Source organism: Lineus longissimus, chromosome 12, assembly GCF_910592395.1.
Source record: "Lineus longissimus chromosome 12, tnLinLong1.2, whole genome shotgun sequence".
Lineage (NCBI taxonomy): Eukaryota > Metazoa > Nemertea > Pilidiophora > Heteronemertea > Lineidae > Lineus > Lineus longissimus.
The window spans coordinates 5,116,494-5,188,582 of NC_088319.1; the positions used below are offsets into that span (position 1 = coordinate 5,116,494).

The 72,089-nt window shown below is 41.6% G+C and overlaps 2 protein-coding genes across 3 annotated transcripts; both read right to left on the reverse strand.

Moving 5' to 3' along the window:
- Positions 1-25,574: 25,574 nt before the first annotated feature.
- LOC135497231 (putative nuclease HARBI1) lies at positions 25,575-26,444 on the reverse strand. The gene has a single exon (XM_064786993.1). The coding sequence runs from the start codon at positions 26,442-26,444 to the stop codon at positions 25,575-25,577; it is 870 nt and encodes a 289-aa protein (XP_064643063.1).
- Positions 26,445-31,557: 5,113 nt separating this feature from the next.
- Positions 31,558-59,124, reverse strand: LOC135496695 (calcium-activated chloride channel regulator 1-like). 2 transcript variants are annotated; one of them, XM_064786162.1, is made up of 14 exons: positions 58,957-59,124; positions 56,314-56,611; positions 54,826-54,931; positions 54,153-54,315; positions 53,619-53,757; positions 52,826-52,941; positions 52,281-52,505; positions 40,961-41,269; positions 39,167-39,403; positions 38,697-38,876; positions 35,139-35,250; positions 34,398-34,562; positions 33,721-33,939; positions 31,558-33,319 (listed from the first exon to the last, which is right to left on the reverse strand). In XM_064786162.1, the coding sequence occupies exons 1-14, from the start codon at positions 59,113-59,115 to the stop codon at positions 32,652-32,654; spliced, it is 3,096 nt and encodes a 1,031-aa protein (XP_064642232.1). In that variant the 5' UTR covers positions 59,116-59,124; the 3' UTR covers positions 31,558-32,651. The 2 variants fall into 2 exon arrangements, with proteins under 2 accessions (XP_064642232.1, XP_064642231.1); XM_064786161.1 differs by having other exon boundaries at positions 33,721-33,972.
- Positions 59,125-72,089: the final 12,965 nt, after the last annotated feature.

The following is a 72,089-nucleotide window of genomic DNA, read 5'->3' on the forward strand; positions in this document are numbered from 1 at the left end:
TTGATGTTGATATTTTACAAGGATTGTACCTTGAATGCAGACAAAGACTATATATCATTCTACTCATTGTTGATTGTAAGTCAGTCGTAATGTTACACGTAATATTAGAGTCGAAATCTTAATGACTTCATCAATTATATTTTTAGAGAGAAGTTTTGATTTACCTTGTTGGTTATGTGGTTTTGTGGTTTCATCCATTCCATATTGTTTTCTGGGCCGAACGTTGGCTTTGATTGAACCCGAGAGCGCATCCCTAACTTGAGGGACCTGTATGACAACTGACCAAGATGAAATGTTTTGATTCATATATACATTTTGATAAATAATTAGACCTAGCAATGCTGGACAAAATACTGCCTGTTCTGCACTACGACAGAGAGAAACGTCATCCTTGATGTTGATATTTTACAAGCGTTGTGCCTTGAATGCAGACAAAGACTATATCGTTCTACTCATTGTTGATTGAAAGTCAGTCGTAATGTTAATATGTGTAATATTAGAGTCGAAATATTAACGACTTCATCAATTTTATAGAAAAGTTTTGATTTACCTTGTTGGATTTGTGGTTTCATGGGTACATATTGTAAGCTGGCCCGGATAGTAGACTTCAAACCCTCGGGTGCCTCCCCAACTTGAGGAAACTGCACGACAACTGACCTGGAATGAAGTCATTACATGCGTTCTTAAGGGAATTGGGATAAAGACTATATGAGGGTAAAGGAAACATCAACATGCTGATGCGAATCCCACAATGGTTCCAATCTTTCATGGGAGTCAGTCGTAATGTACGCGTAATATTTGGGTAAATTTACGACTGTGCCAGGGTGCACTCTTCAAATTAAATAGTAAAAGTGATAATTTTGATAGTAAATTTTTACGACTGATACTGGTAGTTGCTATTGCACCGACTGTGAAATTAGTTGTTTTAAACTATCAAAATAGTAATTCTTAACCATTTAAGTGTTAGTTATTACTACATTTCTTTGGGAAAAAATGGTCAGTTTTCTTATTTCAATTAAGTTGGTGCAACAGGAAATACCAAACCAGTTGTTTTTACTAAGAAATGAAATTAGTAGAGAAAAATCAAGCAGCCTTGACTGGAATTCGAACCGCAGATCTTTGGATTGCCGGTCCACTGCTGGGCAGTATGTATTCATCCACAGGCGGAAGTGTGGCACTGACACATAGTCCTAGTGAACTGTGAAGCTGTGGTAAACCGTAAATACATGACTGTGATGGGTGAAAGTGGATTTATTCTTCAATCATTGCTGGTGGATTCTTAATCTACAGAGCCAGGCCATAACGGGGATATACTTTTTGATAATTAATTCAAGGAAATATTGCGTCAGTGGCCAGTTTAGAACTTGTATTCTGATAGGCCCATATCAGTCCGTGAGTGACGATTTGATGGTAATCCTGTACACAAATCAATTTTTCTCAGGCAATAGGTATTGGAATGTTTTGAATTCTTACTATTATTTTGATAAAAGCCTCTTCATAACACATATAAAATTTGGTGGGCATTATAAAAGCACCCTTGGTGTACTTTTTTCACCAACCTATGTTCATTAAAATGTACACAGAATGTACACGCTGGCTAATAAGAGATCTCTGGCCTGCTCTACCAATTGAGCTATCGAGGTTCCTGGATCTTCTGTACAGTGCGACACCATTATAGAACCAACTGAGACCTTGACGTTCATTTAACTCTTCATAGTTGGCCACATACCATTTTATTATGAGTTGGACGAGCATCCCTTAGCATTCTACGGTGTCCTTGTTTTTACTAATAAATTAAAGAGTGCATAGTGTAGAGTGGTTACCTTATGGCATTTGTTGGCTTATCCATACCGGCATATCCGTTTAGATATTGGCACGGATATGGACGGAGTACTATGGACCACATACAAAGCGGTTTCAGCAAATGATGTGGGTCCTCTTCCAAATTGGGTTCCGCTTGGTAACCACTGACAGCTATCTCGGTTCATTTGAGAATTTCAAAACTCTCACTCGGTCCCGTGCAGGTACAACCTTGAGGTTGAAGTATACGAAACTGAAACAGTTTGGACAGGGCCCTATGTTCTTTAATTCGATGATTAGAAATGAATCAACGTGATGCCTGATGGCTGAAGGAATGTCTGTTTGAAAATGGAATCGCGTCATGATGTTCTGGTGAAGGTGATTTGGAAAAATCATGAAATTAAATGATTGTAAAATATCTACGCAATATTTTAACTCTTTTGAAAAAAAGAAAGCATTAAAAACTAAAAGAGCTAACTTTAGTGATCGCTCTTTCTGAAAGATTGGAAATAACCAACCAAGAGGGAAATTTACTTTGTTTAGGATATTGTTTACATTCTTTCTGCTGCTATCTTTTACACTACAGTGCATTCATATAAGCTTCTGTACACCTGCAAGTGTTCTACATCTATGTGAATCATTGCAATTATTTCATAATCACCAGAGGGGTAGAGTATCTAATCAAAGTTTCGCTCTACCGTTGTCTCAAAGAGTGATCACTAAATTAGCCCTTTAAAAGTGTAAGTTGCCAATCTGCGTTGCGATATCAGGAACTCACCTGTCCTTTTTGGCAGAAACACTGCGACAAGCCAGGATGACACACTTCTTGCCCAGACCCATTATAGGACTGATATCTGTATCAGAATCAGTCCTGAGGGGGTTGCATGAGATGTTTTAAGCTTGGCTGAATAATAGAATAAGGTGCAGAGTGATGAGGCTTAAAACGACAAATATGAACAGGTCTTTTGTCTGTGATTTTGTTCATTTAGACTCAAAATGAGCATCATGCGTGGTTGGGGTAACTACTGCATGTGGGGAATGACAAGTTAGATGATTATATGGTGAAGAAACAAACTAACTCTGCTATGGCACTAAGTCAGCCTGTATTTTGCCAAGTTCTCAACCATCACCTTAACTGACCCTGCCTCGAACCGTTGCCCAGTACAATTACAAGAGGATGATGGGCAAACGGACTGTATTGGAATCTAACAGGCACAGCAAGAGCTAGGAACAGGGGTCGAAAAATTGGCTCTTCTGACGCCTTGGACTAGCCACTTTTTAAATTGGCTCGAGCAGGAAGTGCATCAAATCTTTGAGTAACTAGCCTGACAGACTAATGCCTTACCCTTAAGTTGGCAGCCTGATCACTTCTAGATGTAGGTTATAATCCACAATGCACCATTCCATTCACCCCAAGACAATCGTTTAAATCCTGGCAAAGACCCCTGCTAACTCAGTTCTCACCACTCAGCAAAGAGTGTTGCTAATATGCAAGTTGCAAGTTGCAAGTAGGAAATGCAAGTTGCAAGTAGGAAATGCAAGTTGCAAGTTGGAAATGCAAGTTGCAAGTTCGAAATGCAAGTTGCAAGTAGGAAATGCAAGTTGCAAGTTGCACAAGTTACAAATATATTTTCATCAAAATTACAAAGATCATTTCACAAAGTTCAACCAGCTAAAGCCCACAACAAATAAAGGTTTGTTTTTTTATGTAAACAGTTTCTCAACCAAGTGATGAAGAACCTTGTCAATGAACAACATTCTAATTGTTTATATCGGCCAGTGGGTTATTTTGATCTTGGCAATTAAATGCTTACATTATGTAACCATACTGTGGTATCCATTCTAGAATTAAACCCTTGTATAAACAGATCTGAATTTCTTAGTACCTTGGGGATGGGGGTCAAATGGATATTTCGGTCATTTCTATGAGAATATATTTGTAACTTGCGCAACTTGCAACTTGCATTTTCAACTTGCAACTTGCATTTTCAACTTGCAACTTGCATTTTTAACTTGCAACTTGCAACTTGCAGAAAAGAAACCCTCCTCAGCAAACTGTCTATAGTACAACCAAATACATTGTTGTATACACGATCGGCTCTGACTGGATGTGTGGGAGGCGCTTGAGTTACTCCCGATGCTAGCACTCCCACTCAGTGAATGTACTGCAAGTACAACATTGTTTATTAGACGAATTCGAAGAACGCCAAAACAAATGAAATGCGTACACTCAGAACTCGTCAGAAGGCTCAAGCCAACTTCAGACAATGTCTACAGACATGGCGATTCTTTGTGAACGTATGACTGGTCAGCGCCAAAACAAACTTCCTTGAGTTCGTCTATAGATCACAATCGTCTATAGTTTCACTGTTGGAATGACACCCGATTGATTCTTCCACCTGGTATGATGAGGTATCTATTGCTTTGGGTCCAAATATCATGTGATATATTTTGATTTTCACAGGGGTTATTTCCACGACTGCCGTGTACCAAACAGCAAAAATGACCTTGCGTCCACGGTCTTTTGTTTAATACGTGTAATACCGTCTGTCAGTCAGGACCAACTCGAAAAAACGAGGTAGCAAGGAACCACGGTTTTCCTCGGTTCCAGATACCTTGAATAAGCGAGGTATTTTATGTACCCAGGTAAATCGAGGTTCAGTAGCAACCACGCAAAAGCGAGGTAGGCTGAAACCACGCTTTTGCGAGGTTTTACCATCAACCACGATTAATCGAGGATAAACATCCGATAATCACTACAAGCAGAAGATAATCCCATGTAAAATATTCACGAAGGTAGCCAACCAATCAGGGATGTGGATGCATTTGACCCCGGGTTTAGACCATCGGTCCGTCTGCTTAATCGTAGTTGAAGTCCAGCAGCTGCCATTAACTTAAAACACTAAAATCCGAATAAGTTCAAGGTTCAGTCAAGAGCCATGTACCACTCTATTGCGATGTAATATCTTGAATTCGATAAAAAAAGCCTCAGAACGTTACACGTGCACACATGACAAATCGCCCGATTATCAATACATCGCGTCCACTTCCGAACAATCCCGAGGAGAACACGCGGAGGTTGCCGAAGGTGCTTGCAATGTGCTTTTGGACCGCTGGTCGCTAAAAATAGCCATGACGCGCCACATGTAGCCCCGCCCACTAGCACGCCATTGGCCGTCTTGATTACTGACGTTCCAATGTAGCTGTTGAGCGACGTCATGGATGTGGTCAACCAAGTGCGCTGACAATTCGCGGGTTACTACCGGCATTCTCTACAACAGAGGTAAACACAACAAATGACGGCGCCTGTGTATTAGCCGATACACTTGTGGTGGAGAGTGCTTTGTTAGATCTTTAGGTATTATAAACCGCGGGAATTTTAAATATGATCCCAGCCGTAGCACATCGAGCATGTCGAGAACTATGCATTCATCAGCAATGTTCAAGCGCGTTGTTATTTTCAAAAATAAAGCATTACATTGGCAGAGGCTGATCGATAATGCAGTAAATTTTCCGTATGAGATGACCGTTTGGCGACGGTAGTACTTTATTAGCGGATTAGCGGTGGTTCCCATTCCCTATCCCGTGGCTCAATTTTAAACGCTTTCCCCCGGTTCCCGTTCGACTTACCTTAGCCCCGCAGGACCGAACGCGGTACGAAATTCAAAAATCGAAAAGCCCGCGCAATCTGGCGTAGTGATGTCGTCATCACATTTGACAGAATGATGTGCGCATGCGCTACTTCCAATGAACCACGGAAAATCGAGGTGAGTCGAATTGGGCATTTATGAGTGCGGAACCTCGAAAAAACGAGGTATCTGCTACCTTACAAAAACGTGGTTGCCCATAACCTCGCTTTTTCGATGATTTATGCGGGTTTTCCGTGAAGGTATACATCTACTTATAGACGCCGACAAGAAATCTCCGGTGCCGACCAATGGAACATAGTCGCAATCGCTACAAGAATATACACATGTCTTGGGAAAATTACCGGGTAGTGGAGGAAAATTCTTTCTAAAGAGCTAGCCATTGCCAAATGTGATCAAATAATCGGTTATTTCACTAGGATTTGATGCCTTTTCATAAACCTCTATTACGATACATTGTATTTTTCAGTGCAAACCGATAGTAGTTAAGTTATTGCACCCGCTGCATTGCACTTTTTCAAATTCTTGTTGTCATGCGCTCGCTGAGAAACGTGAATTGTTGTAATTCAGCTCTGCGCTTGTAACCTCGGAAAACCGTGGTTCTTGCTACCTCGTTTTTTCGAGTTGGTCCTGACTGTCTGTGTTCGTGGCAAGTCTTATCTTACAAATCACACTTCTGGAGAAGGTAAATGAATGATAATGTTAGTTATTTGGTGCAAGTCGGCCTTTTTTATGACAAATAAACAAAGATATATTTATGATAAAAAAATCACGGAAAGAATGAGAAAAAAAATAGCATCGCAAAGCGAGCATAACCCCTCAGCCTATTATGGTTGAAGGTGAGATAATGGTGAAGTTGGCTTAGTGGAGTGGCTAGTTTGCATATGGGAATTAAAATTGTGGAAACCTATTTTGAGGATGTGAGCGTGGTGGCCATATTGAATTTCGAATCGCGCTGATTTTCGAAAGGAACCTTCCCCTTACAAAACTGCATTAGGCCTACACCCACTAAAAATTGATTCCATCCTCCAAGCCGTTCTCCTTGAAATTGACGGAAACCAATTTCAAGCACGTTGCCCTGGTAACCATATTGAGAATCGGAACGAGCCCATTTTCAAAGGAACCTTGCTCTAGTCACCCTCAACGTACATACCAAAAATGAATTTAATCGGACGAACGGTTCTCCTCGAAATTGACGGAAACCGATTTCAAGCACGCCGCCCTGGTGACCATATTGAGAATCAGAACGAGCCGGTTTTCGAACTGAACCTTCCTCTAGTCACCCCCAACGTACATACCAACAAGAGGCCCAAGGGCCTGGCGCTCAGCTGGATGACCTAATAACATAGGACTGAGGGTATAAAGTAGTAAATATCGGCTTTATACTACTGTTTGAAGGTCAAGAGAACACGTTATACCACTAAAATTTCCAATGCAGAGCTGCCAGCTGGATGAAATATGATTGAACTAATCAGCCATGGTATGTAAATATTACAGGAGGCAACGGAAGATATCCCTAGTTCAGTATGTTGTATCAGTAGCTTTACAGAAAAAATGGGAGTAACATTATTGTGTTGCTTAAAACGTCTACTTTTTACTCATGTAAGAATCGTAGTACCGGTACTAATAATAACTTCAACTTATTTTCCAGTTATGATAACACAACACGCATCTTCATGATCATGATCTTTCTCAAACTAACTGAATGACCTAATCGCCTTGGACGCACAACCTAACCACATATCAATCCGCCCCGACGATCGACACATCCATTCGATTCGATAACCGGGTAACCCTCGATAAAGTTTGATAAATAAACTAGAACTGAGATTTCACAGGAGCACCTGTGAATTCATGACTCCAGGGTTGTTTTGAGGGCGATATTGTAAGAGTTGGTCTTGAGTATGGGGCGTGAAGGTCCGTGTGAGGCACCTGGGGAGAGAAGACTAGTTGAACGATGGGATCATGGAGGTATAAATAATTATTTATACCTCCATGATGGGATCTGACACGGACACTACTATTGATCTCATTATATGAATACCATTTAATTACAAAAAAGTGAAAACAGATCATATCATATTCCTTGGGATAAATTAAAATAGGAGTGCGGGAACAAGGTGTTTTAGCAGGAGGAAAGCGAGAACATTTTGCGCCGTCGTATTCCGATTTGGCTGGTTAGTGGTGAAATCTGCTTTTAATTTTGCAAATTAACATATTCGTTTTTCTAGTTCTAACGTTCTCTGAATTAAAGATGCTTTCTTAATGCTTGACTGGTCTGGCAAGAGACATTGCCAGGAAAACGTGACGTCATTTTGGCCATTCTTCTTACCGCACGCCCTCCATCTCCGTAAAAGTTCCTGACATGGTGTGAAGTGGGAGGCGCACAATGGGAACCACACTGCCGCGATGTTAATAGTTTCTATTTATAGAATTCAGCGGCAGAGATTTTAGGCACGGAAACAGTGGATTAACTCGGCTAATCTCAATGGATTTTACCCAGGAATGTTTTCAAGGCGAGAGAACTCAGAATCATCTGATTTAAGTACTGCGCTTATTAGATTTCATGTTCAGGCCGAAGATTGGCCTAAAACGTGGACGAAAAGAGTGCATTATCGAGTGTTGGAGAGGTCACGTGATTGGACGAGAAACCTGAACAAAGTTTTCGTGCTTTTAGCTGTCAACATCAATGGCTATAATATACTCCTGCAGAATAGTAGAACTAATAGAACTAATTTCCGAAGTTTCCAATAGTTTGAACACAATCAAAACATCGCCCATCAGCTGGACTCAGATCTGCATAAATTACGATAAATAATGAGGTCGTCGCTTCAATTTCGCAAAGAAAGTTGACTAGATTCGAAGGTTGTTTTGACCAAATTCTGTTGAACTCATCGTTATGAGGGCATTTGAACACATTCTCGTTGATCTTTTCTATAAACGTGTGAAGTTTCGTACCAAAATACGTTTCCGTAAAGGCTTAAAAAAGAAAATTTGTCACTTACAAAATCATCGCTCCGGTAGAAATAACGAGTCTAACTTCATCGAGCAACACAGGCTGACCTATCATATTACTAGAATACCGTTGTTTTGAGGCGGGAAATTTGAAATTACCCAGTTTTAGCATTTTGCCCGTAGCGCCCCCTAATGGCCAATAGATGAATTAATCACAATTCTGCTATGATTAGAAAAAAATAAGCAAAATGTGGGTGAGATTAGAAAGCCATATATCTGTTGGTAAGAGAGCTATGGTCTAAAAAGCCAAAACGCTTCGATGACCCCTAGCGCACTAAATGTAGGTCAAATGGCGCCAAATTTGTTACTGAAGGTAGCCTTCACAAGGCTCATAATTGTCATGCCTAATTGAGGTCTGTAGACCTTACGGTTACAAAATGTGCCCCTGTGGACAGATGGACGGAGTGACTGACTGGCGGACAGACGCCACTCGAATAGCTATTTGATAAGCTCAGCAGACCTTCGGTCAGCTGAGCTAAAAATGAATTTGATCGGACGAATGGTTCTCCTCGAAATTGATGAAAACCAATTTCAAACACGCCGTCCTGGTGGCCATATTGATAATGGGGTGTTTCAAGATCAGTGGCGCTCTGTGTCAACCAGGGAGTCAAAAATTTCACCATTCCAAATATGATAAATTCCAATATTAATCAAATGGTACACATCATAGGAAAAAGGAACTGAAGACGGAATTTGAATACTATTTTTTATTGAAAATTAAAATCAGATTGAACGACATGGTTTCTTCAAGGTTATGTATGGGACATTAAACCCATGACAGCATATGAAATGATATAAAATTAATCAGATTTGTCTAAAACTTTATTGCTGATGACCTATTTGTTTACTGTTTGAAATAAAATATCAAGTTTCTTGTTTCACCAGATTTTTCGACAAAAATTAGCTAATTTAAAGGAGTTGCTCTCTCATTTTCAATTTTTATCCGGCTGTCGTTTGTCCCACTTAAAAAACTAAGAGAGTATTAGTTAAAAAAAACCCATCAACCTAAGCAGTATAACGACCTCTAAAAAATAACACACATCTATCAGAATTTATCTTGGTCTGAAGCCCTGATCTGTTTCAAATTCAAAATTCAGGCTTTGGTTATGTACGGGACACTGATGGTTATGTACAGGACAGCATGCTTTCACTGATTTTTCTTCAAGTAAATCATTCCTGTCAAAAGTTCTGATACATGATTCTTTTACACTGTGATTCACAGTAGATAGTATGACAGTAACTACAATTAATTTCTCAATTTGCCAGCTTTTAATTAGGCTTGTTAAGAGGAAATATAATTTCTTTGGCAAAACAGGACTTTTTTTCTGTGATTATGTCAAAGACGTTATCGTACATTCATGGAATTGAATCTTGGCCAATGTGACAACAAAACAATGGTACATTTATGAGTGCACATTACAATTAGAAGTTTTAGAGGTCATTTTAAAGGACAGATCTATCATGTCCCGTACATAACCATTTTGGTGGACAATCAGCTATATGTTACCACCTCAGTCTAGTCACCAACAGTTTCTCTTAGTTACTTCTGCTGAACTATCCATAATTATCATTATCCACTGAAACTTTGCTATTAATCACATGCTCATGTCAGTATTAAATGTCTCTCGTGGAACCCTTGCAGTATTAAACCATTGGAAGTTTTTCGATCATACGAACTTTGAAGATGTTGTTCACAACAGTCAACAGCGTTTGAGGAAACTGGAATGTGTCGGCTCCTTTGTAAAGTGGATTATAAATTGGTCCATTAAATACAGCATGTGGGTGGATATTATCCGAGTCTTTTTTTCTTGGCCATTTGAAAACGACTTGTCCATCAATTGTGCACTGAAAGAGAAACATGGATTTAAGCTCAACGGGGATTCTAAAAAGTCCTTATCATTAAAGTTGTTTATGCTTGACACTATTGCAAATCTTGGAAAATTTTAATTAACCTGTACTAACCTGATGCATGAACTCCATAGTTAACATTCCATCATCTCCTATAGCTTGCACTTGCCCGATATGGTATCGCTTGCCGTAGTCTACTGCATAGTATTGCCCAACGTTGACCGAGTTTAGCGCAATTTCCTGAAAAAGATACCAAGATGCGTATAAAAACTGAAAATAATAGAAGGAATGTTTTTAATTCTTGCAAAGCAATTGGTAACTTTTACTTATTGCTTAAGAGAGTCTCACCTTTTTGTAAGCTGGTTCCTCTGATTTCTGCTGGGTTGGCATAGATGGGCCTGGCTGGTCTGTCGGCACTGGGTTGTCTGGTCTTTCCTCGGTTGGTATGGATGTCTCGACTGTTGGTGCTGGCTCTTTATTTTTAGCCACTCGCTTTCGACGCCTAGCTCGTACAACAACTGATTAAAGAGTTAAGGAAATATGTTGCAAGAAACAGGATTATTCACTTCAGTCAATCAATAATTTTAAAAATTAGCCTGATCCTGAAATTGAATGTTTTATTCTTGCCATTATGTCAAATTGTTTTTAACAAAGGATACGCATAGAAGATTTCCATTTCCTGTTCTTCATTTCGATTTTCTCCAATGGACCACATATCTCAGTGTTCTGGCAGTTTTTAGCTCAGCTGACAAAGTCAGCGGAGCTAGTAGAATAGCTGTTCAAATGGTGTCCGTCCTGCAATCCATCCATCTAGGGACCCATCTGTGGACAAAATTGGACATTTCTGATTGGGAAGGCCTAGCCACTTTGTTGACGGTGCTAAATTAGGAGTTGCCCAAGGTGAACTCAAAAACGAAAAATCAGCGCGATCCGACCTGTATTAAGAGAATGAGGTCATTTCGCGTGTAGATTTCTTTCCCTTTTTACCTCGGTCCACAGAGCAAATATTGTTTTCAAATGTGGCTGAATATTTTTTAATATTTTTTCATTTTTTACTTTTAATGGAATTGATATGGTTTTCACCGCCAGTTGGCGCTGCAGGCACATTGACTGAATTTTGGCGATTTCAAATTTGGCGGTGGCTCAACTTTTTGCAAGCAGTGCCGCTGATTGGCCGATTGATAGAAGAGATGCCACCATTTAAAAATGGCGGTAGTCGCTGCTTCAATGAAGATGAGTGAACTTTCTCATGTTCAATCGGTTGATACTCTTTTAATCAACATGACCATGTACCTGAAATTTGTTTAGGTACTGAAAAGAGTCTATATAATTCAGATTTATCGATAGTTTTTTATAATATTGCGGAAATTTTGTGCACAAATTAGCGAAAGTTGGTGCTCGTCTCATGTCATTTTAGAGCGAGAAATTTGTTTCCGTCGATCTCTACCACTGAAAAATCGCTTGCATATCTTCGAATTTTTGTGAAAATAAGTATCTGAACTTGGTTTCAAATAGTCTAGAGAGTTACCTTTGTGGTGATACATATGGTATGTGATAAATATTTGTGGAATTTGTGAAATTCGGTTTTCAAACGTGCCGATGATGCAAGCGATCTCGCGTGAATTTTGCAAGTCCTGATATGTCGACCGGGTGTCAAAAATCACTCGCCTAAATTCAATTCAAAGATCAAAAATAATATCTGAACTTAGTTTCAAATAGCCTACGCAATTATCATTTCGGTGATATATAATGCATGCATGTAATAATTGATTAATCTGCCTAAAACGCGCTATTAAAACGGCGAAAGATCGTGATAAACACTCTGGTGGCGGTCGCACTAAATAACGACCGGTAGGGCCCGGCGTCTGGCGGAGAAAAAAAGGTAGCGGCCGGAGGTTGAAACGGGATTTTTATGCACTTTTAACTGTATATATATGTTGTTTGGATGTATTTCTAACAGTTCTGTAACTTTGATGACCAAGCTTGCGCCCAAAGTTGGTGAAAGTGATGCTTGTTTATGGACTGCGCTAGCGACCGGAGAATTCGCCGTCGGCCATTTTGGCTACGGTCCCTGAGATGTTGTGGTTGGCAATTTTGCAACAAATTTCGCCATTTAGGCTACGTTTGTTTACAATTATTTTGAAAGTCACATTATGACATCGTAGTATGAATTCCACTGCAGTTTCGTTACGCAGCAATGCTCATGTTTTTGGTTTGCAATCCTGTACTGTCTGTACACTGCGCTGTGCATGGCTGTACTGTAGCTGTAAAAAAGACAAAAACCATAGCCTAGCCCTATAGGACAGGCTTAGAGTATAACTCAACAAACAGGCCCTCATGATTCATTTGATGGACACCTTATTTGATAGTCGATTCATCATTAAGTCCACTAGATCCTGTTCTGTCACATGTCGTAGACGATAGACAATTTTCAAAATGTAGTACACCACTCGCTCATCTTTAAGCCCAGCTCTCGGCTCACATCATGTGGGCACGGTTGGCTGTTGAGTGTTATGGTTCAGTCTGTGAGACTAATTTAAAGAGGTTACACTTTTATTTTGAATTGGAAAACAGCCCACAGGACTGACTTTTCACTGAGTAATAAGTGTGCCCTTCGAAGGTAAAGTCTCTTTCTGGATTTGCTTCCATAGATGCCTTGTTCAGGATATCATCTGACCGATGCCTGATCAAGCACAGACTGTATCCGGTGGTGTACATTTCCCCGTCTATGTCACCCTTTTTTATTCAGTCAGTGTTAATTTCTCTTCTCTTTTTTACAGATTAACTGTTGTTGGTTATTACAAGAGGAGTCGTTGGCACATTTCAAGTCCAGGAAAGCACTTGCTGTTCCCACATTCAGAGTGAGGTGTGCTTACTCGTTTTACTGCTTTCCATTCCCGGAGAGCGTTATCAAATATCTGCTGCAAGGCAACAAATATCTGCCGCAAGACGCTTCAAATATCTGCCGAAAGGCATCAAATATCTGCCGCACCAATAAAGTTCATTTTGTTAACCAACTCTTTATCTTCTTTTCTTCACATACAAAAAAGACCGTCCCAAACATTTGGCTGCATCCACTTCATCAATGTCCAGACAACAGTCGGTTCATTTGACCATTGTAAAGCACCAGGCCCCACCTCACAAAATACACTGTAATAATCATGTACCTTGTGTCCATGTGCATGTTATTAGTTCCACCTACGCTGCATGAAGACAAGGACTCCACTCTTTGACGTCACCACACAACTCCTTGACGTCATCACACACCCCACTACTGCAACGGCAATAGAAATGACTTTACGTCATAATACCAGGGTGACGTCAACTCAGTACTTCAGCATGCACTGATATAGCAAGAAGGTCTTTCGCATCAGCACTTCTGCGTGCTAGACGTTATAGCTTCACGTTGCCTCATAATAACGTTACCGACACACACTTGGCCCTTGCCTTCACCTATCCATTTCGGCTGAGCGCCAGGCCCTTGGGCCTCTTGTTGTATGACCCCTGTAGGCAACGATCACAGTAGCATGACAAACGTCTGTGTTCCAAAACGTATGGCTCAATTGGGTTTACAAAATGAATTTTCCTCGTCCCAGCTACTGTTACATCTTCTCTTTGACGTTCTGCTCTCTTCTGTTTGAGATTTTCTGTGCTTTCAAAGACGAACAATCGACGTGAATTGGTGGCCTCATCTTTGCGTTTGCCAGTCTCTGTAGCGGCTACTTCGACTAGATCTTTCTGGCTGTATGCAAATAGTTCTTCAGCATTTCTTATCATAACCCCTCGTAGGACAGCCTGTTTTGCGCAGTGTTTCACCGTTGCACCCAATCCATCACATGGTCCTTTACCATGCCCACTTTCAAAGAAGTTTCTTATTACAGGAATGCCTAAGTCTTCAACTGAGTGTGTCAAGTCTGTGAAACTATGTTTGCCCTTATATTGTGCCGCACAACCATCGGTAAATTGGTGCAGCTTTGTTACCGGGTAAATGTCATTCATCTTGGAAATTTCGTCCATGGCTCTGTAAAGGAATTGTACTACAGCAGTTCCGTCATGATGAATATCATCTGATATTGCAGTGATTGCAACTTTCAATAGCCTGGGGTTTTCAGCTGTGCTTACCTTGTGGTGGAGATAAAACATCATCGGATGGACTGTAACCTGGTCGATGGTCCAGTGCGCACTTTGTATTTCACCATCCAGGAGGCATGAATAGTTCTCTGCGAAGTCCAGGACGGAGGCTGCATGTCCGATTGGCAGGTTTTTGATGAGAGTGTCAAGGGCGTGGCTTTGGTGGTAGCAGGTGAAGAGATGCTGTGCGAAGGGCATAAGCTCGGACTTCAGTTCTTCCAGGAAGTTGTTACCAGATATTGTCAACGTTACAAGTTTACGGCGTTTGGCATTCTCTTTAATTTCAACATAGTCCCACTTCTCGTAAGTTATATTCTCAACTGACAACAACCTTTCTTTCAAGATTTCGTCAAGTTTTTGCACACCACAATTTCCACATTTCCTGTAGTGTACACACAATCTACAAGTCCCGGTCGACAGAGTGTTGCATTTGAAACTTCATCAACAGTTGTCAGTACACCAGGTCTTGTTTCCTTGGCAGCATCGTAGAGATGTCCCAAGGCATCTAACTTCAGCTCAACATTGGCATGTTTAACGCAAACACAAACTTTCCTGTGCTGTTCTCCCTTTTTGACAACGTCACGTGGTTTCGACCTCCTGAAGACGGTAAACTTGAACGGGTAGTCATTATGGTCCTCTTTGAATGCAAGATATGCCCTCTTGAGTGTCATCTGAAGAAACCGCTTTGGTGTTTTTTCCCCAGTTTTTCTGTTTGTGAAGACATCTTGTGAGTCTGCAGAAGCTTGCGATATTGGATCATCTCGGAAGAAGTTCTTTATCATAGCAACCCATGTCTCAGCCTCAAAAGCGTCCTTTCTCTTCGTACGTAATGCTGCGATGCAGTTCCTTGCCTTTGCCGTTTGTTTTAATTCATAATGTCTATTGAGGGACCGACTATCTATGTGAAATGTCTTTGAAATGTTGCATCTTGTGTTCTTGTCAGAAACAGCTAGCACTTGCTTAATCTTTGCTTTATCAATCAGAGGTGATGTCGATACATTCGCTTCGTTCATTGATTCAGTGATGGCTTGGACAATGCTTCTTGCGGCTGAGTTAGCATTTTCATTCTCCCCTTCTTCCAAACCAGCAGACTGTATAAGGTCATTCTTCTGACAGCCAGGTAGACTGTTGATGAGGGATCCGAGAACTTGAAGCTTACGTTTCGCAGTGGAGGGCAAGACTGTGAGAGCCCTTTTCTTAGCTTTACTGAGTGCCTGCCTTGACTTATGGTGACCAGGAGAGTTGACGACAGGCTCAACAGGTGTCCTTTCTGGTGTTTTGTAGGCAAACTGCTTCACTCGATGTTTAGTAACTCTTAGGCACACTCGCAACTTCATTCTATCAGCTCTTGCTTTCTCTAGGATCTTGTCTGTCTTCAATCTTTTCTGTTGCAGAACCTCTTCTGTAGGGCAATTGTTTTCTTTGGAATCATCCTCCTGTCTCTTCCGTTTTCTGTAATCAGCTTTACGTACCCTTTCCTTTTGCCTCTTTTCTGCTTTTTCTCTTTCATCCATCTGGTCTCTTTTAGTGACACGATATGCAGAGACCCTTGCCCTTTCCTTCTGTATGTGGTCTTCATAAGCCTCGACATTCTCTTTCAATCTTTCTCTCCATCTTTGTTGCTTTTCTTTGTTTTTATTCTTCTGCGCCTGGATTTCAAACTCTAAACGTGTTCTCGGCATGGCAAAAATCGGAAATTGGATACAGCATTTGAACACGCATTGATGACTTGGATTGGTCTAATGAGAACTCCAAAATGTTCCTCCTTTTTAAGAAGATACTGGGAAACCATACCCAGACTTCGCAGGCTCTTTATATTCATATCCAAACTCACACAATAAAAGTTGGAAGAAGAAGCCATCATAACATGTAATGTGGGAAGCCATAATTCCACAATCTCCAATGGTTTTTGATATTCAAAAGTATTCCATACAAAACTAAAATCTAATTTTGTGATCTGAGCATTTGTATTTACCACATATAAAGAAATACTGGCAACATTAGAGAAAAAAATGTATAAACGGCAGTTTATCATCATTTTACCTCTCGGTTATGTACGGGACAGGGTGCCCAATGCTATGATGAAATGTCACAGATAAAAACTGAACACATAAACAACAGATTCTTAAACAATTTGAATGAATTTGACAGCTAACTAACAAAGCTTGCCAATTAGACTATATTAACCTTTTATACCTATTCAAATTTAACAATGCTACGGGGCAGAATAACCTAATCTTCACGAACGGTTCATATTTTCCCAAGGAATCTGAAAAAATCTGAGTAATACAAGCTGCCTAATTTAGATGAAATAGTGTATTTTAGAATACACACTAATGATTAAAAACACAATTCATGAGAATTTTTTGAAGGGTTAGCAGCAATTTAAAAAAAGTTATTGTGTCCCGTACATAACATTTGTCACGTCTAAGTTATGTACGGGACAGCACATTCTTACAAGGCCTAGTACATGTCAAATGAATGCCTCTGGCCCGATTGCCTACGATATTTTTTCTCTATCTCATGTAACATTAAACATATCAGAAAAGCAAAACATCTTCATCTAAACAGCAAGGGAATGTGCAGAATCTGACATGGCAAATTACCAGTAAAAAGTACTTGTTTTTAACTTGTCTTTGAGTTTAAAAAACATCTATGCTTTACAGATATCACCAAAATACTACCAAACCTACAACTGGGTGATATACCCTTGAAAGTGAACGAAAAACGAAGAGCGTTCATCCCAATTTAACATTATATATTTTCACTTTAAAATGGTCTGTATTTCTGAAAGCTGGTTATGTACGGGACATCCATGCTTTTCAACTTCTCAGATTTTTCAGGGTAACATATAATCATATTTTACTTCATTTTTTTCTTCATATCTAAGAACAGTCAAAGGCATACTCAGGAATTATTTCAATGAATTTGCTCAACAGTTAATGATGAAAATAAACTGGTGAAAAAGGGGAAAATATTGGTTATGTACGGGACAGGCGACATCCCATTTTAGAAAGTCATGATATAGAAAATTTACCCATCTTTTGAAAATCTGAGTGATTGCAGCACATAGATGGGGATTTTTACTACTACAGTAAAGTAAATGTCTGTCATAGAAACACTTGTGAAGGTGTATCCTGAGGTGCTCGTTTAAATTCAGTTAAAAACAGGTAAGGGTGTTACGATGGTACCCCTTCAATAAAAAAATCATAAGTTGAAAAATAATACACAAGTTATCACAGAAATTCCTGGGTATAAAATTCAGTCAAATCTGGATGAGAAAATGCCAATCCTATCACTCTATGTGGTCACATATTTTATACCAAACCTCTCAAACTTTGACATTTTCTCCAGGATGACACAAAAGTGGTCAAAATGGGTTATGTACGGGACACAAATCGAGCTGTAGCAAAAAATTGGCCGATCTTAGCACAATTTTCAGGGCGGGGCCATCAAATATAACCCCTAGGAAAGGTAAAAAGCTGAAATGATCATCTCTGCATGCACAAATATCTGAGCTAGACCCCCGTTACGGGTTTTTTTTTTAAAGCGCCACTGATCTTGAAACACCCCTAATCTGAACAAGCCCGTTTTCGAAAGGAACCTTCCTCTAGGCACCCCCAATGTACAAACCAAAAATGAATTAGATCGGACGAACGGTTCTCCTCGAAATTGACGAAAACCAATTTCAAACACGCCGCCCTGGTGGCCATATTGATAATCGGAACGAGCCCGTTTTCGAAAGGAACCTTTCTCTAGTCACCCCCAATGTACATACCAAAAAAATATCATGATTCAAGCTAGCATAATTCATGAGATATAGCCAAAAGTATTTTTTCACATAAGCGCCCCCTGGGGCCAAGTGTAGGTCGAAAACCGTCAAAACTGCCAAAAGGCACAATGGTACCATAAGACCTTCAAACCACCTAGAGATGAAATGCCCAGCATTTATGGTTACGGATATATGTTCCGGAAACCACTGATGGTCAATTTACGCTAATTGACCCATGTGACCTTGAAAAGTAGGTCAAATCAAAAACCCGGGTATTATGTGATGTAGTCTCATGAGTACTGTCCTCAGTAAAAATATCATGATTCTAGCTAGCATAATTCATGAGATATAGCCAAAAGTAGTTTTTTGCATGAAGCGCCCCCTGGGGCCAAGTGTAGATCGAAAACCGTCAAAACTACCAAAAGGCACAATGGTACCATAAGACCTTCAAACCACCCAGATATGAAATGCCCAGCATTTATGGTTACGGATATATGCTCCGGAAACGAGATCAACGGACAGACAGACGGCCCGACAGACAGACAGATGGACAGACAGACAGACGGCGAACGCCTCGACAATACCCCTCTAGCATTTATGGGCTGAGGGGTAAAAACGTTGACCCACAGTGAATTAATACCTATTCAATTTCAATTTCAATAATAAGGTGGCGAAAGAAGGTCGCTTTGAGTCTGAGTTTGAGTCTTGAATTGTGAATTTTGAGCGACTTAAAACAGGTCGAAAGTACATGCAAAATTTCTAAAAACTTTTCTATACTGAGCTACTTACTCTCAAGTTACTCCTCACGTATCCATTGTATTCCAAATCAGATCACAAACAGACCACCAAACTAGCCTGATGGATGTGACAAAATGGTGAAAAAGCTATATCATCCTGTAAGAATACTAAGATCTGACGTGAACACAGCATGCTGTGACGCCACAATAAAAATCAAAAATAGATATTGCACACTTTCTTTCGCTACTTCTAGTATAAACTCCAAACCGGCGGGACATTTTGCATCCATTTAATGTCTATTGTTGCAACAAGTTTCTTGTATTTGTATGGCTGTTTGGGGCGTTGGGTCGGTGTCTATATTCGGTTTATTGGGACGTCATAGCAGGCTGTGTTTACATCCAATCTTACGAGATGATATTCTAGCTTTTCGCCATTTCGCTCAAAATTCATGATTCGAGACTCAAGGCAACCATCTTTCTAAAATTATTTGAACTGAATATAGACGTATAGATATCCATTCAGTGCGGTTGCCCCAGCCGAGTTTCGAACCCGGGGCTTTATCACATGGCCACGGCGAGGATTTCTTGACCGTGCTGCCGACAGAGCGATCTTACCTCTGGGCCTTTCATGTGATCTAAGACAGTATCGCCCACCAAAAAGAATTCAGATGAAAACTGTCGCAGAATGCCATTTTGAAAAAACAAAAAAATTATTAATTAATCTGTGCCTGTGCCGGGGTGAAATGAGGTCGACAAAGGCCTAACCCTCAAACTTTGACTATGAACCTTGAATGAAATAAAGATTCACTGAGGAATGGATCGATTTGATTGGATGAAAATTGTCGTGGACCGAGCGTTGTATGGTATCACCCTGTATGATCCCCTTCCCGCGCAATCCCGGAGACACCGGACGATAGCGCCGCCACGGCCAGATGTCGAATTTCGCTGTAATGGCTTGATGTACACACGTTCGAGTTGATGAGAAACATGGAATAAAAGTGATAGCCAACATCATATCTGAGTCTGATTTATCCCTCCACGTAACGGCAGGTATCATTCATTGGCAACCTTCCATTTCGGACTATCATGGAATCTTCTGATTGACTTTATTCGGGTGTTTTTGAGAAGGCCGGGAACAGGACGGGAATCTACACGGATATGTATTGCGTAAGCGTGTGTACCGGTATGTACTGTGTGTACCTGATGTTGCCCTTCTTCCTGATGGCATATCGTTCGTCGGTCCATTCCAGCACGGGCGAGACACCACACTTCATGCTTACAGCCCGTGAAATGCGTCTGCCACTGGATCTCCTCTACAAGGCTCCGTCGGAGAAGTCAGCTGCTGTTCCATCCTATGTAGCTGACCTTGAGGCTAAGTTTACCAAAGCTTACGCCATTGTCAGGGACAAGCTTAAGACTGTACAACGAGTACAGAAGCGACAGTACGAAACGTCATCTCCGAAATATCAAGCTCTGCAGCCAGGAAGTGATGTGTGGTATTTTAACCCAAGGAGATGTTTCAAGGGGGATAGGCATCAGCCCTGGTTGGGTCCGTATAAGGTCAAGGAACTGCATGAAGACTTCACAGTGCTCCTACAGATCGATAAGGAAGGGACCACCATGCGGACACACGCGGATAAGTTACGTATTGCTCAGGATCCGGTAGTTGAGGGTTGGTAGTCTGCTTGCTGCAAGGGTTCACTCTGCTACTTTTCCTGGGGGTGATGCACGTTGGTGTGTGGTCAGTGTTCGATAACTGTGACCCTTGTAACACTGGTGTGTGAGTGATGGAGGTGATAAGGCTGTTTTATGAATGCGAGTGTGAATGTTTCTGTGTTTTTGTATCTTCCTGCTTGTACAGTATGGGTATGGATGTTACATTGACACGTTGTGTGTTCGTGTGCGTTGTGTGATTATCATAACTGAACAGTCCTGAACGCCTTGTGTCCTCTCACTATTTTTTCCAAACGAAGTTGCTTGAAGGTCTTTGAGCATGTTGCTCCTATACTGTTCGTTGTAAATCTAGGACCTACTGCTTCGTTATGTTATTTGGTCAAGCTATATTTCTTAGGCCTACCCACGTTATACCACCACCTGGATTTGTGTACTAGTAAGTGCCTAGTGTGTTCCTGGATAGCAGGTTGTGCTGATTACTTCAATAAGTTGCATTGGGACTAGTAGCTTTTTCTGAGTAGCCTGACTGGATCGTTACTGGCCAGCTCGCAGGGAAGGTTATTTGCAACTTGTGGACATTAGAGACAATGTTTAGAGGATTATATACTGGGGAGACTGACCGTTACTGGCCAGCTCTCAGTGAGGATTTCGTTTTGCTGTGCTAAGAGACACTTGCGGAGGATTCCATATATTCCCTATATGATGTCACGTGAATCGGACACTTTTGTTTTGTTTTCAACTTACTAAAAGTAAATATTGGGACTGTTTAGAATACCATGATATATTTGATGATACATTTGGACTGAAAGAAGTTGTGGAGTGCCTTGTTACATTTTACTACCTCTGGATTTGAGGGTACTAGAAGTTACATTGCTATTTGGTACTTGGTCATGTTTCCAGTTTGTATCCTATGATACTACCTCAGTGTGTAGGAAGTAGGCCTATGGGTCCTTTTTATGGCCCAGGTGTTGAGACGCTTTACTGTATTGGCAGGCGTGCTCTTCTTTTTGTAGCCTACGCGTATGTAATCTACTCTTAGTCTATCCCTTTTGAGGATGAGTAACTATAGGGCTCCATTTTGCACTTCAGTTCTTGTGCTTTTAGTCTGGTGGGCTAAGTAATTTTCGCATTATGCACCAAGTGCACGTTTTTTTGTGTTTTATGTTAACTTGTGTAACTGATTTTTGTGTAAATTTTAGGTTGGTACCGTCTATGACTAGGCATTTTTATCCAACTGTTCTTGTGTTCATAGATGTCATAGGGCTAAATTTTGCCTCACCTGAAAGTTGGACTACTCACTAGTTTCATTTAGTCATTGTACCTGTTTGGAATGTAAAATGTGTCTTTGGAGCATTATGTGCGATGCCAGAACTGCATACTAGGATGCTTCGTGTCAAGGTGACCAAGTGCGCTGCACTTTTCTCTTGGTTATATTTGTATAGAGAAGTGTTTTTGACAGCATTTCACTTGCGGAGTTGCAGTACGATTTTGTATTATTAAGACAATAGTAATTTTCTTGACTAGTTTTCATTATGATTCATGTTTGTTCATACTGTTTTGATGTGGACAGTCACAGGTTTTTGCCAGCGATTGGCAAAGGTTTACATATTGCAACGGTAGCTTGTTAACTGTTGGGGTTTTTCTTATGATGTTGTCAGTGGAGTTCTATTCCTAACCTACATTGTACATGTACCTTTTCCCTTCATTTATAATTGGTTATAGCTGATCTCTGTTTGAATGTACAGCAGCTTAAGCACCTGCTGGGGTGAATGGCTTGTGAATCTCTGTGTGAATGTGTGTGTGATTTGTAATGAGATCTGGTTTAATTTGAGATTTTTGGGTATGGTTTTACATCTTGTCACCATACATGTATGGAGTTTTGTCATTCTAATGATTATGATACTTTCTTTTTTGGGGTATTGATGGGGTTGGTGCGGTTGCCGTGCTGGGACAGGCGTGTGGGATCGTTACTCACATAGTCGGTCCTGTCATTGCACCCATGCTGCTCCATCTATGCCATCACTTGGGACTCCTCTTGATTATTGGAACTCTACCTGACGATAATTTGGGTGTTTTGGTGTTGTGAGGGTAAGGTTTGGATGTTTCATCCATCATCCTCACTCATTTTTTTGTCACGTTTTGTGACTGGCGACCTTCATGTATATTATTTTCTGTATTTTGATAGGGTTTTTTGTATTTTGAATGTTTTGGCGTATGGCGGGAGCTATCATACGCTCGGGAGGGGGGTGATGTATGGTATCACCCTGTATGATCCCCTTCCCGCGCAATCCCGGAGACACCGGACGATAGCGCCGCCACGGCCAGATGTCGAACTTCGCTGTAATGGCTTGATGTACACACGTTCGAGTTGATGAGAAACATGGAATAAAAGTGATAGCCAACATCATATCTGAGTCTGATTTATCCCTCCACGTAACGGCAGGTATCATTCAAGCGTCACTTATATGGACATGTCCTGGTTGGAGATGCCCTAAGGGGAAAGATGTCGACGTCATACGAGGATTTATAATTCCCAAACTAAATTGACACTTAAAATAATTCTCGGAGTTCGACTGCCGTGCTGAACGGATATCCAGAGCCAACCTTGTCTCCAGGAACTCGCGTGTCATTTTAACATTGGAATTTCTGCTTGTAAAGAACCTGGGTAGGAGGTTGATCTGAACCAGCTATATTTAGGTGTATTTAGCTGCTGTATTCACGGTAAGATACCAGTGGCTTGCATAGCAGCATGGCGCATGGTTTTATCAAAAATGCGAACTTGTGGGAAACGAAAAATGGTCGGATTAGATACGGTGAAAACAGCTGGAAAGGGGTTGGTAATGATCGGTTCTTTTTTATTTTCCTCCACTTATGATTCTATGTATGTCCAAGCAGTGATATTCTTTAAAAAAATTCCAACTTGATCGCGTCATCGAGTCATCGCGTCGTCGAGTCATCGAGTCGAATACCACAAGCCTTTTTAGACCAACATGCGCGTTTGCTGGCCCAAATAAAGCTTAGAGTTATCTATTGACAATAGGCTCGTCCATTTGCATTGTCATTATTGTGACGTTACATGACGTAGAAAAACTGTTCGAATTACAACCACCGACATCTTGGTTATATCACATAAGATTTGGAATTCATTTCGATGGATGGGTTCTAAAATGTTTACTTTACCAACTAGACTTACCTTTACGTTATAAATCAGTGTTTTTGAACCAAAAACCACCCTAAAATGGATAAAATTTCTAAAACTCGAAATAATGCTGTTGCAGTCGTTTTAGAACTTTTCCAGGCCGACCGGGATGCTGAATGGCGCGAGTTGTACAATGGCGGCTATCTTTTGAGTTACGCGGGAACTACGGTCTCACTAGCCGGTGAGGAGGCCAGGCCTACCTACCTCCAAAAATGACGCAACGTCATTTCATGCATACCCCTGTTCCAGCGGCTGTAGACTTGGCAGTATCATACTCTCACACAAACCTATACATTTCTGAATAGCCTGTCACTTGTAGAATACATCTGGCCAAGTTTCAACGTCCTCTAGACACACAGTCATGCAAAGACTGATGCAGCACAATACATGAGACACCCTGTATGTTAAGGCAAGTTTGAAAAATGTCACCTTTATGCCTTAATATGTAAAGTGCAAGCCGCTAGTGAACTAACACAACTGTTTGACATGGGGGAGCCCCCCCCCAAAAAAAATCCCCGTCCTTCTGACGTGTTTAAGCCAGTGCATTGGGGGAGTCCCCCAAAGCCTCATCCTGCTTACATGTTTTAGCAAGAGAAATGGGGAGAAGGCCCTGTAGTACACAACGAAACCGAACATTCACCCACACCAAACAATCAATTTCAGAACAAATATAATGATTTTAGTGCACTGAGGGTAGTTTACAGATAAATTGACAAATGCAGAAAGAAGAGGAAGAATGTGATACTGTTATATTGAAATTTTCATATATTGAAAATATGATGCTTTGCTTTACATGCATCTTCTCTATTTGCAGGAAGGCACTGGTCTGGTCATTTACTTTGACATCGAAAGAAACTAGGAAGGAACCTGTCATACCTGGTAGTACCAGTACTTCAATGAACATGGGAAAAGGCAAGTGTACATCGAAGAGTGACAAACCTAAGACGTACGCACACATTTTCTTCCTGTGGGGTAATGTACATAGGCATATAATAACAGTTAAAACAAACGAAATTAGAACTTTGGACATCTCGATACCGGAACAGAAGATGCTACATGCAATCTCCCAGCGAGTGCATTAGAATCCCGAAACTCATCCACATTCATCTTTCAGGCAATCGAAACCTTCACCTGTCTCGTCTGCTGACTCTCGCAGCACCTCACCGGTGCTATCCAAGGCCGACACTGCACTTGGCTACCTGAAAGAGGAACACGAGGCAAAGATGATACGGATTTAATATGAACAAGAAGCTGCTATGGTAAGGAAGGAAGCTGCTGTGGAACAAAAGAAAGCCGCTATGTTAGAGCAGGTCACCGCGAAATCGAAGAAGACTGCATTTGATGTTAAGGCTGAATTTTACATAGAAAAACGTAAGAAGCTTTGTGTCAACCTGTAGTCAGTGTAAAGATCTTTTTGAATAAATAAATCTTGATACCTACTGGAAGTGTTCTCTTATGAATCTGTCTCTGAAGAGATTGCCTCGCATATGTGCCTCAACGCGATGAGCCTCCAATTCTGGCTGTTCGTACCGTATTGGGCGGGGGTCGTCATCTTGCGGCGGGATGGCATCATTTCGTTGAATGGCAAGGTTGTGAAGACAGGCCGTGGCTACAATAAGAGCCATACTACCCTGCAGCTGAATAAAACGTGTATGATAAATATACTCCCGGAGTTTGTTAATGCCTGTGCTTAAAGGCTGGAGAGATCGACAATTTCAAAGTTAAAACATGATATTGAGATGTTCATAAACTTACCTGACATCGGAGTCGCCAACAGAGTGGAGTCGTTTCTTCAACATGCCATACGCTCTTTTTATCAGACCTCTTGTCCTTCTTTGCGCTGTGTTATATCTCGTTTCCGCGGGTGTTCTTGAATTACGAATCGGTATCATCATATAGGGTCGGCAAGTATAGGCTGGATCCCCGAGTAGGATTCCACGATTTGCCCCACTATCAAATTGCCTGAACAGACGAGACTCTTCAAAAATTCTCGAAGCGTGAGCTGATCCGTACCATCGTGCAACCACATATGTGAACATCATCAGGTGATTGCAAACAAACTGACAATTCAAGCTGTAGTATCGCTTCCTGTTGATGAATCGTATAGCATCGGCACCTCCTGGGCTCACGATTGCTACGTGGGATCCGTCGATAGCGCCAATCACGCCTGGGAACTCGGCAATTTCATAGAACCCTTGCATCACCACCCGTTTCTCCTCCGCTGTGGTCGGAAACCGGATGAAGCGTTCCTTCCATCCACAGATCGCTTCGGAAACACGACGTACCACACGACAACACGTAGCTTGCGAGACACCACTTGAATCCCCAAATTCGATTTGAAAACAACCAAAAGCATAAAACCGGAGTGCAACAGCAAGTTGCTCTATCGGAAGAAGGGCTCGATTCCTTCTCGTGGGATGCTCTATCTGGGGTCCAATTAGGTCAAGAACATAACGAAATGAATCCTTTGATATTCTGTATCGCCTTATAAATGCCCGATCAGTGTACTCTTCCAGAGGGTTACTACGGTCCTTGAAGACACATAAAACGCCACGCGGCACTTCCTGCCCAGCCTCTGCGTCTTCTTCCGCAGCGAATTCGACCACAACTGGCGCATCCATTGTACTCTCGACGCTCGCCAGAAGAGAAATGACCGACTGATCAGCAGTTAAACAAGCCCCTTTCGACGTTTAAAATTTCTTTTGTCATCCTTAAACAGGCGATCTTGTTTAGCAACCGCCTAAACATGGGACAAGCTAATCACCCTTTATGAAATGCTGTCTAATTTGTGTGCCCGATTATCACCTGTTTAAACACTGTTTAAACAAGACAACGGTGTTTAACTGAAAAACATCGTTTATGAATATGGGCCCTAGTATTTTAGCCGACCTGATCACCACTGGCTAGTGAGAGCACAGTGAGTGCGAGCTGAGAGGCAACAGGCGAACGAGGTTGACAGAGATAATCAATACGAGGTACCTTGTCTCCAGGTACTTTAGCCAGCGTTCACACTGGATGACCTACATGGAGCGGTTCTTTTGTTTTAGCGCGCGATTTTTACTTGACTCAGCAGTTTGTCAGTTTCTTGTTTTTAGCCACTGGAAGGCATCGCCTGCTAATTTTTCCTAGAATTTTTCGAAAATGGATCCTGTTCCTGGTAAGGTTTTAGTCTTGGTCTTGGGACATGACTGTACGTGGTCAAGGGCATGGCCCGGGCGGGGGGGGGGGGGGGGGGGTTAGACTATACCTCACCTAGCTTCACCCCATGCCCAATGTCGCTGATGATGTCTTTTCCCCTCAAAACCTGTTAGTCTACAAAGGAGGCCAGTGGTGCGCCCAGAATGTGAACATCTCAGTAAAGATGTCACTCTCCAGAAAAACAACGGGTAATATTAATTTGGTCCAACAGTTACTTTCTGCGAAAAATACTAGTACATGTGCGTATTTTTCTTTTGTTTGTGGACACCCAGTGGCCATTGTTTGGCAATAAAATATGAAAGTTAAACAAATTTGGGGAGTTGCTGAAAAATCGTCCTTGGGCACAAAATGGCTTTTGTTTTGCTTACCGGTACGCACGCACACTCCATAAAATTTTCAAAAATAAGCCCTAAGATAATATGTAAAGAGCAAGCTCTAGTGAACTCACACAACTGTTTGGCATGGGGGAGCCCCCCAAACCCCCGTCCTTCTGACATATTCAGCCAGTACATTGGGGGATGAGTCCCCCAAACCCCTCCCCCATTCTCTGAAAGTGATAGGTTTTAGTCAGTACATTGGGGGGAAGGCCCCCAAACCCCCCTCCCCCATTGGACTCTAAAAATAGAATTCCTTGGAGACGCTGAACAATAAGGCCCCATAAAGAAGTAGTCCCCGCCCCGGTAGCTGTCTCATATCTGCTGACAGAAGCAGCTCTTTGTGGTGAAATAATAATTGAATTTTCAACCTGCTAGCCTAGATATTTGTGTATGTTTCTTCACCAGTTAGTTAATAACGAATTTTTGTAGCTTACGGTATATATTCGTAATTGTTTTAAATGCGTTTCATGTTCAAGTGTCTTAATTTGACAATTTGGCGATAATACAGGTGTTGGATGACAAGAATAAGAATGATCCATCATGTTAGGATTATTTTCGTTCATTTGACCCCCAATTATATTAATGCATTATAAAGTGGGTCTGACCTAGGCCTACAGCTCATCCTGATTTAAATGGCATGAAACCCCTGGCATGCTGGGCCCTGTGCCCCCTGTGCAAATTTAACCGGTACAAATTTAAATTATGTGAGTACCCCCCCCCCCCCCCGTATGGCCCTAAGAAAATTTCTAGTCAAGGCACATTGGAAATTTTCCTTTTTCCAGAGCAGTTGTGGTTGGAATACTAGTAGATTGGAATGAATTATTTCTTCAATGATATGAAAGTTGAAACCCCTCTGAGTACAAAAATGCAAAGGCAAGACACATCATGCATGTCATGACACCCATGCCCAGGAGCTTTTTCTCATTTCTGAAACAGTTGTGGTTGGAATGCATTTCCAAATCAATCCGTCAAATCTCTATGCAATGAAACGTCACAACTGTCTCCACCTACGTTGTCCTGTAGGCTATGTCCTAGCAGACGATTTTTAAATAAATGATGTGATTGATATACTTGTAGATTGGAATGAATTATTTCTTCAATGATATGAAAGTTGAAAACCCTCTGAGTACGAAAATGCAGAGGCAAGACACATGCATGTCATGACACCCTGGAGCTTTTTCTCATTTCTGAAGCAGTTGCATGGTTGGAATGAATTTCCAAATCAGTCCGTCAAATCTCTATCCAAATGGAACTTTAAGACCACTCTATATTTGTGCAGTAGTGTTAAAACTGTCTTTTTTGAAGTAAAGTACGTGAATCGAGAAGAAGAGGACGTTTGCTTTGTCTGCAATGAAATGTCACAATTGTCTCCGCCGACGTTGTCCTGTATGTCCTAGCAGACGATTTTTAAATCCCACACACTTCAGGACAGTGGCGCCGGTGTGAATAAATCTACTTGCGTGAATGGTCAATGGCTCATGACGTCATGAAATAATTGCGTCACGAGGTAGGAAACAATGGGAATCATGGTAACTGTGGTTGCGATGCGTCGTGAAAGCAGGATCGGCAAGCGCGGCCCGTATGGAATGCAACAAACTGTACCGGAACCGGAATTGTCATGGGTCTGCACAAATTTTTTCAGATTCGAATGATGGATATATGAATTTTGTTTACACTTTATACACACGTAACCATTACACTCACTACGTTGTGTGAGTTATAAACAGAAAGGAAACAATTACCATTACCATGGTAAACGACCTAAAGTGATGACTTTTTTCGTCAGATACAGAGTAAATCAAATGGATTTTGTGATGGGAGGCCCGCTCGCGGAAGTTCATGCGACGAGGTGCAAACGCCCCGTAAAATACCTGGGAACAAGGTTCTTAATAAAGATAAGGAAAGTAACCTTGTCCACCTTCTACATGCAATGACGCTGCGGCATAAGTTATGCCAAATATGGGAAACAAAATGGCGTCACCTGGTGTGAAAAAATAAATCGCGTGCGCCGTGGGCTAAAAACTCAAACTCGCCCCAGTGCCGAAATTTAAAAAAGGAACGAAATCAGCGCCTCTTGTGTAAAGATTGCTAAAAACGTTGTTAGATGACCCCCTTAGCCCATTAAAATAGTCTCTACGTTGTAAATAAATGGACATTGCAATCATGTAATTAGGGGGAATTCACTGGTCTATGACCCCCAGGATCTTGGAGGGTCCTGCATGGTGAGGTTGCTCTATATACTTTAGTATAGGTTTTTTATCTTTGTTGAGTGGGAGTTGGATGGACTCCCTCATCCTGACAATATCAGGCCATGCATTTCATTCGATACATACTTACTCGGAAACATGCGTAAGGAAAAGTCGTGTTGTAGGCCCTGTTTGCAAGAGGATGAGACTCCCTGAGCAACCCATTTGTTAGGGTGAGGAACGAGACCGGTCCACTGCGTCCGGAGCGTAGAGTTGGGTGGGCTGATAGGAAATTTCGACCAACCTGATTAACTTCTGATCAGCCTATAGTCACAACCATGCCACCTAATCCTATGGACATCATGTCACACGAAGGATATCCCATGGATATGTTTGAGTTCAGTTGGGTTAGACCTCAGGTGTGATGCAATTTTGAGAATCACATATTAGGCCTTCTTGTTCGTCAAACCTTTAATAGCTTGACCACAATCGTTGTTTTGCGCCCGGTTTGGTGAAGCTGAAGATCACAGGCGTTGACAGGAGGAGTGCCACCCGGGAGGATTGCGCCCGGGAGTGCGTTCCCTGGTTCTGGCCACTAGCACCCGGGGGCCAGCAATTTACACCGCGTCTTCCTATTTGGAGGCGGGATGGTTCTGGGATAGAGCTTAGAGTCTTAAACTGATCAATCCAATCGCAAAATACCGAAAACCCAGAATTATAATTAGAGAGGACAAGATATCGTTCCGCTAACACTAACACTAGCTATAACGATAACGATATTTTTAACGTTACCGTATTAAATAACGTTTTTCAGGTAAAGAAACAGTTGGCTACGCTATTTCACCGCCAACGCTATTTTTTCCAATTATTACTAAACACAAATGCGAGTCCTTATTTGCGAGCATACAAAAGCGGGTTGCACATGGACCACAATAAACCTGGTACAACCATTTGCCCCAGGAATTTGAAGGTGATGTTCTTTCACTTCTTCATTTTATCTGCCAAAAATGATAAGGGCTGGTCTATTGTCGTCCGTGGTTTTTGGTATATTCAATCTTATTGCCCAGTATGCAAAGATTTTGATCAGAGAACGAAAACGAGCACTGCACTATAGGGGCAATTGTGATGACGGATATTGCGTTGCCTGCTGACAGAAATGCACTTAAACTGAGTGTCTAAAGTCTGGTAAAAATCACATATAATTCGTAGCAATAGTGTTATCAAAAGTATTGGTTTCTGCTCGTCCGGGCTTCTATATGATCATCCCACACCATTTTCCCGTCCTACGAGTACGGCTGGGACACCACTGATAAGATGAGTGTATTATTGGTGCATACAGAGTTCTTCAATAGTTTCTGTTCTGTCGTTTTGATAGAGATTAGGACAGGGTATATTTGACTGCTTAATCATGTTAATTGGGAAGTCTTGAAAAAATGTGCAGGTATCAGCAATAGCTGTCTTAAGTCGCAGGTCTGTGCTGGCTAATCTGATGTCGATGTCGAATCAAATTGGGGTGAGCGTTCTGGACGCTTTCGTACATTTTGCCTATACTTCTAATGTTATCCATACCTCACTGTTTACGCTTTCCACTCGTGTGGCGACGTGCTTGTGTGGTCCTCTGAATATCTACCACCAGTGTCCCTTCTTGTTTTACATTCCTTTTCTCCAAGTGCACAATACTCTCGCGAGTCTGAATTCCTGGCGTCGTATAAACAGCAGAACATTGTCAAAACCCAGGCAATTCCGAGAAGGAATGTCACGAATCAGAGATATATCCTGTTCTCTTAATTTTTTTATAACAAAATTCGAGTAAAAGTGGGCCTAGAAAAAACTGATTTATTATAGTATTTCTAAAACCACAAGTCACAAAATAATCTCACGTCAGGTGAAAGGGGAAGTGCAATTCCTGACGTCACCGTCTATGTCACCTAAATTTCCGCGAAATTAAGAAATAAAGTGAAAAGACACAAATATTAACTAATCATTACGTGTATCAATATATACATAAATCATTCTGCATACGAAAACTTCTATTTAACAATAATATTTTAAAATATGAGTATTCTTGACTGTAAAATCTCTTGTCACACGGACATATTCAACAGGGAGGTTTCGATGGTGACCATAAAGTCTTGATGACTCTGACTTGGCTTGGCTTGATCAGTCTGAATACTTGAGGGCTGTAAACTTCAGGCTGAAGTTTTAGCGGAACAGATTGCGTATTGTGAAGTCTATCTTGAAGCGAAGAACCAAGACACGTTGAAGTCAGCAAACGTGAAGTGAAGTCCTGTTACATTCAACTTTGAGTGAACCCACTTTTTATCGCCTGATCAGTCAGGAAAGTATAGAACTTTTCAGGACATTATGAAGCAACTGAACACAGCGCGGGATCGTCTAGCACAGCCGGGGATCGATACAGAAGTCCGAATCAAACGTTGTATACAGACATAAACAGAACCAACTCGAATATCAATATTGTACACTGTTAATCTATTTCACTAAACCTATAGCCGCTAATCGGCACTAACAGGAGACTTAATACCCAATGTATGTATTGAAATGAAATTGATGTTCAGGCCAAACTCCGTGGATTCGGAGGAGCATACAGTATATATGCCAAGGACGCCGTAGCGATGTAGGTTTGAGATGAGAGGACCATAGCAGTCAATAAAGTAGATTGTTGTAAAATTTTGGACGGATTGAAATGTTTTGCAAATCACACGCTGGTTCGAGCCCCTTCGTTTTCCTCAGTGGTCCCCTAAAACTCTGAACAACATACGAACCTGTGGGAAATGTCAATAGCCAGACACGTTGAACCTATTTCGGTGAGCTTTACACACGATGAATCTATTGAGAACTACATGAATCTATTGAGCTTTTTCCAAACTTGTGCCAGATCAATCTTGAAAAAACACGTAAGTTCAGCACCCTGAGGAAAGCGAAGGGTTGAATAATTAAAAGATAGCTCACTCAACTCTCATTACGCTTTTAGAACCCATAATCTATCTAACGCTCATCGCACATCTTTGTTTTTATAACATTTACGTTGGTAGACCTTTTGGTCGATTTACAGCCCTTCATATTTCCTTCTTAGGTCGCCAACATTGCTGTAACCCTTGTTGGCATAGGTATACGATGGTGGTGCGAGTCCTTCCAGCCCGACATTATAGTAATTAGAAGCTGCTGCCCCCTGTCCTCCATAGAAAGCCTGCGGTGAGCTTGGTCTTGGCACCTCCTGTCCTACATGGTAAACAGCTCCTTGTTCTCCATTATAAACAACTTGCGGTGGGTTTGAGGTTGGTCCTTCCCGCCCAAGGTTGATGAAATCTTCCGACCGGTCTGGTGAAGGTGTCTTCTTCTTCTTGCAGAGACAGACAAAGCCAACGACCACTGCAATCAGAATGACAGCGCTAATACCAACAAAGATGAGTATGATCGACAGTGTCGAAGGCGAAGGTTCGGTTGCAATTGCAATCACATCCCCATTTGAAAACTTGTTTGGAAGAGTCATGGAAATGCTGATGATGTTTGAAGGATCGCCCTCGTTTCCCACTTCATCTATGGCACGGATGGCTAAGAAGTATGTTGCGGTCTTGCTGTAGTCAGTCATGTTTATCTTATGCGTCTCTTTTTCACCAGCATTCTTCGGGGTTCCTTCCAAATGGATTCGAGAGCTGTTCTCAAATCGTTCACTGATCTCTTCAAAGGTTCCAATGCGGAGGTCATAAGTCATGTCTGAAGAAAGGAGCACCATTTACGATAAAATTAATGGACAGGGCTCAGATTGCCTAGATCGCAGTCTTCCGTGCGATGTCCACGCGACCGCTGATGTCAAAGTTCTGTCGTCAGCGCACGATTGAAATGTCTACTTTGGCCAATGATAGAGTTTCAAGAAGCTCACGACATAAGTGACAGCAAATGATGACCAGATAGACCGGCCTGGCCCGTCCCACTTCATGTACAGTGGATCGGTGTCTATTTCGATTGGCTAATGACCAGACTGCTCGCCATTGAAGCAGATGAACTATATCTCTTTTTCATTTCTGTTATTTATATGGCTGAATGAGACACATTTTTCGCATGTTTATACCAACAAAGCATTGAGTCTAATAGCAGACAACAGCATTTTAACTTACTGCTACTTTGGCTGACGTCGTCACCAACAGCAGTCCAGTTCAGGGTCACCTCGACCTTTTTGGTGTCCAGGAGGACAAGTTGCAGGTCTCTTATCTGTGGTGGGGGTAGGACATCCACTAGAGTGGGGGAAGATGGTAAATCGACTCTCAGTTCACCAGCGCTCGCAACGCGCTGTATTGGCCCAACCGTCTGGTAAGTGGTCACAGGTTCATTGGGGCCTGTGGAGAAACGAATTGTCCAAAGTTGTTGTGCTATTAGAAACAAAACACTATATCTAAGCCTAGAGTCAAATAGATATGTTTCAATAAGCTGAGACATTTTACCGACATGCTGAATCTCTGCAAACTCCTTTGAGAGTCTCTTTCATTGATGTGGAGCAATTTCGAGGAAGAGGCACTTCTTGCACACGTTGAAGCATATAGTGCGGTTTAATCCTTATTATGACAATATGAACCGAGATGTAAATTTACACTCAACACTGAAGTATCTAAAATCTAGTTTGCATAGACCTTCATATACATGTACTGAACTTTGCAAGTCTCCAAGGGCAAGTCTCCCAGGGCAAATCTCATTTTCTAGGGAAATCTTCCGGAAAACAAACATGCGATCTCTCTATGCGAAAATAACAGTTCCCGGTGACAAATTTTGTTCAACAGATTTACGACAATTTTCCTACCTGTTCCGATGATGGGTGCACCAGACGCATTGCTGTACTTGGCAATCTTGCCCGTGTTCTCAGAATTATCAACAAGTATGGTGACACTGTAGCGACCCATCTCGTTTAGCAGGAACCTCCCGAACTCAACTGAATAGACGCCATCATTTGCTTTAAGGTCAATGCCTGGAAGATATCATACAAGAATAGCAGAAGGAAACTATGTAATGGTATTTTTAAAACTACTTCAGTGATGGGCAGAGAGGAAATATGTCGTGCCTCTGTCCTCACACACCATCGGACTCGTGTCAGTAGGATGAGGGACTCTGCCGGCCATATTTCGGAAGGAATCATCGCGACGTTGTCCAGTCAGACTCACTTTCGGTTGTTTCAGATTGGTAGCTTGGTGATTTGGCCATCGCTCACTTTGGGAGTGGTGTTGATCTGCTGTAGGCCGAGAGGTTCTTCCGACCATGTTTCGATAGCAAAAATGCGGCTGACTATTGGCATAGTATCAGTAAGCAGAGGGGCTCTGCCGGCTATTTCGAGATGGTAACTTGACATTTCTGACCACTTGCTTGATATAATTACATGTATATTAGTATAAAAGCAGCCTAGGTATTCTGCCAGCCATAGTGCATATAAGATGTCAGCGTCTGTCGTATTTCAGCGTAATGAAGTGAATAGAATGACAAAGTCATATTAGCGGTTTGAATGCAAAAGAGGTAAGTCGAACACATCTTTATTCTTTTCAGTACCTACCAAAGCCCTTGTCTTGGAGATTCACATGAACAGTTTGCAACAGTCCGGCAATACGGCCTGATATAGCTGCAGTAACTTTTAAGCCAATGACGGGGACGTAACCCCTGGACACCTTAGGAAGGAAATGCAATCAGTATTAGCATTTATGGAGTCAGATGATACAACTCATACAAATAGGCTTAATGAAGGCGCAGAAGTAGAAAATGTCCCGCCGAAAAAAATATCCGGCCCCATTGTATTTTGACAGATGATGGTTTATGGTTCTGAGCCTATAGTATTGTTATCTTCCTTTGCTGTATGTATATATGTTTCTTTGTAATCAGAAATTGCGCTGGCGCAATCCCTGTTTGTTTGTCCCGCGGTCAGGTCAGTTTCGACCGGGAATTTCAACTGTGTACAAGCCTTGTGAGACTGGAGCTGTGTGTGTTGACAATAATATTATACGTGTGTTTATCTCTGGAGTTCGTGTTCTGTTCCGGGAACCCAGCTCCGTACACGAATACTAGCATCCATCAAGCCGGAGAAATCGCAAGCTCTCGCGTCTCTGCTTGATGAAATTCACACCAATGAAGGAGCCAAAGTCATGCGTGCCGCAGCCCACCAGCACTCAAGAACGAAACCCGTTTCAAAACGATCAGGATTCAAAACAACACGAAATGAAAAGCAGTGTCCTTTGTGCAAGGAAGCGAACCGCCCAGGTCAGAATCATTTTCTAAGTGAATGCGTGTACCTGCCCGACTCTGATCGCAAATTCATGCTCAAATCTCGCCAAGTAACCGGTGTACATGACCATCATGCAACACGCATAGTCGTCTACAGTGGAGCTACAGGCAGCATGATTAGACTTTTGACAACCAAACGCCTTGGTGCGGACATTCGTAAAAGTTCTCAGTCGGCTCACCAAGCTGATGGTTCCTCACCTTTAACAATTGCAGGTGAGACAACGCTGACTTTTGTGCGCGATAAACACGAACTTTATTTTTAAGGACTAGTTGTAGAGAACGTTGATGTCGAAGTGCTCGCGGGAACACCCTTCATGGAATACAATGACATTACAATCCGTCCCGCAAAACATGAAGTCATACTCTGTGACGGTACCACGTTCGTTTATGGCTCTCTAAGTAGGTCATCTAGCCGACACGCAGTACGCCAGCCCAAATTATCCGCGCGCCACCCACAGCAACCACAGTTTGGCCTGGTGAATTCATGGAAGTTGACATTCCAGAAATTATTCCTAAAGATTCTGAATACGCACTTGAACTGCACGGACGGGCAACCGATTTGCAAGGGGAAATTTGGCCATCTCCTCGCATCGTAACTAGCGTTGCCGGAAAGATTCGCATTCCAAACCTAACCGCAGAACCACAAGTGGTCAAGCGTAACGAACACTTTTGTCAAATCCGCCCCGTATTTGTCCCTGAAGTCGACCCAAAACATTACAATTTCGAGACTAACCAACCACGACCTGTACAAACTGAAAAACACAGCGCTAATGTACAGCTTGACCCAAACAACATACTGCCCTCAGACATCAGGTCTAAATTTCGCGCCGCCCTGAAAGAGTATGACGATGATTTCAACCCCATGTTCACTGGCTATAACGGCGCCTCTGGTCCATTCCAAGCCAAGGTAAACATGGGTCCTGTCAAACCTCCTCAGCGCAAAGGCAGACTTCCTCAGTATTCCCGCGATAGGCTGACGGAACTTCAAAATAAATTCGACGAACTGGAAAACCAGGGGGTATTTAAACGACCAGAGGACATTGGCGTTTCAGTAGAATACTTGTACCCATCCTTCCTTGTGAAGAAATCTAACTGCAACTTTCGCTTAGTAACCGCATTTGCTGATGTTGGACGCTATAGCAAACCCCAACCCTCCCTCATGCCAGACATTGACTCCACACTTCGACAGATCGCTTAATGGAAGTATATCATAACCACTGACTTGACCAGCGCTTTCTATCAGATACCACTATCGAAAGAATCCATGAAGTACTGCGGAGTCGCTACTCCTTTCCGTGGTGTGAGAGTCTACACCCGATCAGCTATGGGCATGCCAGGATCAGAAACAGCACTGGAAGAGTTAATGTGCCGCGTCGTCGCGATGATCGCTGACGATTTGTATAACGGGGCGTCACGCCTGAAGAATTACTACATACTTTCAGAGGTTCCTCCAGGTTCTTAACGTCAACCACTAAGCACTCTCCGCTCCCAAGACTAAGATTGTCCCAAAAAGCACGACAATACTAGGTTGGATCTGGTGCATAGGTACACTTCAAGCCAGTTCTCATCGTGTAGCCACGCTCGCCTCCCGTAGCTTACCCGAAAAGGTCAAAAATCTTCGATCATTCATAGGTGCATACGAGGTCCTAGCACGGGTCATCCCAAACTGCACCTCCATACTCTCTAAGTTAGACTCAGCCACAGCTGGTGCTCAATCTAAAGACCCTATCAAGTGGACAGACATCCTTCGCGACGCTTTCCATGCAGCACAGAAAGGGATAATGACCAGCAAAACCATCAAGGTACCACGAACTGACGATGAACTCTGGATTGTGACTGATGGAGCATTCCGTGATCCTGGCATTGGAGCTACCCTCTGTGCCACCCGCTCTGGAAAAACTCACATCGCTGTTTTTTTTCAGCGCCAAACTGACCTCGTCTACCTCTTCAGTGACTACAATAAGAACTCGACTCGCGACCGCTACTTAGTCACAGAATCTGACGCAAATTGGGGTAACATACGCAAATTAGTCGGCAACAGCTACGAAACGCTCCACATCGCGTCAAGAAATCTGAATGTTACAGGGTAACTGCTAAACTGTATAGAGGCAATGACTACCAATGCCTTAGGGAGTAAAACAACATAATAGAATACATTCGTTCCCGGTCATTCTATCGTCATCCTGACCCTCAAGGGTTGGATCTACTCCGCCGTCCCGGACTCCGTTACACCAATAAATGAGGGGAGGTAACGGGCCGATTAACTCTGGTGGTTCAGACTGTCTATCGTAGGACACTCAACTTCTACACATGTCTAAATCAGCCGCAGTCTATTACCGATGTATCTTCTTCTCGCCAGCATGCGTGGTCCTCCTTCGCAACGATAATACCGATCAAGACCATGCTAGGGTGCGAACAGAACCGATCGTGAGTGAATGACGTGGCTGAGAATTCGACGCGACCAGAGACTCCCGTGACCCGTGACCTCCTGTCTGATACTGACCAGGTTGTTATTCATGTAGAAGGTCAGGGAAGAAAACGGCAATTTCGGTGCTTTCTTGCCCGACGATAATGTGTATTTTAATAAATCATATTCGGTAAAGAAGAGAAATAACTAATATCAAAATCAAAATATTAGAGAAATAATTAAAAGAAATAATTAAAATTATTCCTCTGATATACCGACATCTGTATGTTTAGCAGAGCTCTTTACCTTCCTACTGATGACTAACACAAAGCAGTTAGGTAATGAATGATGATGCCGATAATGTCATTGATATTCTGTTCATTCCGTGTTCGTCTGAAACAAAAAGGCAACAAAAAAGAGTATACCAACCTGAGCAAAAACAGATGTCTGTGCGGCTGGACCAGATGCGAGGTTATTGTTGTCGTCTCCGAACCAAGACTTGATACTGATTGGCGCAGCATCTTCCCCTTCGCCAACTGGCTTCGAGAGTACGTTTACCAAGACTGCCGTGTTAACGTTTGAAGCTACTGTATAATTCCATTCACCTTTCTGAAGTAAAAGTTAAATGATACATGTAAAATAGAATCACCGTCTGACATTCTGTGCCAAGTGGTCCATTTATCAGAATACTCAGCACTCCTGATTCGTGCTGATCAGCAGCGAAGTTTCTCGAACTGCGCCTCTCAGGCCGCCTGCAAGTGTACATTTTTTTGATGTTTCTCATGTCCCAGTATGCTGAATTGCGAATGCAGCTGTTACCGCCAATGTATTGGATGGTGGGGGGGGGGGTCATTAGCAGTTACGTGTAGTGCAGCATATCCCACAAAGCATGAGCTTACCATTGCAGTTCCAGGAATGTTTATCTGAATAACCTGATTAGTCCTGTCCTCTCGATACTTCGCGATGTCACTCTTGTCGATGACTGACCTATCGGGACCCTCGAGATGAACCTCGACCACAGCATTATGAGACAAATAGTTGAATGTGATTGTAGTGTCCTTGCCAATGGTGAAGTCGATAGCAAATTTACCCTGAAGTCCTTTTATCTTTTCCAAATTCTTTGCAGAACTCGCGATCTGAAAAATGATTGGACGTATATATCACAAAATGACAAAGTCAAATTCTAATGATAATGAGTTCAAATCTTTGGCCCATCTTGACACACAAGCCCTGAGATCCTAAGACCATTCCTATTATCTCAGACGTTTCTAGGGGATTTTTTACGTTGCAAGGCAGGGTGCGTGGGAAAGATTAAATCCTCGTTTGCAAAAAAATGCAGAGATTGTTTCCTTACATTCTGATCATCGATCAAGCCAAGTCCAAGATATTCTTCACATGATATTATGATGCAATTCAACGTGTTCAATGGGGTAGTTGATAAAGCTTGGAATCAGTGAAACCTTGGAACCAGTGATAAACCTTGGAAAAGTCAGTACTAAACCGTGGAAGCACTGTGCAAGTACCGCGTGAAATCGGGTGCGTTCCTTCCACGATTTATACCCTTCCAACTGCCAATCTCGTCCCAGCTGACTTTATTGATAGCAATTTGCCAGTAGTTTCAGAAACCACCTTTTTGTGGAGTATGACGTCATCATGGAATGCATTTGAAATGCGTTATTGTCGTTAAAAAATAAACTTATATTCATGACGGGCCGCAATTGCAAATATCTAATGATTTCTTTTCAATGAATGCAAAAGAAAGGTTTTGTGATTGTTATGTATTCCATATACTAAAATAAAACGTTTTTATTAGAAGAATCATTTTGTATATATGATGCTCTGATTAAGCTTGGTAGATAGGACAAACATGCACACGGGAATCACTAAAAAATGTGTCCGCTTAGAACTGGTGACATCACGAAAAGATATCTACATCCCTCGATGTGTACATGAAGATGTACGAAATCGCTCACAGCGAAGGAATTTGTTCACATTTTTCATCTCCAAACCCGGCTAAAACCTTCGGTAATAAACCTTCATCTACGTTTCTTGTCATGTTTAAGATGATGTACGGATAAGTGCCAGCCGGTACTGCATGATGTAGTCAATCTTCTCTGTATCACCATGTATGATCACACCGCTCCGTAGCTCAATAGGCCCCGTGTGGTGGCGTAGTAAGCGGAGCGCTGATTGGTGCATATTATGGGTGTGTGGTGGGCGTGTCGTGACGTGCATGCCCATATTTGGGAGATCATTAATGTACACTGGAGGCGAGGTATGACTGGGTTGTTCTAAAATATAGATTATTGAATCGGATATGCGACTGATTTCTAAACTACCGTAAAATTCCGATCTGATCATGTAAAAATAATCTCCAAATATTGATTCGTAACCACCTTAGGTTCCAATGGCATTATTTCATGTTTTTATGCATTTTTAGGACTGATTCCAAGGTTTATCACTGGTTCCAAGGTTTCACTGATTCCAAGCTTTATCAACTACCGTTCAATTGGGATTGCCGATGGGTGGGCAATATTCACCCAAGTTGTCCGATGAGGTGTCCTTCATGTCCTATGGACGGTCTTGCCCCACCTTAACGAAGCGCACTTAGATCCGTGAAATTAGATTATGTGCGTTCATATTGTAAGGGTTCACCATGCGGTAGACGCCCAAAGCGATAAGATATGACTTACCGTGACTGCTGAAGAACTGGCTGTTCCCTCGCTTTCGATACCAGCAATGGCAGACATTGCATTGAAAAGATCTGCCGATGTTGCACTGCTCGTAGAGAAGAAGAATTGTCCTCCCGTCCTTCTGGCTATTTCTTCGAGGACTGGATCAGATGCATCGCTGTATCCGATTGTATAGAAAGTTATTCCATATTCATTGGCCGTGTGGATAAGAGAAAGTGGGTCTACACCACCACCATTCTTGCCATCAGTCATAAGGATGACGCAAGCACCCTTAGCCCAGGTTATACCGCCAGGTGTTGATATCAGTAACTGCAAGAAAATCGGTTGACATTAATACGCTGTATATCCGATTGCAAGTTATTCCCCATCTATTTGCCAAGGGGATCAGAGAGAGTGTATTTAAAATACCATCACCATTCTTACCGTCAATCATAAGGACCTAGCACTAGCACCCATTGGTCGTGCTATACATCACCAGATGTTGATGTCTGAACATCAACTTCCGGTGATCAATCGATTGTCATATAACCTTCTGTGTCGGTATATTTGATCTTATTCATTAATCTGTGTGAAAACTACCGGGTCGATTATTCGATGGTACCAAACTAGGTCGGCTTGTGCAACGAACCACGACACCAGGGCCCATATTCATAAAAGTTCTTAACTTAAGTGCTATAAAACCCTAAGTGGTCAACTTCCCAAAGTTCCCCACCTAAAATGGGATTCATAAAACTACTCAGCGCCCCACTTAGCCAGGTTGACCGCTTAAGTTTGAGTGCAACACTTATCTTTCTTCAAACGACGCATCAGGTACCCGTGTCACATTTCTTGTTGATTTCTGCCTATAAATTATATCATTATTCATTGATCGTGGGTGTTCAATAGTGCAAATTACCAATCATTTTTCTGTACACAATTGCATCGTCGTTGCCCGGGGATGTTAGGGTTCAAAAATGGCGTCATAAGCTATAAAGGCCGCAATGGATACCCCTAAGGATGACCTCATCCCCTTCCCAACGTCTCATATTATCTCCACTCATGAAACGAAGGTCCTAGAATCCAAATACTGTAGGCATTCGATCGACCAACCTGATAATACCGTGAAATCGAAGAATATGATAATAAAAACAGATAATTAAGGAGTGTCATCTTGTTTCAGAAATTTGGATTTAGGTTGTTACCTTCGCAATTACTCGACTCGTGGTTGGTTTGGAAATGTTGACAGTATCACCACCTGTTTGAATGATCCGCAAGGGTAAAAATTGTAAACCGGAGAGACGCAAGCAGTTTTAACTCAGGAGGCAGCGTGTAATTCCTCCTAGTTTCCGATTCGTGGTCATCCCTCACAAGAATAATGTTTGCCGATCAAACCGATATCGCTGATATAATTACATGTATAAGTCGTTTTAGAAGTCTTGTGGATGGAGGCGATCACGAAAAACCCTTTTCCTGCGAATTGCACGCCTGTGTGCAATTTCATGTTGCCAAGCCAACATCAACAAACTCATCTCCGATGAGCGCCGTGCTAAAAATGAACTGAAAGAACCAGTCCACTTAGAGTTAGGACTGCCCCGGCGGTGTCTCAAATCTAAGATTCGATTTGAGTGGGCAACCTGACTTAAGCATATTTATGAATATGACTTATTTTAAGTAAGTACCCCACCTAAACTTAAGATGCATTTTAGGTGCCCCACTTTGACTTTAGTGGCTTTATGAATACGGGCCTGTTTACATTGAACAGTCTATTAAATGGATTGGGATTTATTATTTCTGGGATTGGGCATATGTCTACCAACACCAATACCGGTACTGCCCCTATCAAATGATCTGCGACCCACGGTCAAAGTGGAACAAAAGTTCATCACCACGGCTCTTACAGTCCATAAGGTCGACTCCCGGTACAAAATAAGATAAAACTCCATGACAATGGTCGTAATCACTAAGAATTTCTAGGCCCGGTGCACATTGATAGATAGCGCTAATTACCCCAGCAGTAAAATAGGCCTAGATAGTGACCCGGGTCGCTACGTAGCGCCCCGGGACAGATTGTTTGGAGATAGGTTTGTCCCGGGGCGCTACGTAGCGGCCCGGGACAGATTGTTTGGAGATAGCATTGTCCCGGGGCGCTACGTAGCGGCCCGGGAAGGGTTGGATGGAGTTGGCGTTATACCGGGCCGCTCCGTGATAGGTTGTCGGGAGATTGCGTTGTACCGGGGCGCTACGTAGCGGCCCGGGTAGGGTTGGATGAAGTTTGCATTATACCGGGCTGGTCCGTGATATGTTGTTAGGAGGTTGCGTTATACCGGGTCACCCGGGTAGGGTTGAGTGGAGATTGTGGTATACCCGGGACGGTTTGTTCGACAACGATGCTACCTGTGGTTGGAATAATTTTATTAATGATCACCTTGGTTTCTTTTGATGATTAGTTAGCCTAAGACCGCAGTGGGGTCTCTAAAATGCGCTACCGGTTTCACGACAAATCATCCGAATTCCGTAAATATGATATCAAATCGCATGCAGACACAAGCTAGACTTCAGACATACATAATTCTGTAGCCTGGATAAAAGATACAATGTACATGTGCATGATGTACATATATATTGGCCTGGCAAAGTCATGAAGTATATGCCTTGCTTCAGAGATGTTATGGACATATTAGGTCATTGTCATATGTTCTTTCCTCCGTCTGGATTCTCTCTTGGGATGAGGCACTGCTCTTGATAGATCTACTACATGCCATCTCAACCAGGATAGGTTTTACCAGGCCTACCCCCTCAGAGGAGACTATCTATGCAACTGCAATGACGAACAGGGACATCTTCTAGAAGGATTCTCCTTTGGGTTGGGGCACTCCGCCCTTGATAGGCCTACTGCATGCCATGTCATCCACGGTGTGGGTTCTACCAGGCCTGCCCCCATAGAGGAGACTATCTATGCAACTGCAATGACGAACATGGACATCTTCTAGAAGAATTCTCCTTTGGCCTGCCCCCTCAGAGGAGACTATCCCTGTAACTGTAATATCGACCAGGGACATCTTCTACAAGGATTCTCCTTTGGGTTGGGGCACTCCGCCCTTGATAGGCCTACGTCTGTTACGGATCAACTCTGAAACAGTTTCAACTCTGAAAGACACCAACTCAACTTTGAAACTGCATCTCTGAAAGTATGAAAGCCTATGACCGCAGTGGGTTCTCTAAAATGCGCTACCGGTTTCACGACAAATCAACCGAATTTCGTAAATATGATATCAAATCGCATGCAGACACAAGCTAGACTTCAGACAAACATAATTCTGAAGCCTGGATAAAAGATACAATGTACAATCATGTTCAAAAGTTTATGGACACCAGTTTTTGCACATTTTCTCAAAAACGGCTAATCCTATTGAACCGAAATTTTCACCAATGGTGGAGAATCTTCTTGGCTATCGAATGACGTGATAGTTGATATCAGGACCAATTGCATAACAAAGTTATTACATCATTTTGAGAGGCATCTTTTTTTACCATTTTGTTAATCAATTTTTCAAAACCAAATTTACCCTACATTATATCTTGCACATTGCTAAGACTTTCTGTGAAAAAAATTGGATAAATCTCATTTCGGTTTTGAGATATATCGAAATATCAAAATTTTGATATTTTGATATTTTGATAATTTGATATTTTTGGGTTTTTTGCAACTGTATCATTGAGAAGTCATACCCAAATAATGAATGGCACCAATTTAGCACAGCTAGCAACTAATATTGCTGAGAAAAGGTGGATACTTGGTAGTATGAAAATGTTCATATTATAATTTCAAGATGTTCCTTTAGTTGAAAATCAGAAAAAAATCACCATTCATTCAGGGGACATGGGTACTACTAGGATATATCGAAAAATCAGAAAAATCTCAAAATTTTCAGAATATGGATAAATAAAAATTTTGATATTTTGATATATCATGAAAAGTAAATGATATTTTCAAATACTTTCTTCACAGAAAGTCTTAGCATTGTTATCTGTATGATGCAAGATTTATACTTCGAGTTAAAAAATCCATCAACCAAAAAGTGAAAAATAGATGCCCCTCAAAAGTATGTAATAACTTTGTGATGCAATTGGTCCTGATATCAACTATGATATCATTCGATAGCCAAGAAGATTCTCCAACATTGGTGAAAATTTGGGTAAAAAAGGATTAGCCGTTTTTGAGAAAATGTGCAAAATCTGGTGTCCATAAACTTTTGACCATGAGTGCACATGTGCATGTAGTACAAATATATTGGCCTGGCAAAGTCATGAAGTAATAGGCCTCGTTTCAGAGATGTTATGGACATATTTATTAGGTCCTTGTCATCTGTTCATTCTTCCGTTCGTTTCATATTTTCTTATTGATTTTGAAACCTTTCGTCCTTATATGTTAATGTATTTGGAACAAAGAGATTGATACCCTGTTCACGGATGTGTAACAGCGCACTACTCCATGACTTGTGTAGGCCTACTACTGTACGTGCATGCGTGTGTGCACATACAGTCTGTTGATGTACACACACGCTGTGTATGCCCTATTCCTAATTGACTCCTTCCCGCGCTCGTCACCAAAGCAACCCCAATTAGACATAAGGAAGTCCAGGCTTCATTCGTAGATGTTCTTATCAAAATTGCCGAGCACTACCGAAGTTGGATGGGATATAGCAATGCAGCAGGCGGGTGGGAGAGGGGGGGGGGGACTCTTATAAATAGGCTAGGCCTAGAGATAGGTTGTGTCGTGACATGTCCTCGGCGACTGTTGTCTCATCTTTAGGCCTACTCTTGGAATAAGACCCCAACTGGGTGAAACACGAGGCCTACACCCCCTGCCTTATGAAGTATATAGGCCTAAATGTTGTGACAATCCTCACTGTTAATTGTCTCATCTCTCCGAACTATGGGTTGTGACGTGTCTCCAGCGACTATCCTGATAGGCTAGGCTACTAGAGGACACCAAATTTGGTCCTGCCTAATATTATTAACATCATTATCCGCATCATCATCATCATCATCTTCCGGTAGGCCTAAATGGTAGGGCGCAGTTTGCGCGTTATTAACCATGAAGTAGTTGCTCATTACGCAGACGGTGCACAGACGTTTATAAAATCTTGGTCGGTGCGATTAAAACGATAAAATCTGGTGGTTAAAATAGTTGTGGTCTACGCAGAGCTGGAGGCTAGGGGTCTTGGCAGATGTTGTCGCTTCTGGGAGGGTGTTCCAGCTTCTGATCGTTCTGTGGAAGAAGGATGATGCCTCTTGCTGGGTGGTATCTGTCCAGGCCTCGGGTCCTCGGGTCGCCCATGGTGATGGAGTCTGGGGCGACGAAGTCCACGAGGCTGTGCCGGATATTGTAAAGCACTGTAGTGATGCCTTCCTTCTCCTCTCTTTGAGTGTATCCCACTGTAGGGTTTGGAGTTGGCGGGTGACAGATCCTGGTCTTCGGTCTCTGTATTCATTGGTGACAAAAAAATCGCGCTGCTCTTCGTTGAATTCGCTCCAGTAGGTCGGTTGTGACTGCCCTTTTTACGACTATCTGCATCTTAGTAAGGACACCTTGGTCTTGCCTATGTAGGACACTGTCAGCAGCACAGCAGCAGTATGTTGTTCTTTGCGATCTGTCTCATCTTGGTAGGCCTAACCCCTGTGGGGGGTATGATAGCATAGGTTGTGACATGCCCTTTGCGACTATCTGTCTCATCTTGGTAGGCCTAGCCCCCCCCCCCCACAGGACACATTGGTTCTGTCTATGATATTATAGGTTGTGGCTGCCCTTTGCGACTATCTGTCTCATCTTGGTACAGCATGACACATTGGTCCTGTCTATGGATATTATAGGTTGTGGCTGCCCTTTGCGACTATCTGTCTCATCTTGGTAGGCCTACCCCCTCCCACAGGACACATTGGTTCTGGCTATGATATTAAAGGTTGTGACATGCCCTAGCTTTGCGACTACTGTGTCATCGTGGTGCAACAGGACACCTTGGTTCTGTCTATGATATTATATGTCCTTTGCGAGTCTGTGGTCTCATCTTAGTATATAGAACACGACACCTTGCCCTGCCTTTTATCAAGGGTTTACATGTCCTTTGCGACTATCTGTTTCATTTTGGTACAATAGGACACCAATCTTTCATACCACATTATGTATGAGCATGACATTTTTGAATGACGAATCATCTTCACAACGAATAACAAGTAGGGCCTTAAATGTCATTTATTTGTCTTTCATTTGGTGAAAACTTAATCTTATCACAGTCATACAAAGTTATGTTATAAGCAGAACACTAAAATGCTATTTTCAGAAGATTTTGTATCTGGGCTGAAGCATAAAAGAAGTGCAAACAATCATCAGTATTTCTACAGAAAAACTCCATTAAAGTCATCTTTTATACACTACAGTGCATGCCTAAACCTGTCCAAGATGGTAGCCCAAAAGAGCCTATAATAATACACGCTGCTTGGTTCAAGGGAAGCTGGTTCCAACAAACACAATAATTAGGCCTATATCCAATCTTAATTACACAATCGCGTGGCATACACATGGGTGAATGCAGGCCTTTTATGTAATCCCCACGCGTTTATTAAGCGGTCGGGGTGAGGAACTGGGTTGCTTATTGGGGGTCGTGTGTTGGCGTCCTGTACTATAGGCCTACCTAGCTATAGGGTATAGGCCAACATGGGCCCCTACTGAACATTATTTCGTCTCTCCTCATAGGCCTATGCTTCATGATATATCTGTAACAGCCCCATGTGCATTAACAAGATGAAATAAATTGAATTGTACTATGCTTTACTATAAGAAAACACTTGGTGTTTAATATCTCTGTGAGATACAAAATAATAAACCAAATAATAAACCAAATTGATAATAATCCGGTACTGTATCTGATTCATTTAGCCAGAGCCATTCTAAACAGTTATTTAGAATGACTCTGATTTAGCCCTGTGGATCCGGTGTAAAAGTAAAAAGTGTCCCCCCTGGAAAAAGTGTCCGGCCCTATTGTATTCTGCAATATGGTTCTATAGAGACCCTGACCGTCAATAGCTCAGAGATTGAAGCGCATAATAGAATCCTTTGTTCCCGGACATTTCAATCTAGGACATTTTAAACTTCTCACCGGCATGAAAATACTGAAATAACATTCATTTTGAGGAAAGGGGGCCATTATCAAAGGCCCCATTGTTTTCAGGTATAAAGCGTACGCATTAGGCTGTCTAGACTGCTCGACTAAAGCAGCGTCTCAATAGTCCCCACAGAAACAGGATGGGGTGTATGTTTCAGAGAGAGACGAAACACGCATATCTCCCGGGCATACATTTGTCCCTGGTAGATCGAGATGGCCTTACAAGGACAAGTCCTGTGGGGAGGGGGGGGGGGGGGCTAGGCCTACCAAGATGAGACAGATAGTCGCAAAAGGCATGTCACAACCTATGATATCATAGACAGAACCAATGTGTCCTGTGGGGGGGGGGGGGGCTAGACCTACCAAGATGAGACAGATCGCAAAGAACAACATACTGCTGCTGTGCTGCTGACAGTGTCCTACATAGGCAAGACCAAGGTGTCCTTACTAAGATGCAGATAGTCGTAAAAAGGGCAGTCACAACCTATGATATCATAGACAGAACCAATGTGTCCTGTGGGGGGGGGCTAGACCTACCAAGATGAGACAGATCGCAAAGAACAACATATTGCTGCTGTGCTGCTGACAGTGTCCTACATAGGCAAGACCAAGGTGTCCTTACTAAGATGCAGATAGTCGTAAAAAGGGCAGTCACAACCGACCTACTGGAGCGAATTCAACGAAGAGGAGCGCGATTTTTTTTGTCACCAATGAATACAGAGACCGAAGACCAGGATCTGTCACCCGCCAACTCCAAACCCTACAGTGGGATACACTCAAAGAGAGGAGAAGGAAGGCATCACTACAGTGCTTTACAATATCCGGCACAGCCTCGTGGACTTCGTCGCCCCAGACTCTATCACCATGGGCGACCCGAGGACCCGAGGCCTGGACAGATACCACCCAGCAAGAGGCATCATCCTTCTTCCACAGAACGATCAGAAGCTGGAACACCCTCCCAGAAGCGACAACATCTGCCAAGACCCCTAGCCTCCAGCTCCGCGTAGACCACAACTTTTTTAACCACCAGATTTTATCGTTTTAATCGCACCGACCAAGATTTTATAAACGTCTGTGCACCGTCTGCGTAATGAGCAACTACTTCATGGTTAATAACGCGCAAACTGCGCCCTACCATTTAGGCCTACCGGAAGATGATGATGATGATGATGCGGATAATGATGTTAATAATATTAGGCAGGACCAAATTTGGTGTCCTCTAGTAGCCTAGCCTATCAGGATAGTCGCTGGAGACAAGTCACAACCCATAGTTCGGAGAGATGAGACAATTAACAGTGAGGATTGTCACAACCTTTAGGCCTATATACTTCATAAGGCAGGGGGTGTAGGCCTAGTGTTTCACCCAGCTGGTGTCTTATTCCGAGAGTAGGCCTAAAGATGAGACAACAGTCGCCGAGGACATGTCACGACACAACCTATCTCTAGGCCTAGCCTATTTATAAGAGTCCCCCCCTCTCCCACCCGCCTGCTGCATTGCTATATCCCATCCAACTTCGGTAGTGCTCGGCAATTTTGATACGAACATCTACGAATGAAGCCTGGACTTCCTTATGTCTAATTGGAGTTGCCTTGGTGACGAGCGCGGGAAGGAGTCAATTAGGAATAGGGCATACACAGCGTGTGTGTACATCAACAGACTGTATGTGCACACACGCATGCACGTACAGTAGTAGGCCTACACAAGTCATGGAGTAGTGCGCTGTTACACATCCGTGAACAGGGTATCAATCTCTTTGTTCCAAAAACATTAACATATAAGGACAAAAGGTTTCAAAATCAATAAGAAAATATGAAACGGACGGAAGAAAGAACAGATGACAAGGACCTAATAAATATGTCCATAACATCTCTGAAACGAGGCCTATTACTTCATGACTTTGCCAGGCCAATATATTTGTACTACATGCACATGTACATTGTATCTTTTATCTTATCCAGGCTTCAGAATTATGTTTATCTGAAGTCTAGCTTGTGTCTGCATGCGATTTGATATCATATTTACGAAATTCGGTTGATTTGTCGTGAAACCGGTAGCGCATTTTAGAGAACCCACTGCGGTCATAGGCTTTCATTCTTTCAGAGATGCAGTTTCAAAGTTGAGTTGGTGTCCTTCAGAGTTGAAACTGTTTCAGAGTTGATCCGTAACAGACGTAGGCCTATCAAGGGCGGAGTGCCCCAACCCAAAGGAGAATCCTTGTAGAAGATGTCCCTGGTCGATATTACAGTTACAGGGATAGTCTCCTCTGAGGGGGCAGGCCAAAGGAGAATTCTTCTAGAAGATGTCCATGTTCGTCATTGCAGTTGCATAGATAGTCTCCTCTATGGGGGCAGGCCTGGTAGAACCCACACCGTGGATGACATGGCATGCAGTAGGCCTATCAAGGGCGGAGTGCCCCAACCCAAAGGAGAATCCTTCTAGAAGCTGTCCCTGTTCGTCATTGCAGTTGCATAGTCTCCTCTGAGGGGGTAGGCCTGGTAAAACCTATCCTGGTTGAGATGGCATGTAGTAGACCTATCAAGAGCAGTGCCTCATCCCAAGAGAGAATCCAGACGGAGGAAAGAACAGATGACAATGACCTAATATGTCCATAACATCTCTGAAGCAAGGCCTATACTTCATGACTTTGCCAGGCCAATATATATGTACTACAAGCCCATGTACATTGTATCTTTCATCCAGGCTTCAGAATTATGTACTACATGCACATGTACATTGTATCTTTTATCCAGGCTTCAGAATTATGTATGTCTGAAGTCTAGCTTGTGTCTGCATGCGATTTGATATCATATTTACGGAAATCGGATGATTTGTCGTGAAACCGGTAGCGCATTTTAGAGACCCCACTGCGGTCTTAGGCTAACTAATCATCAAAAGAAACCAAGGTGATCATTAATAAAATTATTCCAACCACAGGTAGCATCGTTGTCGAACAAACCGTCCCGGGTATACCACATCTCCACTCAACCCTACCCGGGTGACCCGGTATAACGCAACCTCCTAACAACATATCACGGACCAGCCCGGTATAATGCAAACTTCATCCAACCCTACCCGGGCCGCTACGTAGCGCCCCGGTACAACGCAATCTCCCGACAACCTATCACGGAGCGGCCCGGTATAACGCCAACTCCATCCAACCCTTCCCGGGCCGCTACGTAGCGCCCCGGGACAATGCTATCTCCAAACAATCTGTCCCGGGCCGCTACGTAGCGCCCCGGGACAAACCTATCTCCAAACAATCTGTCCCGGGGCGCTACGTAGCGACCCGGGTCACTATCTAGGCCTATTTTACTGCTGGGGTAATTAGCGCTATCTATCAATGTGTACCGGGCCTAGAAATTCTTAGTGATTACGACCATTGTCATGGAGTTTTATCTTATTTTGTACCGGGAGTCGACCTTATGGACTGTAAGAGCCGTGGTGATGAACTTTTGTTCCACTTTGACCGTGGGTCGCAGATCATTTGATAGGGGCAGTACCGGTATTGGTGTTGGTAGACATATGCCCAATCCCAGAAATAATAAATCCCAATCCATTTAATAGACTGTTATTGAAAGACTCTGTCGACATTTAACCTTGCACGCAGACTGTGCAATGGGTTTTACCACTGCCCATTGTAAAAGGGGGACGAGAAATGCAGTTACATACAATGCCGTAGTGCAGTTATTATGCATACGAATTCGCTGAAACTTGGTATTAATTGTACAAAAATGTATTTCCATAACTGTCAACACAACGGTAATGCTAACATTTATATTCAGTGCGCTTAGTATTTAGGCAACAGGATATTTTTAAATTTCAAATTTCAATTTTAAATTTCAAAAAGCCTCCGCAATATTTGCTGTCGCGTCAAGAGACTGGATATCGATCTCTCGCAGAAGGGGGAGGGGGAGGTGCGCATAAGTGACAACCCATTATCTCTGTTGTGCTTCAATATAATGATTTTGATATTAATGGCAAGCAACATGTGAGGCATACTTGGTTTCTTCCAAATTTTTTCAAAGGTGTTTTCATTTTTAATATCGGGTGAATAAAAAAGCGCGCTAATAACTCCCGATACGTTACTTCCTCGGTAGTGAAATTTGCTCTATACATGTTTATCGGTGTGGTATTTGCACACTTTATTCTGAAAAATCGGTAATAAGTTTTTGCTTACAGAAATAGCATGTTGCATTCCAGTTCCAATACGAGTTCCCCCACCGGCCTCTCTTGGAATGTAACGTGTCACATTTACTCTGTCTGCTTCACTCTGTATCCTAGTCATGTTTAGCCTAGTTTTCGGTGAACTTGCAAAGGTCGCAATGCCAACGTAACTGTCGTTTCTTATAATATTGAGGATGAAATTGTTTGCTGCCTGTTGCATCATCGTTATGGGACGGCCCTGGAAAGAGGATAGAATAAAAAAAGGCAAAACAAAACGATTCTTCTCGCCGATGGCTCCACGAAACGAGTTTGACATTAATCATTACCGTAAGGTGGCATTGTATAGTTGGAACGAATAATTTGCAGATAGCACAATGCTGGTGTGCAGTTGACAATATACTGTGTCGTTGTTTCGATATTTGGTGTCCTTCGCTCAAGATTTGGTCAACTTTTATTAACAAACAAACAAAATGCTCTTAGATAATCAAACGAAGGACACGTTTTTCTTGACAATTTGCACTTTCACAGTGCAACAAATAATACACCACTGACACTTACGATCATACTCCCCGACACATCAATCAAAAAAAGGACCTTTGTCAAATTGCCACGCTGAATAAACCTGAAGGTAGGGGTGGTGTCCAACTTCTCGTTAACATTTGCGGGATTATTGTCTGTAATGGCAAAAATGTACATGCATTTGATTCTGATGGTGAAATATACACCTAAATATTCCTGCTAGAACCCATAATAATTTAATTAGCCACATTACTTGAGAATGTGATATAGAAACCCAAATTGAGGTCAGAATTCTAAACTTCCGAGATTCCGTAAGCAGCAGTGAAAATACGTATGTTAGACTTTGTATTAGAACCACCTTAAATGGCGGGATGTCCTCTTTGGCGTCAAGTTTACGCCACATCCAAAATAGACAGAGAGCTGAATCTGCTGACGCTGTTGTGATGCAGAGGGGCAGTGTTTATTGCCGATCTTAACAAATTGAGAGATAAATTACAATATGAAAGAAGGAATTTGAACGAAATCATCGAATATCTTTGTACGGTTTGAGATGTCTTGATATGTGAAATTGATTGTATTGTTTTGTCAAAGCACCCTTGCACTATGCACCATCTGCACGAGATTGTATACATCTCTTAGTATGAAATAAACATAATCAAACCATCTAGGATTGGGGAAGATTTTCTGCCGAAATTTGTATCAGATTTGATTTTGAGAAGTGCTTTTGCAAAACCACGATGACGTCTAGGCATGTGATTAAATGTTTCTATAAAATAATATGTGAACTTGACTACTTCTATTATTTTCAAATATTGCTGTTTATGTTACATACTGTTTTTGAAGTCAACGCTCTGCCGCATTACTTCCCAAGCGCTCATTCTCTTGCATATTGAATTCTGATTATTTGGGGCTTTCTTGTTGTGTACAATACTTTGATCATCGAGGGTACCATCGTCACAGAAATCGTCGATCTAAAATACAAAAATAGGTACATTCATGGTCTAGTTGTCTGTCATAATTGGACGGCATTACCTCGCGACACTGTGTTGGTATGGGAGACTTCACCCAAACAATATGTTTTTCAAATTTGATAAGTCATGCTTCTTATTACCTTCAAGCTTTTGAAATAACACATACAAAAGGGTCAGTCTTGTCCGTTGGCCGCGGCGAGATATTTTTTACGGCGGTAACGGAGACATCTTCGCTATGCTGCGACACCATACAGCCCTGGCAATGCCGAGGAATAGTTATCGCCGTACATTTATAAGAAAACATAGCAACATTCAGCTCGAACTACCACTATTGACAGATTTACCTCCTAGATCTTTGGAGACCCCCCCCCCTCCCCCTCCCTCTCTATACTTACGTTTTTTATAAACTGCATGTACATGTAAGATGCCGTGGTGGCCTTTTGATCAAGATCCGGACTGAACCGGCAATTCCCGTCTGGAAGACCTGTCAACGCCGAAATCTCGCAATTTTCTTTGGTTAACTTGTCACGATGCTTCCCAGGAATGCTGCTGTGGCATCTGATAAATCAAAAGGTTAACGAAAATTAAATTCCTGATCGCGAATTGGGAATCCGATTATAGGACCCAAAATCAAAAGGGGCTGTGAGTCCTGAGTTGTATGTGTCACCGCTGAGGGGATCGGATGGTTGTTTATTCATCATTTAGGTAGGTCAATTTCTGAGGAAACCTATCACGAAACGCGTACAAAAATAGGGAGTTTTGAACGGCCCGGTTAAAGCATAAGGCGGGAATTTGCTTCCATTGATAAATCTTAGCAGTTTCGATTTCCCATCAAGTAGTTGATTATGTGAGCTTGGCATCTGGGTAACATTGCATATCGTTGCATAACATTGCTAACTCCAGAACTGCATAAGAGCAAAGAATCTGTCTTTGATAAGAGGTAATCACCAATTTGGCTATCATTAGGCCTGCTACGTTCAGCTAGTATAAATAACGATTTTGTGCCATGACTAGATCTCTTTAAACCTTTTTAGGAATGGGTCGTGTAGAGTGAGATCATTAGCTTACCGGGTTGGATGATATGTCCCTTTATCGACGTAATAGTGGGTTGAGGTCGGGTACTCGTCAAACAAACCCCAACGGAAATGACCCCATTCATGAACGAGGGTTTTACCTAGAAATTATATCCAAGGGAAATTTAGATGAAATGCAGAGTTTTGTTTCTTCAAGTTACCTTGGCATTTACTTTCACGTTACCTCACATTACTTGGCATTGACCTTCAAGTAACATTTGCAACTGCCTTCAAATGACATTGACACTCGCAATTATCTAGCAGATATCCAAGAAGCACCGGAGTGACCTGCCAATTCTCCGGGCCCTGCAAGCACATAAGAAGGCAAAAGCATCCGGTCAGAGTGGCAACTGTCCAGAGATAATGAAAGCTGAAGAAGCTGACATTCCAAAACTGTACCGCCAAGCCTTCAGAAGATCTTGGACCCCGAAATAACGCCTCAGAAATGGAAATAAGTAGCTTCATCAAACACAAGCAAAGAAAGGTACGAGGCAAACTGTAACAACCGATGGGCGAGGCATCACTATGACACGCTAGATTTTCAGCTGTATAATCTTGAAGTGCATTAAATCTGCAACAGATGTTCTCATCGGGCAAAAACAAACATGTTTAAGGCCTGGCGAGTTTAGCATCGACCATGTTTTAGCTCTAAGACAAATCCTGGAACATAGTATGCTGATTGGAAAATTAGCCTTCGTCGATTTCTAGAGCGCTTTCGACAGTGTGCACAGAATCAATCACTTTGGACGATATATACTACCAATATTAAATCTAGATATAGAGGCGATGAGATGACAGACGGTTTCCCCATCGGTACAGGAGTGACGCAGGTTTGTATAAGCTTTTCCGCTTTCTTTCAACACTTAACTGGCAATTGACTGACTGATGACGGAAGCAACTAAAGAAGAAAGAAGGTGTATCAGGTGGACCCTCAATACATTTCTTGAAAATCTGGAGTACGTACTACATGTAGAGGATCGATATTGACCTGCTTTGTTCCCGTCACCAGGACATCCTCGAGGAAAAAGGCACACTCCTTGGGCTGTAGCGCTGACTGAGAAGCTAGGTTATCTGAGTTAAAACCGAAGGTTTCATATCAGGATAGACCGGGATGAAAGTGTGACATTGGATGATGACCTCTAACTTAGTCGATAAGGGATCAAAACTGATACCGAACATGATGTAATGGTTTTGTCACAAAACATCACGAGGGTGGTGCTAAAATGTTTGCCTATGAAGGTTTTGAAAATACGGTGTTTGGTGAGACAACCAACTTGACCAATACCGGCAGTAATCCAGTGTCAATTTCTATTATGAGAAACCCCTCAAGCCAATCTTCCTGATTCAGTCTTTTGTACCAAAACCAAAAGCAGTAATGGTGCCTTACTTTAACCGCTGCCGCCAGAACGAGACACAATGTTTCATACACTGTAAACAATTCTATATCGTACCACGGTCTTTGAAAAAAATATTGATCACTTACCAGGTGGGCCATACCACTTTGTAGCAAATTCCACATCGGTGAGGAACTTGGGCGTGAGGTGAATGTACATAGCCTGCTTTCCACACAAGGCATATGTAAAAGCATACGGGGTGTCACCGGTTTTCGGGTTCGGTTTTGCAACGCGGAGTGCAGCCTTTACGTAGGTCTCATCATTGCTTGCTGCTTCATACTCCGGTTTGTTCTTCCATTTTGCTGGCACAAGAATTGTAATGTTGCGGAAGTAGGCCCTGTAGCGAGTAGCTCGGTACATGTAACCAGAGCCATCCGTAAATATCGCCTGGAAAACAATGTAAATGGTGGGAAAATGTGTGGATAGTGGGCAACAATACATGTTGTGAGAAAGAGTGAAGATTGCGTAGGCAAAAGATGGTCGGAAAAGCAAACTCTTTAATATGGCAGTCATCAGTACAGGTGTCCTCCTCATAGCACATGACCGGAACTCTATTTCTTGATGAAATCCTTTCGTTTCAGCTTGAATTGGACACCATTGTCGCCGAATGTGCTGTATTCGCTCATTTGATTATTACAAAAGAGAGAGAAGATGATTGAATGTCATGTCTGCTTTGGAAAATGTACATATTGTAGACGAGAGCACAGATGTTAGGCACAGTAGATGAAGAACCAACGCACGGGCAAATGGTCAGCAACAAAATACAGCTAGTTGAAAAGAGTAGGGTCGATTGTAGGCAACAGTACAGATGGTGGAAAAGAGTACAAGTGGATGGCTGCAAAAGCAATTATTGTGGAAAAGAGTAGACAGAAGGAGTAGTACAGATGGTGCATAAATACAGATGGTTGGCAACAACAAAGTTGGTGGGCAATCGCAAATGGTCAGCAACATTACTGATGGTGGGAATATCATGTATGATCATCAATTTAGATGGCAGCAGTGTATACATACCGTGGGGAATAATGCAGATGATTGATAAGAGTACAGATATATACAACAATACAGATTGTGGTTAACAGATGGTGGGTACCAGTACTAATTGTGGGCAGCAGTATGTAATAATGGTCCCAAAACAGTCCAGAGCGAATGGCAACAGTGCAGATTGTGGGCAACCGCATATCTGCTCGACAACAGTACAAATGCAGATGGTACCTGTAATGTTTTCCTACAAAACTGCCGGGTATACGTCCATTGACGACAGTTCCTATGGATCCCCATTTTTGTACCTTTAAGTCTTATGGAGTCGTTAAAGGGACTTCAAGTTTGCAATCCAAAACACAGTAACACAGCCAGAGGCTTGCGTGTCAAGAGGGCTAATGAAAGAAAAAGCACTTATGGATTTAGCTTCATGTCCATTCATAACAAATTGGCAATTCATGTACCCTACATTTTATGTGTGGGAAAATAGAAGTCATGCCAAAAATACGATGACGGAAGAAAATATTGAGAAATATAATGATAAAGCAAGTCAAATGCATGAACATATTATGTCATGTGTGTGTATTCAGCAGTCCATCGACTTGTGTTTACAAAATCGGCTTTATAAGTATCTTTAGCATAGTCGTTGTTGCCAACCCCCAGAAATCCCATCGTGAACGCCTGTCTCATTGTTCGACCTCTTGCAGCGATGTCGACCAATGAGACAGGCGTTCACGTTTATGTTTCGGGGGCTTAGCGAAAACTCGCTATTTAAGAAATTATATACCGGTATCAAGAACACGTTTCTATTTGGTTCCAGCTACAATATTTGCGACATCTGATATATAAATTTGATTTGTTTTCATAAATGTGACCTTATTGGAAACCTTGATAATCATGATGGTGCAAGCCTTTCTAATAAGTTTCTCAGGTGAATCCAAAAAGCTATTAATCAGCCGATCAAGTACTTTTTATCAATCTGTTACAGTCACATATTGCGGGGATCTGATATCCGGTCTTTTTTGGCGAATAAAAACTACTGCATGATACACACCTGGAACTGGGTAGCAGAATGGGAGGCCTGAGGTCCATATTCAACGCAATTTGAAATGCAGTAAAACCTCTCTATCAAGAACCCCCGGACTAAGAACTGTTGTCCTTAATGTAGAGGTATCCTAATTAGGGAGGTCAAACTGAATGGAAACATCCAGTTTGGGACCAACACTAGTGTCCTTGATAGAGAGGGTGTCCTTCTTACAGAGGTGTCCGCTAAGGGAGGTTCCACTGTATACAACTTGGCAAGCATGAGATATATTTGTTTTTCATCAAAAAATGGCATCCAGCAGGAGCGTGACATCTCCAACAACACAATCGAAAAATCATTGAAACAATGCACTAGAACAGGGCGTGACCACAGGCCAACACCGGCGTAAACCGTGATTAGAGATCAGCATAGATGTAGGACGACAAGCGGCGGCGCATAATGGCAAGCAAGGGTATCATTCTCTTGGTGATGTATATCCCACGCCCATTTAAACGGTGCCTCTGAAAATGGGACGAGACCAATTCAGCCTCATCTGGTTTTGCTTCCTTCATATGGTTTTTCTGCTGAGTGATGTATGTCGAAGTAATTTTGATAGTGTTAGGCCCTATCTGCGTTAGAAGATCAATTTTTAGCGCAGAATCTACCTTGCACAAGGCTGATTATTTATTTTGTTGTTAGAGTATGTAACCGCTTCAGCAAGAACCTTTACCTTTATTCTCTTAATTATCTTCGGGTCTTCGGGCACCGAGTCTGATATAGCGACCAGCACGTTCTCGTAGCCATTGTTTCGGAGAATGATATCAGCCGAAAAAACATGTACACCCTCCAAACAGAGAAACAGTAAGATCGAACCCACTGAGGTCTTCATCGCATGCTATCTCATGGAACGAGTGACGTCAACACTGAGCGGTTTTCTTATTATATTCGGACGTTATAAATAACTTATTGCCCAATTCTGAAAAGTATTATTAACTTTGATGTATATGTACACGCGTCGTCAAAAGTAAATAACCAGGGGATTTCGTTTCGGCTCTTAAAGGCCATGACTCCAGGTATTTTGCCATTTCCTGCTGTAAGACAATTTCAAAAGTGCACCTAACAATTCATACAATACAGAAAACCCCATGCAATTTGCTCTATCCATTTTAAAGATGTAGCCATTTATGTGTTTGACAACTAGATTACCTAATCAGGCTAGCAGCTGGCTTTTTAGAGCCAGGCGGCGGGTTCACCAAAGTTGTGATTTAGATCAGACTATTGCCCCACTTGGGAGGACAAATATCAATTATTGCTCTTAAATTGATATATGAAGTCTGTTTTTTCATTGACATTTTCAATGTTCAAGTAAGAAAGCATACCTTTGCCCATGATAAATGAGTTTATTGTATTCCAAAAAAATATATTAATCTCTTTTTTTATTTTTTTGAAAAACCGGTTATATTTATTTTAGAAGCCAAATCTTACATATAGGGAGTGTTATTTGAGTGAAGTTGGAAAACAAAATCAATGCCAAAAACAACATAGACCCCCACAAATATGGTCAAATTTAGGTTTTAAAGACAATTTAGGCAAATTTACAGAAATTAATTAATTTTTCAAATTCGATTTTTTTACAGAAAATTGCTTCAAAGGCATATTTATACAACATTTAAACTATCATGGTATGTTTCTTTTTTAAAGCTTCGATATACCTTATAATAAGATAAGGTAATACAGACTAATTTATACTATTTATAGTAAGAAATCCAACATCAGCTTGGCAGTTATTTTGCTATATCTATGCACTGGGTGCTTCCATTTTGATAAAAATTGATTTAATGCAGAGCTTTAGGTCCAGTCTTTGAGGATTTGTACATGTCATGCAATCATAAAAGTAGGAGTCATGGCCTTTAAAACAAACTTGACTTGTTTCACGGCTAAAAGTAAAAAAGTTTCCTGCCCATTGTCCGCTGCATGGCGGTAATGATGCCGCTTCTTCCATGCTTGGCGTCTCACCTGTAACTGGTTGATTATGCACTTTCATTTTCTCTTTTTACGCAGTATATATACAAAGGGTACAAGGATGACAACACAAAGTATTTTGAAATCTAGTTCATTTTGTTTGAAAGTCGAAATTATTCTTATACCTTTTTTTGTCTTCCAAAGCCAATGATAATGTATAACGCTCATATTTCTCAATCCAGATATGTGTATCTACATTGATGAACTAACAGGAAACTGCTGACCTTTACTTTTGACAAAGATTATTGTGCACCGTCTCTTTGTCACGGTCAGACAGGGACGTAAATCATGCAAATGCGACTATCAAGCCAGGCAAAAGTGTCACAGCCATACACTTGGTTAAAGCGAACTTTGGTTGGTGACTTTGTCCTTCTCAGACCAATTTTGGATGAATTAAAATATTAGTCAACATCATGGAATCTCTCTCCAAGCAATGTTTGACACAGCGCTTATACTAGGTTTGTTTTTGTTGGGGGGGGGGGGGGGACGTACACATTCACGAATAGATCTCACATTAGAGAGAACCCTCAGTAGAAATATATAAGACAGGAAATAATTCGAAATGTTTATTATTGTGATGCTTATTTGGCAGGAGAGAACCTTTTTCCCTTATTTTCCCTGATTTTGCCTGATAATCATAGGGTTGTCAACCATTGTGTAGATATCCGACACCTTGTCATTTGTCATTGAATCAAAATTTAAAATGGCATCAACAAGGATGATCGATGCAGATTAAAACTTCATCTAAACTGCGAATACTGACAAGTTAACAACATAAATACAATGTATGGGCTACCAGAAGAAAAAGGTGCATCAATAATGAGACATGTATTATTGTGGAATAGAGTCACAACAAACAATTTGAAACCTTTTAGACTAAAAACGAAAAAGAACATTGATCACTTTTTGCATCACAATAGTTTATCAGGTTGTACACTGATTATGATGCCGATATACTTGTACAATTACGCATACATACGTAGGTAACTGTATTATGAGTTGTGATTCTCAATTCGATTATAATTTGTTATTGAAACGAAAGTAAAAAAGCTTTTAACGAAGCAAATCTTAGCAAACTTTTCGACCATTGCAAAGTTAGACATACCCTAAAAATCCTTTTCTTCTCAAAAGCCCAAAATGTGTTGTTTTTTTAGGTCAAACCGCCTACAATGTATAAAAATGTTGGTACGTTAGAGATAAGCTATATTTGGTATATGGTTCTTTTCCAACACCCATTTTTGATTTATCTGTGTATGTGGTCGTTTTGACATGTTTGACAAAGCCAATCAAACTTGATTTAATGCAGAGCTTTGAGTCAAGTCTTTGAGGATTTGTACATGTCATGCAATCATAAAAGTAGGAGTCATGGCCTTTAAAACAAACTTGACTTGTTTCACGGCTAAAAGTAGAACATTTTCCTGCCCGTGGTCCGCTGCATGGCGGTAATGATGCCGCTTCTTCCATGCTTGGCGTCTCACCTGTAACTGGTTGATAATGCACTTTCATTTTCTTTTTTTACGCAGTATATATACATAGGGTACAAGGATGACAACACAAAGTATTTTGAAATTTAGTGCATTTTGTTTGAAAGTCGAAATTATTCTTATACCTTTTTTAGTCTTCCAAAGCCAATGATAATGTATAACGCTCATATTTCTCAATCCAGATATGTGTATCTACATTGATGAACTAACAGGAAACTGCTGACCTTTACTTTTGACAAAGATTATTGTGCACCGTCTCTTTGTCACGGTCAGACAGGGAAGTAAATCATGCAAATGCGACTATCAAGCCAGGCAAAAGTGTCACAGCCATACACTTGGTTATAGCGAACTTTGGTTGGTGACTTTGTCCTTCTCAGACCAATTTTGGATGAATTAAAATATTAGTCAACATCGTGGAATCTCTCTCCAAGCAATGTTTGACACAGCGCTTATACTAGGTTTGTTTTTGTTGGGGGGGGGGGGGGGGGGGGAGACGTACACATTCACGAATAGATCTCATATTAGAGAGAACCCTCAGTAAAAATAAATAAGCCATGAAATAATTCGAAATGTTAATCATTGTGATGCTTATTTGGCAGGAGAGAACCTTTTTCCCTTATTTTCCCTGATTTTGCCTGATAATCATAGTGTTTTCAACCATTGCGTAGATATCCGACACCTTTTCGTTTGTCATTGAATCAAAATTGAAAATGGCATCAACAAGGATGATCGATGCAGATTAAAACTTCATCTAAACTGCGAATACTGACAAGTTAACAACATAATTACAATGTATGGGCTACCAGAAGAAAAAGGTGCACCAATAATGAGACATGTATTATTGTGGAATAGAGTCACAACAAACAATTTGAAACCTTTTTGCCTAAAAACGAAAAAGAACATTGATCACTTTTTGAACCACAATAGTTTATCAGGTTGTACACTGATTTTGATGCCAATATACTTGTACAATAACACATACATAGGTAACTGTGTTGTGAGTTGTGATTCTCAATTCAATTATAATTTGTTATTGAAACGAAAGTAAAAAAGCTTTTAACGAAGCAAATCTTAGCAAACTTTTTGACCATTGCAAAGTTAGACATACCCTAAATATTCTTTTCTTCTCAAAATCCCAAAATGGGTTGTTTTTTTAGGTCAAACCGTCTACAATATATAACAATGTTGGTACGTTAGAGATAAGCTATATTTGGTTTAAGGAATTGAACCCGAGGCGGAGGACCTTGGTTGAGTTACCAAGACACTCGAGGGTGGAGCTAAAATACAGTCCAAACCCGAGCCGATAGGCGAGGGTTTGGACGAAATTTTAGCTCCACCCGAGAGTGTCTTGGTAACTCAACCAAGGTCCGAAGCCGAGGGTTCAATTTCTATTCTAAAATACCTCAAACTTAAAAAGATAGGCCACGAAAATAACTTGAATATGTGCGAATTTGGCAATTTCCATCCATCGCCTGCCCGGAGCGCCGGTGGCGCCGTTGTTTACATTATGTTACGGCAGCGCGCATAGGAAGTCCGTATCGGCTCGCTCAAGTGATGCTAAAATCCGCGCAAATGGGCTATTTGGAGCGTTTTTCTCAGCAAATATGTGTAGTGCTCATTAAAAACTTAGGGTGGTTGATGCTTCCTTGGCTGATTTGTGTTTGAAGCAGTGTTTTGAGAGCCTCAAACTTCTGAAGTGAGCTGTGTGCATGGTTTCCACATTTTAGTGCAACCCGAGGGAACTTTGGTAGAGCATCTTGGTTGCGTGTCCAAAACACTCCACTCTCAGAACGAGGCTTATGCATTTTCCATTTAAAAGTTGACTTTACGGTACCAAGGTATTTTAGAAATATGGTTCTTTTCCCACACCCATTTTTAATTTATCTGTGTATGTGTTTGACAAAGCCTTGGGCCTCGGGCAAGACCATTATGTCTGGTAAATACCTGACCTATATGACGTCCTGCCATGTTGTCTCATTCAGACACGGATGTCTTTTAACGACAGATGAGGGATGATCTCATTTATCTCATAACGCGAAATTAGTGCTGATTTTTTTAAAGTGAAATTTTATACTGAATTTGAGATATTTTGATTTTATACATTCGCATTTAATTGATCTATAAATAATGACAGTGCTGTTAGTGTACACCGATATATTCTATTGACCAGTTTATACCACATTGACATGTCTAGTTCGGGTTCGTCAATAAACATTAATGAGTCTCAGAATCCGAACATTGTTAGTATTGGCAGGCACGTCAGGATATCACTTCATCGATGAGATTTATCATATTGAAGATGCATTGGCAGGCTATTAAACAGGACCATTGATCGACCACACCATAGATACCACTGATAGTGGTTAAAATATGCCGCCCTTGTGCATCCCAAGGATGCCCTTTTATGACCTTGTCTCACTCGTCGCATTAATGTGACGTCATGGTGTGTGCAATCATCCTCCTTGTGCATGACCGGACCGGAATTATATTTATTAAGGGCAAAAAGCCGTGTTGGCATATAATATAAAATGTGTTTTGGAACACATTTTTCATGGTAATGGCCGTATTAATATGCTAGAGGTCCTACCCTCGTTTGGTATGGGTCTCGCAAGACTAGAGTACTCATCCTCTTACTAACATCTATTATCATTACAATGTGGAAAATCAACCGAACGAATATACCATACCTTTATCAATATTGACACGAGGCAAGACCAACATTGTTTTTTTAAGCCTTTTGGCAGTTCAATTATCAATGTTTGACCGCGACGCATCAAATACTGCGTGGGGTTGTGAATCTGAAATTTTGATATGATATTCCGGACAGTCGGGCAAGTAAATGGTGAAAAGTAAACTGGTAGTTGACCACGGAAATTTTTTGATAATCGACAAATTAGACAGACATTGATATTTCCACTCTTTTCAGCCAACTGGCAGAAAAATCTCAAAATACGCCCCCTATTACCAAATTAGCAAAATTCGAAATTAATTTTTTCATCAAATAATTTCTTTATTTCTGTAGACTTGCCACAGCAAATATTTTTTCAATACCTCTCAGTGGACCGCCACGTTGATTTCTTGGGGATGATAATTAGCATTCAACAGACTGGTTGATGATGAAAATATCAAGTATGCCCAAAGGGAATGGTGTGATTTTGCGGAATATTATCATTGAGTTTGACGACCACCTGCAGCCAAATTATAACATACCAGGTATATTTCTCATCGGTTATGGCACCTTGTTTATGACAAAGACTGCAAATGCATACATTGCTGAGGGTGTATAGACTTTGGGTTGTGGTAGATTGTATTTGTCAATGAAATATATTTTAGACATGACGCTTGTTGGCAAGGCAGTATTGGGAATATTGAGCCAAGAAATATTTTGATATTTGAAAGATTTCTTCGGAGTATGTGTAGCCCGAGCCAAGACAATTTATCAGATGTTTGTATCAAAATTAAACGTGTAGTGTTTAATTCTAAAACAACCGAGTGAGAGTGGTTCATTTTCATAATGGATAATGTATATTTGGCATCGTTTTCACCACAGATGTTTGGGTGAGACAACCATAACTGCTTGGGTTGGTGCAAAATATGGAAGCATTTCAAAACATTTTTAAACCACATTATTCGATACATGTATTTGATTTGAGATGTTTTTAGAATAAAAAGTGATACCTCTTCACTGTCGGTATTGATTGTCTCACCCAAACCGCTCGGGTGGAGCTAAAATACTGGCCAAAACCTCGGCTACGCATCGGTTTTGGTCTACATTTTAGCTCCACCCTCGCCGTTTGGGTGAGACAACCAATACATCCAGTTCGGTATGAATTCCTTAAACTAAAGTCTGATGATCACGCAACTCTGCCACCAACATGTGTCATATAGTACCAGAGGTAAAGGCCGTTGACGGGTGCGTGGAAGACGTCGGAACAATTCACCAGAATGGAGATGGCAGAGATGTGATGCGAATTTCTTACCACGTGACATTCTTTTCACTGGCAAGGAAAGGTTGAAAGTCAGAATGGGGGACGACACTGACCCCCTTGACTTTTTCAATTTGTATGGTACTGATAAGTCGATGGAACACTTTGTGAAAGAGACACACAGGTATGCTCAGCAGTACATGATCGCAAATAGAGAAAGACTGGCCAAGGAAGATCGCTCACGTGTACATGATTGGGTAGAGACTCATCCTAACGAAATAAAAACATTGTTTAGCCTGCTGTTTCTCATGGCTTTAGTTCATTAACCTCGCATCCATCTCTACTGGTCTACGGACGAACTTTTCTCAACTCCGACATTCGGCCAGACAATGACGAGAGATAGGTTTATTTTGCTTCTGAAGTTCTTTCACTTCGCAACGTTTGAATGCTGTATACTCACCAGGAAAGAACTTGAATGTGGATGAATTACTTGTTTTGTACAAAGGACGTTTGGCTTTCAGACATTTCATCCATGCCAAGAGAGAAAGATTCGGTATCAATCTATATGAACTTTGTACATCCAATGGAATCACATTCGATTTCATGGTGTACTGTGGGTACGGGATTATTGTTGATGATGACCCGAATGCCGACATGTCGATAACCGAACGCATTCCTGCAAATCTGATGGAGCCATACCTTGGTAATGGACACTGTCTGTACATTGACAACTACTGTTCGTCCCAAAAACTCGCCTAGCAACTCCTTGAACACGACACATACGTTTGTGGTACAATCAAACCCGGCCGTGTCAAAACCTCTTGTGAATGTGAAAATTATGTTCTTGAAAAAGGTGAATCACCCTGCTATGAGAATGTTGATAATCATTGCTTAGCTTTGAAATTCAGGGCAATGCAGAACAAGGCAAACAACCAGCCAAAGCTTGTTTGTATGCTCACCACTGCTCATCCATCTACTGTTGCGCCATGAGGTAAAAGGGACAGACAACAGAACCCCATCATAAAGCCAAGTTGTATCCTGGCCTACAACAAGCAGATGGGCGGTGTAGACATGGTGGATCAACAACTGCATGGGGTTCCTGTCCTGAGGAAAACAATATACGTGGTACAGGAAACTGGTACTTCGCTTTCTCCTCAGTGTCTCCTGAATTCCCACAAGCTTTACCAATTTCATGATGCAAGCAACAAGTTATATTTCCTTGCGTTCCTTCACAGTGTGACTGGCTCCCTTCTAGCCTACAGCCCTCGTCTCAATCGTACTGTGGCAAGACAAAACCCTGTAGCGAGGCTAACTGGGAGATACTTCGCTAGAGGAAACAACCTGCTGAGGGGAGTCGAAATGTATTTCCCCAAAAGGACTGTCGGGTCTGCTACGCGAAAAGTATTAGTGGGCAGCAGTAGGCGGACGGCCTGTGAGAACCTGTATTGGATTGGCAACACATGCTCAGATCAACCAGGCCTTCACGCTGATGAAGGTTGCTTTGAAGAATACCGCACTAAATTAGATTTCTCAGCACAGCCACAGGCTCAGGATTGTAGTTGTCAAATCAAAAACATTGCAACGACGTCATGAAGTCAAAGTGACGTCATATGATGTCACCAGACATTTAGTGAAGACTTGAAAGATGTAAAATAGATTTCCTAACATTCATAGTAGCGTTTGTGTTCAAAAAGACCGAAAAGGTAGCGTTTCTGTAATTGTGTCAAGTTTGGTAATTTTTTGGTAGATATGCGGTTTTGATATATTTTGCGAAAAGATTGAATTTGTTCAAAAAATTTCCCCAAGAATGTGAAAAGGACATGTTTGGTTATAGAAATAAAAGAAACAGCAAGAAAAACGGATGGCAAATAACCTTCCAATCAAATTTTATTGCAAAATTACATGAAAACATCAAATCCAAGATGAACGCCAACAGGTCACGTGACAACACTCCCCAAAATAGCCACAAACTGAAAGTCCATCAAGTTCCCAACACAACCATGTGTGTTGTTCAATGATATTTTCAGTAGTTTTGGAACAGGGGGCTTTTTCTGAAAGCATAGAAACAGCCAAATGAAACGACCAGGGTCATTGTGCTTACCGTATAGATATTTGGTGGTTAGAAATTCATCCTGGTTAAGAAACATGCTACATGTAAAGTATAGGTCAAACCAAAGTCGGTATAACATGTGATGTATCGCTGCTTGGGATCACCATAAAATTATCATCGAAAACAAGTCATGTTGCACATTTAACCTTTTTGAGTTTTGGCCTCCTGGTGAAAAACCCAACAACTGTCGTCATTCGTCAGGCACGACTCGTTCGAGATTCCGGGAATCAGGAACACGTGAACAGCGCAAGGTCGGATTGTCGATCGCGATTGGCGTTGTCATAACGCTAACCTTCAGCTCTGGCATGGGTGGGCGAATCAGGAAGCTAGTGTCTTTTTGAAATACGGTTGGGTTATCATAAATTAATTATGCAAATAAATTACGTGGCTACCTCCTAACGTATGGTTTTTTTACAAAGATGGGATACCCATCACAAATTATCGTCGAGAAGCACTCCTTAGGCAGTTGAATTTAATGAGAGTTGAATTTAACTTTATATATTGTTTATTTGACATAAGATGATGAATCAATCATAAATGTATGCATTATCTGTTGTACTTTGTAACTCGGTGATTTGAAACAGAACTAGATTTCTTGATTAATTGTGATGATGAGATAGCCTCGGTCCGGTGAAGCAGAGCAAATGGTGATCTCTTCGGGCCATTCGGCGTGAATTCCCATCAAATCCCAATCAAAATATCAGGTAAAAGCATGATTGCAGTAAATCAATATAAAGCATGATTCATTTAAAAACTGTATTTGCCAAATCACGAAAAAACGGGAATGTGAGCCGAATAAAGGAAAACCGTGATTGTTTAAGAAAACTTCCGCATGAAAAAAAACACGTCGCATCAGTGACATTTACGCAGCTAAATGCATAGGTTTAGTCCCTTCCCGCCAAATGTTAACGAGATTTAACTGTTAATTGAAGTTTGATTGAGATTCTATCGAACCCTCAATCGGGAATGGAGTGATAACATGAGATAACGGTCGCTAACTAACCATACTTGAACGATAGAGAGAACACGAACATACCACGGAAAGAAGGGTTAGGGCACAACAAATACAAGAAACACATAGATACATGAAAAGAGTTGAATTAATGACCATCAAAATGTCCATAAATAAACCCGGGAGGGTGGGCATGTTATTACTCGATTCCTGATTGAGGGTTCGATAGAATCGCAATCAAGCTTCAACTTACAGGTAAGTCTCGTTTAACTTTTAAATTATATCTCAACCATTAATCATGGTCATTACGTAATCCCATGAGACTTGAAAGCCTGGTGTCTGAACGACGACCAGAAATACGGGATTAACAGAAACAGCATAAGAAGCTCCGCAACAAGACCATAACAATACCGAAATAGGTATGAAATTAAGAATCCCTCCATTATATACCATGAATGGGAAGGTACAAACCGCATCCATCAATTCGAAAGTACAAAAGTTTGTGTAGTATAATGCTCGCGCAACTTGCAACCAGTGTAAAAATACGTAGCTTATAAATAAGCATATGTTTGCCATGTCACAATTGCATGGAGCCAAACAGATCATGCTAATACCAACATTAAGCAGAACTATCGAGGGTGAAAACCACAAGAATTAATTCGCTACGGCCGAGATCTATCATAACAATATAACGTGAAAAATAGTACATATACGTTGGAAAACTATGAATTGGCTAGTTTCGTATGCGTCAGACAACATTTAAGTGCTAAGTGTAGATGTATCTCATTGCCATACACATCAGTGGACCCATGGTGACATAAGGGACAATACCATAAATGTGATTCATCTAAAATACTTTACCAGTTTCGGACACTAAAAGAGGAATGTTGTATACGCTATAAGTTTCTTCAGACAACACTGAAGGGGTCACATGACGGTAAAAATACCAGTGAATCGATGTACAGAGCACCGTCATCAAAAACTTGAATCATAGTAAGCTTAAATTACTCTCTTTTATAGAGACAACATAGCGATTAGCTGGAGCCACAATCAGTAGGGCAATAGCCACAATGTACCGGCATATATATGCTCTTGCCAGTGAACGGTAAATAATCTAATATTGGTATGGCATAACAAGTAGTTTGTGTTCTGCAGACTATATACTCGAGGTATCCAAGGATCATAAAAATGCTATATTGCAGCAGCCTTACTGTTGTTGAAACAACGACATACATTTATTAACAGGCATATCACCTGAAATGTGTTAAGCCAACTCATGTTAACACAGTGTACCCTGGGTCCCTGTCACCAATACATTTGGACAATTGTAAGCTTGCCGTGCTACATGTAGCATTTCCTAAACTAATACAATGTAATCCACTCCATTATTAAAGGGTCAGGAGAAAAGCTCATCTTGACCCTGCGTATCAGCAGATGTTTACTCATAAAACGCTTACACCAGTCTATAAATTATGCACTGCGACATCATCCCAGACAGGGAAGCAAACTGTTCATTTGAATTACAGCATCATCAAGTGTGAGGGTAAAAAATTAACCCCAGAATGGGCCAACTCTAATTGAGCGTACAGCAATAACATTATCTGTGGGTCCTGGAGTAACTCACATGGTAACGTGGCTAATGCAACATTAGCCCAGAAATAGAATACTAATACTTGATATCAGCCACCCGGGCTTTCACACTCATCATGGTATTATTCTGTTGACGATTTTTTGTTTTTTTTGGAAAAGATGAATCCAAGGAAAGGTGTTCACTGCTTACATAGCATTGCCCAAAATAAAGGGCCGTGCTGCATAATATATTAGGTGCCATCCAGTTGGCTATAATTGTGAGTAGCAGGGAAAACAGACAAATGCCAACGATACCTCAGAGATTATGACGGTTATCTGCAGCACAATGTGTGAATTACAAAGCATTTTTGAAGCGCAACACACTCTATTTAGATTCAACATGAACAGAGGGCCAACGCCAAAGTCATGGCCAAAGTCAATCTCATGTGAGACCACACCCTAAATAATGTGATAAGGCCTTTATTATCTTTAATGCACCTGTTAGTTCCCAACCGGAAGACAACCAGCATTGCGGGTGGCAGGCATGAGAAAGTGTACCTCCATCATGATCATAAAGCATTATGCTGTTAGGTGATAATTAGTAAGTCCAGGCATACTGACTCTCTAGCAAATGTTTATGAAAATAGCATCTGGGTCTTTAGAAATATGTTGATAGGCAATCGAGATTATATTTATTACCCTGATTGATCTGTCACCCAACCAGGGTTGCCATGCCGCTTAGCGGCTGTATATTTTTGCAGTAATTGAATCACCGCAACCACCAAGGCTTTGCTTGACTCAGACCTAACTTTATCAAATTAAGAGCAGGCATTAGCTAGCTTCAGCCCTACCGTGTGGGAAAGTGGACAACCGCTGTCTCTCATCTATGCCAGCCAAGACAGCCACCAGTGTTAAATGAACCATGAAGGCTTCTCAAATATCTGGGCGCAAGAGACTCTGTCTCATGTTTGTCACTTTGCAGTTCAGCAATAGCAGCATGTTATACTGCGTGAAATAACCTGATGTGTGATAGCTTTGATTTGTGGTTTATAACAGTGTGTAATCAGGGAAACAGGACTATTTAAAATAGGGTCCACTGCTAAAACCGATGTCAAAAGTGCTGAAGGTGGGCAATGTTCAAAAACAGTACAATGTAGTATATACGCATGATAGGCCAGGACACCCCACGTTGTCACAATTTACTAAATTTTCAAAGGCTTCCTATGGCGTATAGTGCTATATAATCTGCATACAGGAGCAGCTGATAGTAAGGCCACTCCGATCTTTCAGGTAATTACATAGTTAAATAAAATGGTCCAGTGACTATGTGCTGACCTCGGGTAATGTATTGCATGTCATTTGCAGTGGATATGGGGAGAACAGTTTCTGGTTGGTTTCACCAGTTTTGATTCCAGTGAATAATATTATTCTTCTCGGCTCAATGGCACCAAAGAAAATTACCGGTACCATCTAAGTATATCATTTTGGTTATAAAGTTGATTAAATTTCAGGGTTATTCCAGAGTGTACATGTCACATGAAAATTGGTTGACATCTGTTCAACAATTCAGGAGTACTGGGACTTTGTTGGATTTTCAAGATGGCGGCCTGGTGGCCATATTTGTCACTGGATTTGACTGAAAATTAGGGATGTTGATAAGAGTGCATAGATACATAATCACATAACGTTTGGTCGCAATCCGATCATTAGTTTCGGGGTAATAGGACTTTGTTTAATTTTCAAGATGGCCACCTGGCGGCCACATTAGTAGATGGATTTGACTGAAAATCAGGAATGTTG

Bases quoted from the DNA above. Each gene is read 5' to 3' on its own strand.
- LOC135497231 (XM_064786993.1), bottom strand. From the start codon at position 26,444: ATGGATGCGCCAGTTGTGGTCGAATTCGCTGCGGAAGAAGACGCAGAG.
- LOC135496695 (XM_064786161.1), bottom strand. From the start codon at position 59,115: ATGAAGACCTCAGTGGGTTCGATCTTACTGTTTCTCTGTTTGGAGGGT. The intron at 52,942-53,618 runs GTATGTAACATA...TTGCCATTACAG, and splicing joins GAGCGTTGACTTCAAAAACA to ACAATAATCCCGCAAATGTT. The intron at 52,506-52,825 runs GTAAGTGTCAGT...TCCTCTTTCCAG, and splicing joins ATGTGTCGGGGAGTATGATC to GGCCGTCCCATAACGATGAT.